This window comes from Eleutherodactylus coqui, chromosome 2 (genome assembly GCF_035609145.1).
Source record: "Eleutherodactylus coqui strain aEleCoq1 chromosome 2, aEleCoq1.hap1, whole genome shotgun sequence".
NCBI classification, from domain to species: domain Eukaryota; kingdom Metazoa; phylum Chordata; class Amphibia; order Anura; family Eleutherodactylidae; genus Eleutherodactylus; species Eleutherodactylus coqui.
Window position 1 is genome coordinate 90,792,051 of NC_089838.1, and position 66,568 is coordinate 90,858,618.

General features: G+C 45.5%; 1 long non-coding RNA gene across 3 annotated transcripts; it reads left to right on the plus strand.

The window, feature by feature from the left end:
* The first annotated feature begins 19,441 nt into the window (after positions 1 to 19,441).
* On the plus strand, positions 19,442 to 53,370 carry LOC136611529 (uncharacterized). Of its 3 annotated transcripts, none has more exons than XR_010790289.1 (4): positions 19,442 to 19,718; positions 20,799 to 20,967; positions 23,355 to 24,176; positions 24,381 to 24,469. It is a non-coding gene; the product is annotated as an uncharacterized lncRNA (long non-coding RNA). The 3 variants fall into 3 exon arrangements; XR_010790288.1 differs by lacking the exon at positions 24,381 to 24,469 and adding an exon at positions 52,471 to 53,370 and having other exon boundaries at positions 19,443 to 19,718; XR_010790287.1 differs by lacking the exon at positions 24,381 to 24,469 and having other exon boundaries at positions 19,470 to 19,718; positions 23,355 to 24,238.
* Positions 53,371 to 66,568: the final 13,198 nt, after the last annotated feature.

The following is a 66,568-nucleotide window of genomic DNA, read 5'->3' on the forward strand; positions in this document are numbered from 1 at the left end:
CCTGTCTGTCCATGTTGAGGAAAGCACCTCATCATCTTCCACTTCATCCTATTCTTTATTGTCATTCTCCTCATGAATGGACTCTTTTGTCACAGTGAGTAACAGGGGGAAGACACCTTTATTTTCACATCCCCTGAATACATATTGCCTGTGGAGGGCTGACCAAACCCATGGATCCACCCTCATCTTCCTCTTCAAAGGAAAAAATATAGTTGGACATTAGTGCATTCAATGTCTTGACCTTCTCCTTCTGGTTGTTTGGACAGCCCCATTGACAGACTTGATACTGACTGATGAAGCAGCTCCTCATGTGGATCCATGTGTGGACTGCTTCTGATGATGTGGGGGATTTGGTATTTGGTGAAGTAGAGGAGGGATGCTCATGGCCAACTAGTGCAGACTGACTGTTGTATTTCTGTGACTGGGCGGAAGAGTTGGTGGTAGTACATGAGGCATGCTGTGCCATCCATTGTATGACCTGTTCTGCATGCTACAAATGTAACCCATGGGCAGAACCACTTCTAAAGAATGGCAACAGGCTTACCTTACCTCCTAAAGAACATAAATATGTTGCTTCATTGAGATTACCAATTTGGGATTACCTCTACCACCACCACATCCCCTACATCTTGCTTTCTTGATGGTTCTTGTTCTATTTATTTAGTTTTTTGCTTACTTTTTAGTGTAGTTTTATGAACCTTATTAGCTAGCCTTGTAGTCTGCAGAAAACTATTGCTAGCTGCATAAGACCTGCAAATAATTTATAGTGGCAACTTTGAACGACATCTGAGACCACTGAGGCTCACACTGTGTGCATTTGCTGTTTCCCTGTTTGCGTTTATTTTTGTTTTGTATTAACAAAAAAATGACTGCCAACTAAATAGGCTGCAATCCCTTGGAAGCACAAGATGTGAGGACAGAAGGAGACACAGTATTGCTTGTATCTTTGTGAGCTATGCCTATTTGGAGCAACTTAATTGAATTCCCCTCACCCCACTACTGGCTGCGCTTGGCCTACAAATAATTCATAGTGGCCAGACTGGCAACTTTGAATGAGGTCTGAGGCCACTAACATGCACTGTGTGTTTTGCTTCGCTGTTTGTTTTTTTTGTTTGATATTAACATAAAATCACTGCCAGGTAAGTGGACCTCAGTCCCTGGGCAGCACTGTATGTGAGAACAGACGGCCACACAATACAGCTTGTATATTTGTGCACTGTTTCTATTTGGCGCCGTATAATTGAATTCCCCAAGCCCCACTGCTAGCTGTGTAAGGCCTGTAAATAGGTTTTAAGCTCTCTGCCAGTATACAAGCTTTCATATTCAGCAGTAATTAATCTTCTGTTGTCCCTAACAACACACCACATGTTATATGGGCATATGAACTTGATGCAGCTTCTCTGTCCTGTGCTCAACTGTAAAATTGTAGCTGGTTGCACTGTGTCTATGTTATACATGGCATGGTCATGTGATGCAGAAACACAATGAAACTGCTGCCCATATGCAAGATGGAAGATACATTTGGTGACATCAGCAAGGTGTCCTGACTGCTGATTGGCTGCATGCTGATTTCTGCAGTATGCATTATGGGAAATTCTACTTTCGCAAAAAAATCAGGTCAGACTTACGTGATTTGATTTAGCTAAAATCAGTGCGTTTTTTTTTTTTAATCACCTGGCTGGTCAAGATAAGCACACTATATATAAGAAAGTATTAGGTCAGTCCCACACGACCAGATTTTAATTATGGATTTTGTAATCGGCATCCAAGTCCATGATAATACGCAGGCATTAAAAGGCATGTAATTGCGAAGTTTCCTTCAAACCTGCAGGTACGAATAGCGTATTCTGCAAGCGTAAGGAAATTTGCAGCATGCTCTATTTTACTGTGGAATCCGTGATCACAGAATCCATTGAGCTCTATGGTCGCAGATATACTTACAGCCTATACGCAAATACTGCACATGACCGCCTTTGTGTGTGCGCAGTTCACAATACAATTACACGCCGTATGCATGGTGACCAGCTGGGCTCACAGCCGGAATCCTCTGCTGGCCTCCCACATGCATAATGCGACCCATTCCTGTGAGCCTGGACTTATTGTTGGCATCAATGGGCCACATTCAGTCTGAGATGATGGGATCAAGCATTTGACTAATTTCTCCCCAGTATCTTGGGGGTTCCAATAATGTAACAGACAATCTCAATGCAATGCTCAGAAAGTAATTTATTGTAAAAGAACCAATCAGAGGTACAATTACTTCTCTTCAGATAACAGTTTTCATTCTATTATCCAAATGTATAGATAGAGAGGTGATTAGAAAGAAATCAGATCTTGTGGCATGCCTGTGCCATAGGGATGTAAGGTACCTGCAAAACACAAGAAGCCATGGTTAGTGGGGAACAATGGAAGATACCAGAGGCGTAACCTGAAGCTCCCGGGGCCCGATGCAAAACTTGTAAAAGGGACCCCAACTATAATGCTTTACTTATAGTACTGGGTTACCTATATGGAGAAGAGAGGCCTTATGGGCCCCCTAAGGCTCCTGGGCCCGGGTGCAACCGCATCCCCTGCATCCTCTATAGTTACGCCTCTGGAAGATACTACATATATGTCCTGTATGTGTAACTCTATCCCTTATTACATGGACAGACTCCTTCTAGGTGTCCTCAGGGTGCAATCACATCCTTTCAGTAGCAAAGTGTGAAGGCTGTAGGCCTAAAAGACTCTCATTTTTGTTTATGTATTATAATACTCAGTTATACACATATTTGTATGGTTTTCAACTTTCACCTAGATATATGTTAAGGCTGGGTTCACACAGGGCGGATTTGCCGCGGTTTTGCCACGCAGAATTTCGCCGCGGCAAATCCTCCCGCGGCCGCTAATCTCGGGATTAGCCAGCCATGTGGATGAGATTTCTCAGAAATCTCGTCCACACGGGACGGCCAATCCGCTGCGGTAAGTCCGACTGAATACGCGGCTGCGGCTTCAAAAGATGCAGCATGTCTATTTACTTTTACTTTTTTGTTTACTTTTGTCACGGCCGCGCTCTCCTCTATGGGAGCGCCGGCCGCAACGGAAAAGCGAGCGGCCGGGCCGCTTCAAAGCCGCCGCGGCTTTTTCCGCGGCGGTTCTCCCGGCGGAAATCTCGCGGGTTTTGCTGTGGCCAAACCACTGGATTTCCGGCGGGAATACGCCCCGTGTGAACCCAGCCTAACAGTCACCTTAAATGCCCAGCTGCAAGTACTAATTGGGTCAGCAGCCCACCACAAAGTTTCCTCTCTTGTGTTCTTATCTTAAGATATTTCTTGCCCAAACTTACTAATCAGATGTAGTTTTAGTGTATCTTGACACCACCAGAAGTCCTGGTGGAATCAAGACAGACAGGGGGGTAACGCCCCCTGAATGTGAATGGCTGCACATGTGCTCATGGTCTAAGTCCTGGAAGGCAGTAACTATATCCTAGCTGCATAGCCCCGATGCCTTAGGAGCGGTGATCGCTCATGAGCACCGAGGTGCCGGCCAGAAGAAATGTGAGGCCAGCTGCGGAGTGCCAGTGCCCTAGGAGCAGTGAGTGCTCATCACCACAGAGGCACCGGCCGGAATAAATCAGAGAGGCGCGAGACAGCTGACACAAGCGCCAGCTGCCTGGCTCTCACTGCAGCGGACCTAATAGCGAGCACTGAGCGAAGGGGGCGGTCGTGAGTGAACAAAGAGGTGCTGGCGGCAGGGTGTCCCGACGGAGCGGGACGACACATGCGGGCCCAGCAGAGGTGAGCAGGGAATCGGCTGTCAGCCAGCACAGACGCAGCAACAGCTGCCGGCTAATGCAGCAGTGAGGCGGGGGCAGGCCAGGAGCCGGGAACATGCGGTAGGCTTAGAGCTATCGCACATTGCTTTATGGCTGCCCCGCAGCCTCACGGGTTACTTCGCTTCTTAGCTGTACATTATGAGCTGTCAGTGCTGGCATGTAACAGCAGTTACATGCCAGCATTAACATGTGATAATGTAAGGCTAAGAAGCGAAGTAACCATGAGGCTAAGGCTGCCGGGTAGCCATTAAGCAATGTGCAGTGTGCAGCTAGGAACATTGTACCTTCACCCTATCGGGAGCTGGGGGGGTTAGAGGGACGTTTGTCCTGTCAAATCCCTAGCTTCTGGTGGCGTCAAGGTACACTAATACCATGAGATGCACAGGAAATATTTCTGAGAGGAAGACAACTGATAAGAAACTGCTATGATTTAAGAAACTGCTATATATGCTTATTAATTGTCTTTGACATAAAACCACTCGCTTTGTAAAACCCTATAAGAATCCGCACAAAGGGTAAATAAAGCCAGAATGCATTACACATAGCATGGCCAATGTGTGTGTCTGCATCCTCCTGACCGGTCAGTTACCTCTTTCAACAGCAAATGAATTAAGCAGTTGAATTTCCCTAACAAAAATCCCGCTAATGTATTTAGAGGAGTGAGCTGCAGGGAGTGGTCAACCTCTGATGATTCCTAAGCAGTGGGCGCTCAGAGGATGCCCTCCGCCCCACTCACAATTTCTGTATGTTTTTATAGTGTGGGAGGAAACCAAAGAACCGCCGGAGCCGGAAGCCCGCAGAGCGGTAGGCGGGAGGCGGCATGAAAGGGTGAACGGGGAGGAGTGACGTCATCGGGCGCAACGGATTATGGGAGGGGGCGGGGCCTCCGTCGGGAGGCCCTATATAAGGGCGAACAAGCAAGGGAGAAGTCAGAGCGGCGAAAAGAAGGAGAACGAACAAAGAGTCAAGACAAGAGAGCGAAGACGTCTGGAGAAGCGCAGCGGAGTTCGGAGAGCGGAGAGTGGAGAAGCAAAGAGCGAAGAGAGGAAGGGCGGCAGCGGAGCGACGAGTGCTGAAGAAGAGTGCGGCAGCAAAGCGCCGAGAGCAGGAAAAGTTCGAGGTGCGCTGAAGTCGGCAGTGTCGGGAGAACGGAAGGGAGAAAGCGGAGCGCAGAACTTACAGCCAGCAGCGGCGATCAGAACGCGGCAAGCAACAAAAGGATACCGGCCAGGGTGCATCGATCCTACAACGGAAGGAGTCCTGAGGAGGCGGAGCCTGAGCGATTAACCGGAAGTCACTGAAGAAAGAAGTAAGGGCCGAATTCTCACCAGCTGAAGAAATGGAGGCGGGTCCTGGAACGAATTCGGGCAGCAGCGGAGGAAAGAGGCCTGGAATGGCTACTACAGCTATCAAACCAAGGACTCATCGCAGGGGAAGGATCTACTTCAAGGTCTGCCGACATGAGGAACGCTGCAACCCAGGACATGACGGCAGGTAGCGTACAGCCTTCAGGATCAATGCCAATGGAGGGAAGGAGTTCGGCAAAGGGTGCGGGGCCGGCGGCGGCAGCACCAGCGGGGCACACAAAAGAGCTAAGACCGCGGAGGGCCCGTGCACCAGAAAGGTTTAGCCCCGAGCACGGACCCTCGCGGGAAAAAAGGAGGCGGAGTGGCTCCCCGGCCCCCCCACATAGCACGCTTCCCCTGGCAACACCAACAGGCAGGGGAAGCAAGGCGGGGAGAACTCCGGCAAGGCAAAGGAGGGCGGCAGGCAGCGTGAAGTCCCGTGCTGAGAGGGGGACGGGACCTACCGCTAGTCGCCAGGCAAAGAGCAGGAGGAGAGAAGGAGGCGGCGCTGCAGAACAGGAGCAACCCTGCAGCGAGTCAGGAGCACAGTGGCCCGGTACATCGACGGGTCAGACGGCAAGAAGAAATGAGACGTCTGCAGGGCCAGCAGAGCGGTCGCAGCACAGCGGGGGTCAAGAGGAAGCTCGATCGGGAGGTCCGGCGGCTGGTGGGCACACAGCTCTCACGCGGCCAGGTGAGTCACACTCCATGTACAGTATGTCTTGTAATTTTAGTAATGCAGAAAATGTGGGTAATAGGTATACGAGGTTTAGTAATGTTAACCGTGCAGACAATGTAGGGGATATGTATAACATGCATAGTAATGTTAACCTGACTGAAAATGCAGGGGATATGTTTACCATGTCTAGTCATGCTAATATCGTTGAAAATGTGGGGGATATGTGCGGGATGCCCAGTAATGTTAATCGGGGGGTACTGGCTGGGAGCAATTTTGTTCAACAATCTGGGACTAGTGGATCTGCACCTAGCATATGCAACGATGCATCGGCAATGCTGGGTTTCATTGTAGAATTCTTGAGACGTCAGGGGGGGGGTGGTAATCCATCGCCTGTCACAGCATGGAGCTCACCATGCACTGCGTCATCCAGCATAGAGGAAGGTCAGTTGCGACCCCTAGCTGGGGGGACTGGGGCAGGACAGGCGATTGGAAGCATCCAATCCCCCTTTACAGTAGAGAGAGGAGCCGCGGCGACATCTGTTGTCGCCGGGGTAAACCTACAGACGGAGGCCATAATGGGGGCTTCAGAGGCAGGGGCAGCAGCAGGCGTTACGGTGTCAGTACAGACAGAAAGAGATGGGGAGGGAGTAAGGTTAGACGACAGAGCAAAGGGCGAAGTATACGTCTGCTTTGAGGGACCTCTGGGGGCGCATCTCAAAAAAGAGGTGAGGGAGAAGATTTGGAAGGACGAATATGTGGAGATATTCTCCCTCCTCCCCTTGGAAAAATTTAATTTGGACAAGGGGAAGAGAACGGACTTTAAAAAAGAGGAGGAAGAGAAGAGGAGATGGCGCTTGATTCCCCAGACGTTTGCTAATTGGCTACAAGCGTTTGCCATTTTAGCCAGCGTGATAGGTGAAAAAGCGCCGGAAAATTGTTCCGGCCTTTTTTGCTACATGGACTCAATAGGGGAGGCTTATAGGGTATACGGGGGCCAGACATGGATACGTTACGATGAGCAATTTAGACAGCGTAAGGCGGTGCGCCCATCTATCAGATGGGAGCACAAAGATATAGGCCTATGGTTGAGAGTAATGGCCCCCGCACGATTTGGACAGCCCTTTCAGGGAAATGCCGGGTCATTCGGCCTGGCCACTAGTTCAGCAGGGGGCCAAGGCAGCACAGCGGGGGGGAGCAGGCTCGGGTACTGTTGGCAATACAATGAGGGACAGTGTAAGTATGGGGCAACATGCAAATTTCGGCATGCCTGCTCCCATTGCAGTGCAGGCTCCCACGGAGCGGCACGGTGCTTTAAAAAAGGTAAGGGAAAAGGCCCTGGCGGTTTTACAAAAAGGGACGACCCCGGTGATTTTGGAAGAGATGTTACATCATCTAAGTAGGTACCCTGATAGAGAGAAGGCGGAATTGCTGTATAAGGGTTTCAGGGATGGGTTTCACATCCCTGCCCCGTTGCATGCGGTCCCCTTTTCGTTAAAAAACTTGCGATCAGCATTAGAGTTCCCGGAGGTGGTGTCAGAAAAGATAAAAAAGGAGGTAAGGTTGGGGCGCATGGCAGGGCCGTTTAAAGAACCGCCGGTGCCAGATTTCGTGGTGTCTCCTTTGGGGGTGGTCCCAAAGAAGGAGCCGAAAAAATTTCGGCTTATACACCACTTATCTTATCCCAAGGGAGCATCGGTGAACGACGGAATAGACCAGGAGCTTTGTTCGGTGGTGTATACCTCGTTCGATGCGGCATTGCAATGGATACGAAGGTACGGGAAGGGAGCATTAATGGCAAAGGCGGACGTAGAATCCGCGTTTCGACTGCTCCCAGTTTCACAGGAAAGCGTTAGATTGTTGGGGTGCTATTGGGAAGGGGATTACTTTGCGGATCGTTGTTTACCCATGGGATGCTCCATCTCGTGTGCATACTTCGAGGCTTTCAGTTCCTTTTTAGAATGGGTGGTGAAGGACACGGCTGCGGTGCAGTCGATCATTCATTACCTAGACGATTTTCTGTGTGTGGGGCCTGGGGGATCGCCCGTGTGTGCGAGCCTGCTGGGCACTTTACAATCTGTGTCAAGGCGGTTCGGGGTGCCGTTAGCTCCCGATAAGACAGAGGGGCCAACTACGTGTTTAAGCTTTCTGGGCATCACCATCGATTCAATCGCGATGGTCTGTCGCTTACCTAAGAAAAAATTGGAGGACTTACGGGAGGAGGTGCGCGCGGCGCTAGGAAGTAAGAAAATTATGCTAAGAGGGCTGCAGTCACTGTTGGGCAAACTTAACTTTGCCTGCAGGATTATGCCCATGGGTCGGGTGTTTTGCAGACGGTTGGCTACAGCAACAGCGGGCATTCGGGCACCCCACCATTTCATTCGTTTGCTGGCCAGCCACAAGGCAGACCTGACGATATGGGCTACCTTCCTGGAAAAATATAATGGCAGGTCGGTAATCATGGGCGAGGTTAGTAACAATGTAGACTGGGAGCTATATACTGACGCGGCGGGCAGCACGGGATTCGGGGCCTATTTCCAAGGGAAATGGTGCGCGGGGGAGTGGCCGGAGAAGTGGAAGCAGGAAGGCTTGATACGGAACTTAGTGCTATTGGAGTTATTTCCAATAGTGATGGCCATCATGCTGTGGGGGGAATACTTTCGGGACAAAAAAGTAAAATTTCACTGTGACAACTTGGGGGTGGTGCAAGTGATTAACACCCTATCGGCATCATCCCCCCCGGTGGTAAACTTGCTGCGTCACTTAGTGCTCGAAGCATTGTCGTTAAACATGTGGATAGTGGTGGCTCATGTACCCGGTGTTGACAATTCAATTGCGGATGCTCTCTCTCGGTTTCAGTGGGAGCGGTTCCGGACACTGGCGCCGGGTGCAGAGAGGAAGGGAAGAGAGTGCCCGGATCTAATTTGGAGCATGGTAAGCGAGCAGTGAGGGGCCTGTTAGAGCGGTCATTGGCTCGGCGAACCAGGGTAGCGTATAGCGCAGCGTGGAACGAATGGGAAGAATGGGTGAGAAAGGAGGGGGGCACGGACTCAGAAGAAGACAGAGTAGGTATGCTACTGAGCTGGTTGGGTAGAAGTGCGGAAGGGGGTAGGTCAGTGGCGCAAGTAAACCAATTTATAGCAGGGCTAGCATTTGGGTTCAAGTTAAGGGGGATGGGGGATGTGACAAAAAAGTTTTTAGTAACACAGGCGCTGAAGGGGTTCAGGAGAGGTAAGGAGAGTGTAGACACTAGGCGACCAGTTTCCTTTGACATATTAGAAAAATTGGGTACAGCTTTGGATACGGTGTGCGGAAGTGATTTTGAGAGACGGTTGTTCAGGTCGGCTTTTTCTCTGGCATTCTTTGGAGCATTCAGGATAAATGAATTGGTGTCTCCAAGCAAAAAGACCGGGGGAGGGTTGCAGGCAGAGGACGTAAGGTTAGTTGAAGGGAGGCTGGAGTTGCGGATCCGCCGGTCAAAGACAGATCAGCAAGGTCGGGGAAAGATTATTAAATTGGGCGAGGTGCCGGGGGCGCTCATGTGCCCTAAAAGGACATGGGAGCAGTATAGGGGAGGGTTAGAGTCTGGAACAGGCCCCCTGCTGTGCCATGAGAATGGCCAATTTTTATCTCGCTTCCAATTCATAACTATATTTAAGCGGTCACTGGAAGCGGCAGGGTTTGATAAAGAACAATTTGGGTCACACTCATTTAGGGTGGGAGCAGCGACAGAGGCATCGGTGAGAGGTATGGGGGTGGAAGCTATAAAAAGAATAGGTCGATGGGAATCCAGACGTTTCAGATCCTATGTACGCCCTCACCTACTTTAAAGAAAAGGTCAGGGTGAGGGTAGGGGGGGGGGGGGGGGGAGTAAAATAGTAGGAGCAACCGTTACTAAATTATGCCGGTAATTTTGTTTTACAGATGAGCATCCAGCGTTAGTGTGGATCTTAGGCCATTCTTATGTCTTCTGGGGGGCGGAGAGAGCGGGAGCACGACCCAACGGCAGGCAATTACGGTTCCCTAACAGCGAAGCAAGGATAAAGTGGATGGGCATTAGAGGCATGTCCTGGGGCGCGGTCTTGGAGGATGTAGAAAGGAGGGTGAGAGGGGATAGAGCGCCGGACATATTAGTCATTCATGCAGGGGATAATGACCTGGGGAAGAGGAGATTTAGGGACCTATCGAGGGACATTCGGTATGACTTCCTTAGGTTACAGGAGTCATACCCGGGAATAGTCGTGGTATGGTCAGAGCTAGTACCGAGAAAAGTATGGAGGGGAGCACGGTCAGAAAAGGGGCTGAACAGGGCGAGAGTTAAACTAAACAAAGAAGTCTCTCGTTTTGTGGGCGGAAAAGGGGGCATAGCAGTGCGGCACATAGACCTAGAAAAAGGCACGGGTAACTATTGGAGGTCAGACGGCGTTCATCTGAACGACATAGGGATGGACCTATGGATGGAAGGATTACAAGAAGGCATCGAGCGAGCGCTGGCAGTGTGGAGGGCGGCGCAGGCTCAAGGGGGTCGAGCCTCGCTTGCGGTGGCGGGGGATGGAGAGGGAACCTTGGAGCCCGTATAGAAGGTAGTAAGGGGAATGGTGGGGGCTAACTAGCCTCCCCCGTTCCTCTCCTTTTTCGAGTTGGGGACCTGTCGCCTCCAGGGTATAGGGCGGACCCCTGATAGGGGGAGGAGAGGCTAGCCAGGCCTGGCTAGCCGGCCTCGGGGTCGGTAAAAGATGGCGGCCGGAGGTTAAAAGGGGAGTGTCGTTGGGCTCCCGAGTCTGCCGACCTGCGGCGGGAGGAAATAGTTAAAAAGTTCGTGGGGATAGCGTCGCCTGAGTCGGCCAAGTTGCGGCAGGTGACCGGGACAGCTATCTCCTTGTAGGGGTGAGGCGGCAGTAGGTGGCAGACACAGGGGCGCGGCTCCAAGGTCCTTTACAGGTATCGGGATATGGTCATCATTAAGGTTGATGTTGAAACAAGTTAAAATGTATTTTATGTTGTTTGTGTTAATAAATGGCTGCTGTGGCCAAATTTATCCAACAGAAGGTGTCGGTGGTTTGTTCGACGAATGGTGAGGGAGGGGGAATGGGGAGGTAAGGCCATTAGCAGCAACGAATCCGTTCTACCCGGGTCAAGAACCGCCGGAGCCGGAAGCCCGCAGAGCGGTAGGCGGGAGGCGGCATGAAAGGGTGAACGGGGAGGAGTGACGTCATCGGGCGCAACGGATTATGGGAGGGGGCGGGGCCTCCGTCGGGAGGCCCTATATAAGGGCGAACAAGCAAGGGAGAAGTCAGAGCGGCGAAAAGAAGGAGAACGAACAAAGAGTCCCACCCGCCCGCCCTAGAAGAACAAAAGGGGGGAGGTGGGGACAGGAGAAGGAGGTCTTGTCATAGCAGCGGGGGATGGAGAGGGAACCTTGGAGCCCGTATAGAAGGTAGTAAGGGGAATGGTGGGGGCTAACTAGCCTCCCCCGTTCCTCTCCTTTTTCGAGTTGGGGACCTGTCGCCTCCAGGGTATAGGGCGGACCCCTGATAGGGGGAGGAGAGGCTAGCCAGGCCTGGCTAGCCGGCCTCGGGGTCGGTAAAAGATGGCGGCCGGAGGTTAAAAGGGGAGTGTCGTTGGGCTCCCGAGTCTGCCGACCTGCGGCGGGAGGAAATAGTTAAAAAGTTCGTGGGGATAGCGTCGCCTGAGTCGGCCAAGTTGCGGCAGGTGACCGGGACAGCTATCTCCTTGTAGGGGTGAGGCGGCAGTAGGTGGCAGACACAGGGGCGCGGCTCCAAGGTCCTTTACAGGTATCGGGATATGGTCATCATTAAGGTTGATGTTGAAACAAGTTAAAATGTATTTTATGTTGTTTGTGTTAATAAATGGCTGCTGTGGCCAAATTTATCCAACAGAAGGTGTCGGTGGTTTGTTCGACGAATGGTGAGGGAGGGGGAATGGGGAGGTAAGGCCATTAGCAGCAACGAATCCGTTCTACCCGGGTCAAGTACCCGGAAGAAACCTTGGACAATTACCAAGGAGCCACCCGAGGCAGAAGACAAAGGATTTCATTATAAAGCCAGTCTGCTGGCATACTGAAATGTTCCTGCATCCTGGATGGTTAAAGAGAGATGAGCGTTTAGTAAAACCAGGAGTGATTCCTAAGTATAGTTCTTATGGAACTACAAGTCCCAGCTGTAAGCTGACATTGTTAATATGCAGCCCCCCTCACTGTTGGCTCTCCTGCTCACCGGGCTGTGTAGAAATACCTACACAGTCATATGCAAGACACTTATAGTCCAGGCTATAGAAGGACAGAGGAAGGAATAAACCTTGTGTCCGTGCCAGCTGAGTGTCTTTGGCAGGGGCAGTGGTGGTCTCCTCCATGAATTATGGCTGTCAGAGCTTTTTCTGCATACAGTTTGTTTTGGAGGCTATTTTCTCCAGCAGGTTCTGGGGTATTCTGTAGCTTCCTGAGGGCTTATTCAGACGACCGTTTATAGGTTTTCACACCCGGCCGATATGCGGTGTCCTTGTCTGCAGGGGGAGGAGGATGGAAGAGCCTGGAGCAGGAACTGAGCTCCCGCCCCCTCTCCGCCCCTTGCCACTATTTGCAATAGGAGGGGGCGAGATGGGGGTGGAGCTAAGTATGGTTGCTTAGCTCTGCCCCGTCCCACCCCTCCCATTGTAAATAGCGACGAGGGGCAGAGAGGGGGCGGGAGCTCAGTTCCTTTGTTCTAGGAGTTGGGGGGGGGGGGGGTGAGATGCCCAAGCTGTTATTCCCAGCCAGCTGAAGACCCATGCAATTTTAACCCTGGAGAGGCTGCACTAGAGCTTTACATTAGGCTAATGTTGTAGAGCACATCTTTCACCATGCCATTGTCCAGCAATTACCATAATGAAATTATGCGGCCATTAGCCTCTACAGAGTTAAATCACCACAGCTGCGTAATACATCTAGTTTATACAAATCAAGACATTTTACGCTAACTAATCATCATGCCTACTGCAAGTTATCCAGCCATACTAGCATACATATTGCCACAAACATGAAATAACATTATTCTGTGGGTCAGTACGATTTCCATAATAGTAAATTCATATAGTTTTTAATTGGTGTACTTTTAAAAAAATATATCCTTGTAAAAAAATTAAATTATTTCTGCAGCATCTTCTGACAGCCATAACCTTTTTTTTTTTTAATCCATATTTGCGTGGGGGTCCAGGATGTCATGTGGTTTCTATCGGTACCTTTTTGGAGTTCATATAACTTTTTGATTGCTTTTTATTCCGTTTTTTTTCTTTGGGTCGGAGTGATCAAAAAAAGCGCAGTTCTGGTGTTTTGTTTTTGGCTTTTTTTTTCTGGCATTTTTCATCAAGTGGAAAAAGCAAGAAGGAAGGGGTTAAACTTTTATTACTTTTAATTTTTTCTAGTAACGAATAAAACTTTGTATCTGTTTTTAGTCCCCATGTAAGTCTCAAGTTAAGATCGTTTGATCACTCATGCAGTCTAATGCATTACCATAGTATTGCATTATACCCCATTTTGACAGGCAGCCTATCAAGACGTAATACAGGCACACCTTGATAGACAATCAGTTATGGCAGCCCTGGGGGCCTTCAGAAGGCCCAAGGCTGTCATGACAAATCAAAAGAAATCTGATTGCAAGGGAGTTGTTTGGGACTCTCCCAAGTAAGGATCGGGGTTGTTAAATGTCACTGTCAAAATTGATGGTAGCATCTAAAGGGTTTACAGGCGCAATCAGCATGAACGCTAATTGTGGTTTTTGCTAGTGGATGTCAGCCGGCGTTCCATACAAACCTTGCACGCCCAAGACATAAATTTACGCTCTGTGGCGTGAATGGGTTAAACGAGAGAGGTGCTTTGTTTTCCAATGAAAAAAAATCAGGTGTTTCAGCTTTTAGAAAAGACCATTTCCAGGTGGTCTCATTTACATGTATATGAAAATACTGTGTATAAGAAGAACTGTACAAATACCTATGGGGTATTCTTTGTGTGAGGGAAAAGTATCTTAGATATCCATATCTGACAGGGTTCTTTACAATCAGAATAGGCAAACTATGGAGGGCTCGCCCCAAGAGGTAGTATTGGCAGCTGCTAGGACAGCTTTGAAATAAAAAATGGTAGTCTTGTTAACTCTTCTTCCTCAAAATAATCTGAGAAATGTTGAACTTAATAGACAGCTGCTATTTTTCAACCTATAGATGTAGAAATGCTTAACTTGACTTTTAGGGCTTATTCACACGGGCGTATATCGGGCGGGTTTTCATGCCCGGCTGGTATACGCTGCCCCTCTGATGCATTGATTTACAATGCATCAGTTCAAAGGGGGCGCATCCCTGTGGCGTTATAGCGCCAGGCTGGGTGCTTTTACATAGTCAGCAGCATTTACTCCCATGGGAACCAATGGCGGCTGCCAGAAAATGGAGGTGGGAGGGAGTTTATCAGCCTGACTGCTAAACTCCCTCCCCCTTCTTCTCTGCCCTTTGCTACCGTTTGCAATGGGAGGGGGTAGGAGTTCAGCACACTAGCTCCCGCCCTATTCCGCCTTCTCCCCGTCCAGAGAGCCGGTGAGGGAAGGGGAAGACAGCTCCGCTAAGCTGTCACCCCCCTCCCCCGCCCTACGGTGTATACGCCACCCCATGCATCACACGGCAGCATATATCAGCCGTCCGTCTTCACGGCCTGGCCAACATACGCTCGTGTGAATAAGCCTTTAGGCTGCTCTCTCACAGACCGCTTTTTACACATTTAGTGCAGCATTTCAAATATCACGTTAAATGCAGTAAAATGCCTCATTTCATTTCAATGGGGCTTCTCGGACCAGTGTTCTAACACTGCGTTTCTCGAGCTCTATCAGTACTATTTTCGTGTGTAAAGCTCTGTAAAGCATTTTACCGCGTTTTCGAATGCAGTGTTCTATGCCAGCGGGAGGGAATGTGAAAGCGCTGACGCCATCGGCTTACTCTGCCTGCATTGCTGCTGCGCTAAAAGTTCAAGGTCTTGAACTTTATCCATTGTGATAAAGTCACTGAAAGCGATCACGGTCACGTGAGACTGTCTTCACATAGGTGAGAAAATCATGTGAAATTTGCGCATTGCTAGACGCACAAATATAAACCCCATTCTTTGAATACGGTTATACGTATGAGCGATGGCTTCCTGCATGGCACCGCAATGCTATGTGGGAAACAAATGGCGACATATTCTATTTTGTGCGTGCGGATTCGTGGCCCCATATCGCGCTCGCCTGTGTGAGGTTAGCCTTAAACCTGGCTACATCTGAAAGAAATGATTACGTAAATATGAAATGTGTGATTGCTGGGGACAGTAGTACGCTTCTGGAGCACAAACTACAGAGTTTATGAAGTGCGCTGTTCAATGGAAAGCCAAGCTGGCACCAAGTTTATTGTCTCTAATATGGAGAATGGCGCAATGAAGAAAATCAGTACAGCAGCAAGTAATTAGCATTTATTTGGTGTAAATTAGTTACATGGACTTATGATAACGGGTTAATATGTCTGATTTAGGATAAATTGAATTACTAATGTAAATATAAGAAAAATGGTAAAAATGACTATTTTATTACCTTAGATAGAGACTGGTACGATGCCTTCTGAAACTTCTTTAACGGTTTCCATGATGTTGGGTAATATAAATATGTCGACGTCCAAACTCTGGAAAGAAAAACATTTGACAACAAGTGGATTTTGCAAGGAAATAAACAATACAAATATAGCTTCTACTTCCCAGGATTAAAAATATATTCTCTATATTTTACTCATTTTTTATATAACGCACACATGTTCTGCGGCGCGGTACAGGGAACACTTCCATCGGTACCCATTAAGCCTGACTATCTGACCTCCCCTTTCAAAGATGATAATTTAATGATGTTTGTAATGTTGGAGGGGTGTCTCATCACAACCTCTTTACAATGAGGGTTTCCGTGGTAACGTATAACCAGGCTGTCTCGTTAGACCCCGGCCGCTCATCCCCCTCACCGGCTGCTGCACGGGAAATGTAATATTACATGGAAGCCAATCAGATGACCAAGTAATACATCCATAGCGCAAGTCTCCCAGAACAGAGAAGCTGTTATTCTTCGCTGGACTAAAGAGAAGTTTATTAGTATGAGTTTTAACTGCTCAGTGACCCCTGCGAATCTAGCCTTCTGATATGAGAATTTAGGAGCTTACTGTATACTATTATTGACTTTATGTGTATATTCATCGCGTTCCCCGCGGATAACCCGTTCGCGGAGGAGGCAGTGAAAGCGCCCCCCCCCCCCGGTCTACAAGCAGGGAGTCATAGGGATTTTCCGCTCGGGGGCGGCAATTCGCAGCATTAGGGCTTATTCACACGGGCATATATCGGCCGGGTTTTCACGCCCGGCTGATATACACTGCCCCTCTGATGCATTGGTTTATAATGCATCAGTCCACAGGGGCATATATCTGTGGCATAAAAGCGCCCGGCCAGGTGCTCTTACACTGCCCCCGGCAGCTGCATAGACTCCTATGGGAGCCAATGGCAGCTGCCGGAGAAGGGAGGTGCTAAACTCCCTCCCCCTTCTCTTCTCCTCTCCGCCCCTTGCCGCTGTCTGCAATGGGGGGGGGGCAAGATGGGGAGCGAAGCTAAGCCATGCCCCCACCTGTTGCAAACAGCGACAGGGGGTAGAGAGGGGGCGGGAGCTCAGCCCATTATCTCCCGCCCCATCCTGCCTTCTTCCCTTGCAGAGAGCTGACGAGGGGGAGAGAAGGAGCAGATAGCTTACCAAAGCTAAGCTGTCTTCCCCTACCTGATGGCATATATGCCGTACCCTGCATCCCACGGTAGCGTATATCGGCGTATGTCGTGAAAACACCGGCTGAATAAGCCCTTAATGAAAGGTGTCTTCTGTTGACGTCTAAATGAAGCACTTACCACTGTAAGGCCCATCTCTTGCAATAAACCGAGAAGACGGAAGTCAGCTCTATCACACAAGCCTTGCTGCAGATAATGAAGAGACATAAAGCTATATCTTCAGTACATACATATTTTTGCTATGTACTATAGTAATGTGTGATATTGTACGTTCCTGAGAATTGCATTTTAGACAATGTTATTGTAATTACAGTGATTTACAGACAAATCTGATTCTATCTATAGCTTGTGTGATATTTTATTAATGCCCTGAATATCCCTTAGAAATCTAAAGTGTTGCAGTGGGACTTGATAGATTTCTCCGTGTGATGATGTGTCTGTGAAGCTAGTGCAAACAGAAGAGAAGAATTTGTGGCAGCAAGCAGCGATGCAGTAAAAACTTCTTCCTTTATTACTCCATACACATACGACGTTTCGATCAACACAGTGATCTTTGTCAAGTATACATACACCATTAGTTACAGACTTTTTATAGTGCAACACCAATTAAAACCACAAGAAACAGCTGAACAGTACCTAATCCGCATGTGCTCACGTCCTCCACGGCTCACAATGCTTCCGGTTTAGCTTCTGTGTAAGTGCACCTGTGCATAATTAGTCTGCTATCACAAGACTACGGAGGGCAGAGGGAATTGTGAAAGACCAAGTGTGCTTGCATCTAGAGTCCTCCGTCAACACTGATAAAGTAATTAAGTTCCGTTTAGTGCTGGGAACTCCAGAGATCAAATGCGCATATGCTAATGATTCTGTTGATACAGGTAGTCATAGCAACCCTGCTAGATCACGGAACAACAGTGTTAAGTTCCCTTTAGTGCTGGGAACTACAGAGATCAAATGCGCATATGCTAAAGATTCTGTTGATACAAGTAGTCATAGCAACCCTACCAGGTCACGGAACACCAGTATAGAGTGACTCACCACACTTTATGTATATACCATGCTAATTGTAAGCAAGCTTACAAGGAGAGCTTGCTAGGATCCATTAAATAGATATATAGCATATATTAATTGCACAGTAATATATACATACGATAGTGGTGATAAATGGGCTTAATAAACCTAGTAGTAATTTTAATAATAACCTTTTACTCCAAAGATTTGGAAAGTAAAAAATATGACATAATATACAACCCAATCTTAAAAAGGGTCGTCATAAATAAATCGTCAATGATCTGCCCAATCACACACTTATCGTTCTTTGCAGTGTATATCTTCAACAGAAAACAATAGGTCCAATACTTAGGATATAATCTCCCCAACAATTATAACCCATAGTAATAGTACATACACAACCACCTCATGCAGTAATATTTATTTATGACCCATACTGGGCACACATGAATGCACCAGAAGAAAAAGGCTTTTTGAAGAAAATAATATAAATGGTTACTATCCGTTAAATAGGTGCTTCTATTCTGTATCTGTTTATTATGTTTACATGATCTGATCCAAGGTATTTGATTTTAATTACCCCCTTTTTTAATTTTTGTTACAGATATCTGCTTGATGCATGTGCTCCGGACTCCTGATTGCTCCATTATGTGTTGTTCTGCTTCCATTTATATTATTTTCTTCAAAAAGCCTTTTTCTTCTGGTGCATTCATGTGTGCCCAGTATGGGTCATAAATAAATATTACTGCATGAGGTGGTTGTGTATGTACTATTACTATGGGTTATAATTGTTGGGGAGATTATATCCTAAGTATTGGACCTATTGTTTTCTGTTGAAGATATACACTGCAAAGAACGATAAGTGTGTGATTGGGCAGATCATTGACGATTTATTTATGACGACCCTTTTTAAGATTGGGTTGTATATTATGTCATATTTTTTACTTTCCAAATCTTTGGAGTAAAAGGTTATTATTAAAATTACTACTAGGTTTATTAAGCCCATTTATCACCACTATCGTATGTATATATTACTGTGCAATTAATATATGCTATATATCTATTTAATGGATCCTAGCAAGCTCTCCTTGTAAGCTTGCTTACAATTAGCATGGTATATACATAAAGTGTGGTGAGTCACTCTATACTGGTGTTCCGTGACCTGGTAGGGTTGCTATGACTACTTGTATCAACAGAATCTTTAGCATATGCGCATTTGATCTCTGTAGTTCCCAGCACTAAAGGGAACTTAAAGGAGATGTCCCGCGCCGAAACGGGTTTTTTTTTTTTAACCCCCCCCCCCGTTCGGCGCGAGACAACCCCGATGCAGGGGTTAAAAAAACCACCCGCACAGCGCTTACCTGAATCCCGGCGGTCCGGTGACTTCAATACTTACCGCTGAAGATGGCCGCCGGGATCTTCTACCTTCGTGGACCGCAGCTCTTCTGTGCGGTCCACTGCCGATTCCAGCCTCCTGATTGGCTGGAATCGGCACGTGACGGGGCGGAGCTACACGGAGCCGCTCTCTGGCACGAGCGGCTCCATAGAAGAAAGCTGAAGACCCGGACTGCGCAAGCGCGGCTAATTTGGCCATCGGAGGCCAAAAATTAGTCGGCTCCATGGAGACGAGGACGCTAGCAACGGAGCAGGTAAGTATAAAACTTTTTATAACTTCTGTATGGCTCATAATTAATGCACAATGTACATTACAAAGTGCATTAATATGGCCATACAGAAGTGTATAGACCCACTTGCTGCCGCGGGACATCTCCTTTAACACTGTTGTTCCGTGATCTAGCAGGGTTGCTATGACTACCTGTATCAACAGAATCATTAGCATATGCGCATTTGATCTCTGGAGTTCCCAGCACTAAACGGAACTTAATTACTTTATCAGTGTTGACGGAGGACTCTAGATGCAAGCACACTTGGTCTTTCACAATTCCCTCTGCCCTCCGTAGTCTTGTGATAGCAGACTAATTATGCACAGGTGCACTTACACAGAAGCTAAACCGGAAGCATTGTGAGCCGTGGAGGACGTGAGCACATGCGGATTAGGTACTGTTCAGCTGTTTCTTGTGGTTTTAATTGGTGTTGCACTATAAAAAGTCTGTAACTAATGGTGTATGTATACTTGACAAAGATCACTGTGTTGATCGAAACGTCGTATGTGTATGGAGTAATAAAGGAAGAAGTTTTTACTGCATCGCTGCTTGCTGCCACAAATTCTTCTCTTCTGTTTGCACTACTTTGGGGTCTCAGGATCCGGATCCCTTTTGTGGCGTGCACAAGGTTGGTCCCACCCTGTGGGTTGAGTGGAGTAGTGCTGCCCTGAATTGTATTATATGTTCTGGACGACGGATCCAGCAGGACGTGCACCCCCATAAGAGGACCATATGATGTCAAATCCCCTGGATGATGCTCCAGGCTCCATTGCCATTTTTTCTTATACCGAAGATGAGGTCAGTAACATATTTGCGAGACTGAGATGTGATACTGCGTTCCTGAGTACCCCTTCTACTGAGAATTTATATCGAAGGTGGGAAAATGATAAAAAGAAAGAAATCTCATTGATGTTACATCTCTCTACACTTAGCGAATATTACAGAGTCAAAAGGATACCGCGAGGACTACGCCCACATGTACGACCCACCTTGTTGCCTAATAATGAGGCTTTTTGTAACAAGTTTGTGGCCATTATCAACAAATTCTCTTTTGATATTATTTTGCTTAATTTGGAATATTTACAAGTCGAGATAGAGACCTACAGGAAGAAGATTGCAGAAACTGAGAAGATGCTCTTGGAAAAGATCTCTGCACAAGATTGTGAGGTTTTTTTTCGCAGCAAGGCACCAATACTGATGAAATTCAAAGAGGAACTTGAGAATAACAAGCGGTCAAAGTGGTTTCGGGACTTTGATGACTATGCCCAAAAACGTGTGTTTAATTGGCAGAGTGTAAAACAGGGTGATACATCTACTTGGGGAGCCAGTAATAGACGCATTAAAACCAAAAAGAGATATCCCAAACAGAAGAATAGAGCTGGTGTTTCCACTGCCGGCTCTGATTCGACTGATGATGCCTCTAGGGGCAATACCTCTGTAGACCCCTCTGTCTCTGCATCTTCCTCTTTTTTAGGGACTCACACACGTACCAGGTACAAGAGGAAAGAGGCCCCCGCATCTTCCGGCGGAGAGGCGGACAAAGACACTCCAGGGCACGGAAGAGGCGCTACAGGCCTGAATACCCTACCACCGAATTGGCAGTTGCCACCAATGCAGAAGAGACCCTGAACCAAGATATCGTGGTAAATATATCATCTAGACCACTGACTGACATTGAAATCAAGGTATTGGCTAAGGGCTTGTCTTTTTGCCCTTCTAATGACACAGATTGGTTTGGCTTAGAATTAGATCTGCGGAGATTTTTTAGAAATCTCAATTTGAAACATTATTTTGGTTCTCAGGAATGTGTACCCGTTGAGGCGACAGCCACTCCAAGGGGGGGGTTTTCCCTTAAGGAAGTGGGTTTACGCAATAAAAGCTGGTTTGTACCACCTACAACCTATTATGCCATCGAGACTTTTTCCTCTCTTGTACTGAAGGACATCTCTAAATTAAGAATGGTATCCCAAAAAAAACAGGCCAACTCTCATTTGAATCTATCTAAGGTAGAATATCGGGCTTTGAACGACCTGTCCACTGACAGGTCGATCATTATAAAACCTGCCGATAAAGGCGGGGCGGTAGTTGTGATGAATACCACCGACTACTGCTCCGAGATAGAGAGACAATTAACTGACCAACAAATTTATGAACCTCTTCGTGGAGATCCCACCCCAAAATTTCAGGTTCAGCTTAGGATTCTATTGCATGATGCACTTTTGGAAGGTACAATAGACAATGCATTATACAAATTTCTGGATGTACAACACCCTATTGTCCCGGCGCTTTACACGCTCCCTAAAATCCACAAGGATTTGAATCATCCGCCTGGGAGACCCATAGTAGCTAATTGTGACTCACTTTTCTCTCATAGTGCACAATTTCTTGATAAGATACTCAGATGTTTTGCTGAGAATGCCCAATCATACTTGAAAGACACCAGTGATTTCCTGCGGAAGCTCAGTAATAAGATGGTAAATGACTCCACGATTTTAGTCACGTTTGACGTGGTCAGCCTATATACATCCATTTCCCATACGCGAGGTCTGGCGGCAGTCGAACATTTTTTGGATTCCTCTGCTTATCCTGTTAACAGCCAGCGGTTTGCCCTGTCTCTGCTGGGGTACATCCTGGAGAATAATTATTTTTTGTTCTCCGGGGTGTACTACCGCCAGAGACAGGGCACCGCAATGGGCTCAAAAGTAGCGCCCACGTACGCTAATATATATATGCGTTCGTGTGAAGAACAGTATGTCTATCGCTCGGGATATTGGAAACATATTGTATGCTGGTACCGCTTCATAGATGACGTATTTGTCCTATGGGACGGTACAGAGGATGAATTGGTTGCATTTAACAACTTTCTTAACAACATCATTCCTGAACTACATTTTACCATGACCTATTCCCATACTGACATACAATTTTTGGATGTCAGGGTGATTCATGAGGGTATTGAATTGAGGACCGATTTACATGTCAAAGAGACTGATAGGAATTCATTATTATATTATAGTAGCAATCATCCCCGTCCTATGGTGAATTCCTTGCCGTGGTCACAACTACTACGAATACGGCGGATTACTGATGAAAGGACAGTGGATCTAAGGATTGAGGAAATGTGTAAAAAGTTCACACAAAGAGGGTATCCCCCTTCCCTGTTATGGTCCACTAAAGAAAGGATTGGTCAAGTTGATAGAAAAGAACTATTGAATGATAGAACTTGTAGACCAAATACATCTAGAATTCCTTTTATTTCTACTTTTGGTCCCTTGAGTGGAAAAATAAAAAACATCATTATGAAGCATTGGCCTATTGTTGGAAATTGCTGCAGTAATATTCCGGAATTTATGCAGCCACCGATGTTGGCGTACAAGAGAGGAAAGAATCTTAGAGATCGGCTTGTGAGGCCCTTGATTACTCCCCAGGGAGGATTGACTCAGCGCACTTTTGGGCAAGTCAGGAAAGGCAACTTCCCGTGCCTTTCCTGTTCTTGCTGTCATAATATGAATAAAGGAGATTCATTCAGACATCCCACAACTGGTAAGAAGTATATGCTACGGGATAGATATACTTGCTCAACATCTTTTGTTATTTACTTGATTACGTGCCCTTGTGGCCTAGCATATGTGGGAGAAACCACCATGGAGGTGCGCAGCCGCATTACCAGTCATAAGAGCACCATACGAACAAGAAAGACGGATTTACCAATCCCCAAACATTTTTGTGAATTTCATCATATCACCAGTCAACTTAAGTTCAGGGTCATTGACTCAGTTGCCCCACTACCTCGTGGAGGCGATCGGGAGGGTATTCTTAAACGCAAAGAGATCCGTTGGATACATGAATTGGACACCCTTTCCCCTAAGGGCCTCAATATTGAGTACCCTATTATGTCTTGTATATAAATAAGTTCATTGGTTACTATCCGTTAAATAGGTGCTTCTATTCTGTATCTGTTTATTATGTTTACATGATCTGATCCAAGGTATTTGATTTTAATTACCCCCTTTTTTAATTTTTGTTACAGATATCTGCTTGATGCATGTGCTCCGGACTCCTGATTGCTCCATTATGTGTTGTTCTGCTTCCATTTATATTATTTTCTTCAAAAAGCCTTTTTCTTCTGGTGCATTCATGTGTGCCCAGTATGGGTCATAAATAAATATTACTGCATGAGGTGGTTGTGTATGTACTATTACTATGGGTTATAATTGTTGGGGAGATTATATCCTAAGTATTGGACCTATTGTTTTCTGTTGAAGATATACACTGCAAAGAACGATAAGTGTGTGATTGGGCAGATCATTGACGATTTATTTATGACGACCCTTTTTAAGATTGGGTTGTATATTATGTCATATTTTTTACTTTCCAAATCTTTGGAGTAAAAGGTTATTATTAAAATTACTACTAGGTTTATTAAGCCCATTTATCACCACTATCGTATGTATATATTACTGTGCAATTAATATATGCTATATATCTATTTAATGGATCCTAGCAAGCTCTCCTTGTAAGCTTGCTTACAATTAGCATGGTATATACATAAAGTGTGGTGAGTCACTCTATACTGGTGTTCCGTGACCTGGTAGGGTTGCTATGACTACTTGTATCAACAGAATCATTAGCATATGCGCATTTGATCTCTGGAGTTCCCAGCACTAAACGGAACTTAATTACTTTATCAGTGTTGACGGAGGACTCTAGATGCAAGCACACTTGGTCTTTCACAATTCCCTCTGCCCTCCGTAGTCTCGTGATAGCAGACTAATTATGCACAGGTGCACTTACACAGAAGATAAACCGGAAGCATTGTGAGCCGTGGAGGACGTGAGCACATGCGGATTAGGTACTGTTCAGCTGTTTCTTGTGGTTTTAATTGGTGTTGCACTATAAAAAGTCTGTAACTAATGGTGTATGTATACTTGACAAAGATCACTGTGTTGATCGAAACGTCGTATGTGTATGGAGTAATAAAGGAAGAAGTTTTTACTGCATCGCTGCTTGCTGCCACAAATTCTTCTCTTCTGTTTGCACTACTTTGGGGTCTCAGGATCCGGATCCCTTTTGTGGCGTGCACAAGGTTGGTCCCACCCTGTGGGTTGAGTGGAGTAGTGCTGCCCTGAATTGTATTATATGTGTCTGTGAAGCTATGCACTTGGTGTTTGGATATTATTTTCTTGCCCTCTGTGTGAGGATGAGCCGTAGAGAACTGGAGCTTACCACCAACGAAACAACATGACCCAGAAGCAGTTCCAGAACTCCTTTTAGGTCTAAAAGGCTGTCCAAGTCCCAAATCTGAAATATAAAAGGTGGAATTTTTTTATCTAATCTTAGTAATCAGTTGTCATTAGTAACAATTACATGTAAAGATGCATTCATTAACCCATTAAACAATCCTCTAGTGTCCGTTAGTGAGCGCACGGTAGACCTGTCTTTATACACAGCAGCCAATGTGAACCAGCAGAGCGGCAGGGAAAGGGGAGAGAGCAGAAGACGGAACCAAAGGTTTGTCAGGAGACGTTACTCCAATTTCCCGTAGACCCCGTAGATAAGTTGTATTTAGGGGTCACAGCTCTGCCCTATTGGAGTCGAGTAGAGATGAGCGAGCACCAAAATGCTCGGGTACTCGTTGCTCGAGTCGAACTTTCCGCGATGCTCGAGAGTTCATTTCGAGTAACGAACCCCATTGAAGTCAATGGACGACTCGAGCATTTTTGTATATCGCCGATGCTTGCTAAGGTTTTCATTTGTGCAAATCTGCAAAACCTACGAAAGTGATGGAAACAACACAGAAACAGATAGGGCAGGCGAGGGGCAACATGCTGGGCTGCATCTCAAGTTCACAGGTCCCACTATTAAGCCACAATAGCGGCAAGAGTGCCCCCTCCCCCCTCAACAATTTTTACTTCAGACAAACCCTCATTAGCAAGGCACACCTTAGCTAAGCACCACACTACCTCCAACTAAGCACTATAACTGCCTGCGGGACACACCGCTGCCTCTTCTCCCGGGTTACATGCTGCCCAACCCCCCCCCCGCGCGCGCACGACCCTGCGTCCAATGGGGACTCCATGTGTCCCCACACTACTCATTCTGTTTGGGTGTCGGATACCTCTTCGACAACACGGTGTAAAACATTAGGCAATTATTGGCCTGCACTTGGAGGGTCACAGCGGTACTGTAACGCACACTGTAGGCCGAAAAAATTATACGCTGGGCTGCAGAAAGGCCTAGCTGGCTAATAGTGAGCCACTACAACAGTAATGCACACGCTCACAGGTAGCCCTAAGAAGGAGCTTTTTAGGGGTACTTGTTGACAGGATTCTACACTAGCACTGTCCCTGCCTGACCAGTACTGCCCCTATACTCTGTATAATTGGCTGCAGACTGACAACGCAATAGTCTGCAGAGTCCAAGATGAAAACAAAAAAAATGTGCTAAAATGCTCCCAGCAGCCACAACAGTAATGCACACGGTCAGATGTGGCCCTAAGAAGGACCGTTGGGGTTCTTGAAGACGCTAACACTCTCCCTATAGCAGCAGCAGCACTCTCCCTAATCTCTGCCAGCGTGTGTCTGAGGTGAGCAGCGGACCGGACTGCTTTATAGACTCGGCGGTCACTTGATCTCGCCAGCCACTCACTGCAGGGGGGTGGGATGGGGCTGGAATGTCACAGAAGGAAGTTGTAATGCCTTCCCTGCATGTCTATTGGCCAGAAAATGGCGCAAAACATGCAGGTAAGTAAATGGAATTGACTCGAGTAACGTGTGGTGCTCGTCTCAAGTAACGAGCGTCTCGAGTACCCTAATACTCGAGCGAGCATCAAGCTCGGAGGAGTACGCACGCTCATCTCTAGAGCCGAGCAAACAGATCAGTCAAACACTGAATAAACAGTAGATAAGCAAGAGCTATACTCTGAGGTCTCTTTCACATTAACATTGTTTTCGCGCATTAGAGGGGCGTGAAAAGAGCATTTTTATAAGAACTAATGGTTTTCTATAGAAGCGTTCAGATGAAGGAATTTTAGACCCACCAAATACTTGCACCAAAGATAGGACATGCGACTGCAAAGCTGACATCTAGGGTCAGTGGTGTGAGAAAATATAGGACCTGACCTACAGTTTACATTATTACTTTTATGTAAGATTTGGGGAATGCCAAAAAGGGCACAGAGGAGGGCGGGGGATTATGTTTAGGGAGTCATTCTTTTTTTTTTCCGCACAAGTGAGTAATGGGGCCGGAATTTATTCCGTTGTGCCCTGAAATCCAACAGGTGTTCTTTCCATTTTAGACCTAGCCATGTGTCCTGTAAGTAGATTAGGGCTACAATGGATATGTCTCTGAACACAGGACAAACAGGGGTATCCAGTTTGGGGTGCAAGTCTTCATTCATATGTGTGCTGTGCAAAAAAAAACCCAGCTTTTAAAAATGACACTATTTGCAAAAAAATGAAAATCCTAATTTTTTCCTTCTGTTTTGCTTAGATTCATTCAAAAACTGTGTGGTCAAAATACGCAGTACACCCCTAGATGAATTAGTTAAGGGGTCTAGTTTTAAAAATGGGGTCAATTGTGGGGGTTCTTTACTGTTTTGGCCACTCAAGGGCTCTACCAATGTGTAATGGGGCCTAAAATGCCTTAAAAAAAATGTCTGTTCTGGAGGCCACTGGCTGCTCCTTTCATTTTGGGCTCCGTTGTGCATACAGACAGAAGATTAGGGCCACAACGGTATGTTTCTGAACACAGGACAAACAGGAGTATCCACTTTGGGGTGTAAATCATCATTTTCATGTGAGCTATAGAAAAAAAAAAATTGCCTTTAGGGCTTATTCAGACATGCGTATATCGGCTTCGCTCCCGCCTCCTCTCCACCCCTTGCCACTATTTGCAATGGGAGGGGGCAGGACTTGGCTCTACTCCCTGTCATGCCCCGTCCCCAATGCAAACAGTAGCAAGGGGCGAAAAGGAGGCGGGAGCTCAGTGCACTGCTCTTGTGCCGCCTCCTCCTCATGCAGAGAGGAACATTGTATATCAGCCGGGCGTGAAAACCGAGCCGATATACGCACGTTGGAATAAGCCTTTAAAATGACGTATTTGCAAACATATTAAATTGTATATTCTACTCTAAATTGCATTAATTCCTAGAAAAAAAAAGTGTAGGGTAAAAATACTCATGACCCCCTCAGTGAATATATTAAGGGGTGTGGTTTTTAAAATGGGGTCATTGTGGGGGTATCTATCATTCTGACACTTATGAGCCTTTGCAATCTTGGTTTGGTGCAGGAAAACAAAGTGTTCCACAAAATGTTGATAACCAATGTTAAATTTGTACGTCTCCTAAATAGTTTTAAAAAAGTGCGTTTTTCAAATGTGCGTCCAGAATAAAGTAAACAGATGGAAATATATATATCTTGGTCGCTAAGGGGTTAATATGGCTGCAGTCTACAAGAGAACAGATCAGTAGTAATGGTTCTCTTCTTGAAAGGTATATGGTTAACGATGGAACTGAGTTCTGATGGGATGATATGTGTAACATGTCTGGAGTTTGGGATGAAAACCCCCTATAGATTGTTAGTTGCTACTTACCAGGATCGCCTTTATCACTTCATCTGCGCACCCCTGGGGAAGATAAAGGTAAAACAATGTAGAATTCTTAGATTTGACGGATTGTTCTCTTATGCGTTTAGTATCGGCACTAGAACAGCAAGTTCAGAGTTTGAGTTTTACTCACTTTAAGAGACTTTGCATAAATGAAAATGTTTATTTTAAAAACTCTCATTTTTACGTTTTTACGCCCGCTCCGTATAAGCACCTGAGTGGGTGTTTTTCCGGGATCACGGTCAGCGTTTTCTCGTCCAATCACACGACAGCGAGCATCATTTTTAGGAAAAAAATACACCGCACCCCGGAAAACGCTTGCTCTGCCAAAATCCTTGGCTGCAAAAATGCCTAGCCCCTCCCTTCTCGTTCCCTGCTCCCATAGGCGTCTATGGTACCAGCTGATGTATATTGGCCAAAACATAGTTTCAGAACTATCTTTTGGCTGAGCGTATATGCGCCGGTCACGTATATGTTCTTTCTTTTGCGCTGCCAGCGTATTTACGCAATGTATATTCGCCCATGTGAACGGCAGCATAGGAAACTAATGCTTCACATGGGTACGGTATATGCGCTCGGGCGTGAAACCGCGCCATATATGCGCTCGTGGGAATAAAGCCTAAGTTTGGCATGCATTACTCAAATAAAGCTTTCCAAACAGGCAGATTTAGGCTATAATCATATGGAGCGGAAACGCTGAGAAATATCCGAGAATTCAGCAGCATTTCTGCATAAAAACCTGCTTTAGAATTCCCGCCATAGGTGCAGATATTGATGAGGAATCAGCTGCGCATCTTCTCCCCCTCATCTTGGAATACATGTAGCACAGCGGAAGATAGCGTGAAATCGCCTCTCCACCCATCGCCGCTGCGTCATATGACACCGCCGCGTCATGTGACGCTGTGGGCGTGGCCGACGTGTCACATGACGCAGCGGCGCGTCACGCCGAAGCGTCATGCGGGACCCAGGACGCCGGATCCACTGGTAAGTATGGGGTCACTGGGGGGCGCCGTGACGGGCTTCGCCGCGGAATATTCCGTGGTGGAGCCCGTCACGGCCGTGTGCAGCCGGCCTATAGGAGTGCAGCTGAATTGCAGTACCATGCACAGCCCATGGAAATTTTATTCAAGTCCTGAACAACCCCTTTAAATAAGTTGAAGCCTAATCATTCAACTTTATTAAATATAATAATATAAAATCAGAAGGAAGGTACTTACTAAAGATGCTAACGTGCCTCTCATGTCTAATCCACAATCATAAGTTAATGAAAACTGAAAAGAAAAAAAAGTATTAACAGCGAACCTTTTTAACAAGAACTAACAAGGTTGGTGTATTAACCAGTGTAGCCCTGAAATCTGTGGCTATCTGTGGTATATACCTCTAACACAATGTATTCACAGACTTGACGCCTTTAAAACATAACTTTCACTAGTAATTAATTAAAAAAGATGATGAAGGCCTCATAAGGAAAACATGTAAATGCATAAAATGTTCTGATATGCACCGTAGTACACTAGAAAACTAGGGCCAGGGTATACAGTATGTATGTGCAGAACACAAGATGTATACCCTGGCCCTAGTTTTCATTGTTATTTGTGGGCCATTGGATTAGGTGTACTGCGGTGCATATCAGAACATTTTATACATTTACACGTTTTCCTTATGAGGCCTTCATCATCTTTTTAAATTAATTACTAGTAAAAGTTACGTTTTTAAGGCGTCACGTCTGTGAAGGCACTTTTTGAACTACTGATTCCCCTGTGGCTGTGATATCTAACACAATGTAACCCTCATTGTGCGATCATCATCTATGTAACTGGTTGGGATTATTTTATTCTGAATTATTGTTATTTATAATCTTATTCTGATTGATGCTCTCAGACAACATGTTTGACCTTTTTTTTTAATGAAATATATCTGATGTTCAAATTGGCTTAATACAGCCCAATTGTTTATTGGCCACTGGGAAGTAGATATTTAATATGGAGTCCGATATGTTTGTTTACTGGAAACTGGAAAGCTTTGATACAATCAACTGGCTGAAGTAGTTAAACATTTCATGTTATTATATGACCCACTAGCTTGTTACCTGCGACTTCCTGAGTGTGGAATTTGTATTTTTGTATCCAATCTGTGTTTTGCTGTATGTTGGGACGTAAAAAGTTGAAATAGTGAAAGGAATATTACTGCGATATGCTGTCAGCACAATTCTGTACATTTTTCCTCTTGTCACTTTTTGCTAGGGTATAAAGCTTTTGTGTGCTGTATACACGTGAGCCGCCACATACACAATGTACACCTTTTACCTTAAAGGGGTTGTCCCGCGGCAGCAAGTGGGTCTATACACTTCTGTATGGCCACATCAATGCACTTTGTAATGTACATTGTGCATTAATTATGAGCCATACAGAAGTTATAAAAAGTTTTTCACTTACCTGCTCCGCTGCTGGCGTCCTCGTCTCCATGGTTGCCGTCTAATTTTCGCCGTCTAAAATGGTCGAATGGCCAAATTAGACGCGCTTGCGCAGTCCGGGTCTTCGGCTTTTCTGAATGGGGCTCCGTGTAGCTCCGTGTAGCTCCGCCCCGTCACGTGCCGATTCCAGCCAATCAGGAGGCTGGAATCGGCAATGGACCGCACAGAAGAGCTGCGGTCCACGGAGGAAGAAGATCCCGGCGGCCATCTTCACCGGTAAGTATAGAAGTCACCGGAGCGCGGGGATTCAGGTAAGCGCTGAGTGGTTTTTATTTTAAGTCCCTGCATCGGGGTTGTCTCGCGCCGAACGGGAGGGGGTTCGGCGTTTCGGCGCGGGACAACCCCTTTAAGTGTTTGCCCTTGAGCCTTCATTGTCAAATGCTATTTTTTAGAGGGAATTCTTGGGTTCTTTTAATTTTTACAGCTTGAGCTCTGCTAGAGCTATGCGCTAAATCTGACTTGCGCTTATGCAACATACTAAAAGACAAAAAAATGGATATCAAATACGATTATCAAAGGGGCGGAGCCTGGACGCCGAGCGGTATGGCAGCCTGAGAACAGCGCTCCCGCTTGCAGGTACCCTCAGGGACCCACAGCAGCGGCGATAAAGGCAAGACATGGGCAAATCCAGCAAAGACAAGGGTGCAGAACAGCAAGGAATCCCTCGGCAGCTGAAGGGACAAGCCGATATGCAGCGCTTCTTTAGAGACCGGAGCGCTCGTTCCCCGCGCCTCCCCCCCCCCCCCTCTAAGATGGCGCCGGCTAGGGAGCTGGTTCCCGCTTCTGACAGGAGAGGAGAAGAGGAGACCCTTTCAGAGGAGGAGGATAACGAAGGAGTATCCAGAGGCTTTATGAAGGAGCTAATTTCACAAGCTCTTCATCCTATCAGCGCTGGCCTGGCTGATATTAAAGAGGAGTTCAGGCAGCTGGGGCACAGAGTGGAAGATCAGGAGTCCACATCTGCAGTTATCACCACCCACGCAAGACAGCTTGAGCAAGTAGTAAAGGATCAACATCTACACCTGAATAGGGTGTTGCTGATGCAGGAAGACCTTGAGAACCGGAATCGGCGCAATAACGTTCGCATCAAGGGACTTCCTGAAGCTGTGGCGGGTGAGTGCCTCCCTAAGATCACTAAAGAGATTTTTGGCTCTTTGCTAGGCGTAGACAGAGCGTCATCGATTAGCATCGAAAGAATCCATAGAGCTCTTAGGCCCCTTCCTAATGCATCCGAACCACCTAGAGACGTTATTTGCAAGCTGCTCAATTTTCCGGATGCTGCAGCCACTTCTGAGAGCCACTAGGTCTCATAAAGACCTAAAATATGAGGAGACCCCGATTCAGATTTTTCAGGACTTGGCGCCCTCCACACTAGCAAAACGACGCGCTATGCTAGAGGCTCTCAGGTCCATGGAAATAAAGTACGCATGGCTCTTCCCATTTGGCCTTAGCATCACACACAGAGGCAAAAGAGTAAACATGCAAACAACCGAGGACCTACAGAGTCTATGGCAACTACTTGACATTGAACCGTTAGATCTCCCAAATTGGCAACCGCTCCCGGAACCTCCTCACCTACCTCAACTAGAGGACCCGGGGAAGTGGCTCACTGCAGGCAACTCTAAATCCCCTAAAGGGTAGAAGAAACAAAAATTAGGGAGAGCGCCATAGCCAGAAGGAAAAAGAAAATTGTATGGGATTCTACTTACCAGGTGCCAGGCGGAGCAACAAAAAAAAATTTTTGTGTCCCGCCTGCACGGGGAATCCAAGTTCGCCTTTTCTAAGGTTTCTTTGCTGAAGGGTCTTCTTGTCTTATCCAGAAGAGTAAATCTATGTGTATCTAATAGTACTCAACCATACTGTCCTGGAGAGCAGCAGCTTATAGAAATACCCCAAAAGTTTATAAAAACATATGGGGAAAAGGTAATAAATAAAAAAACAGAAAAAAACTTTCTTTATAGCTGAGCTACAACATTAACCCTTGAGTATAAAAGGGAATAAGCCTCTCTACAACCTCAGTTCAATAGAAAGCAAATACTTTTTATTCCCCACATAACAATCAAATATAAGTAAATCGTTAAAAGCAACGCGTTTCTGCGTCTAGCTGACGCCTTTATCAAGCTTGATATTTTTTTATTTACTAAAGGGAAGAAGAAAAGGGCAAAAGATGACTTGTGAGTTTTCTGAATTACCGGGGCTGTGGTCCGCTAGGACTGACCAAGTTCGCTCTGCATAGGAGGGCCATCACCTACTCCGTTTCTGGAAAGATAAAGGCGCAGTGCCCCATGGGTCCAGGCTCTTAACATTCTGAGAGCTTCTACGAGACCAAGGGGCGTATGGTGAACCTGCACGGACCTGCCCTTCAGAGCGAACTGAACGTAACAATTTTTTCTTTGTTGTTCTTATATTCCTTACTTAAAGGAGATGTCCCGAGGCAGCAAGTGGGTCTATACACTTCTGTATGGCCATAATAATGCACTTTGTAATGTACATTGTGCATTAATTATGAGCCATACAGAAGTTATAAAAAGTTTTATACTTACCTGCTCCGTTGCTGGCGTCCTCGTCTCCATGGAGCCGACTAATTTTTGGCCTCCGATGGCCAAATTAGCCGCGCTTGCGCAGTCCGGGTCTTCTGCAGTCTTCTATGGGGCTCCGTGTAGCTCCGTGTAGCTCCGCCCCGTCACGTGCCGATTCCAGCCAATCAGGAGGCTGGAATCGGCAGTGGACCGCACAGAAGAGCTGCGGTCCACGGAGGAAGAGGCCATCTTCAGCGGTGAGTAGAGAAGTCACCGGAGCGCGGGGATTAAGGTAAGCGCTCCGGTGAGCTTTCTTTACCTCCCTGCATCGGGGTTGTCTCGCGCCGAACGGGGGGGGGGTTGAAAAAAAAAAAAACCCGTTTCGGCGCGGGACAACCCCTTTAAGATTTCACCCTAACGGGTAATTTGTCGTTTTCAACTGTTCATTTACTGATATACAACCTGCATGTTATAGTGTTCTAAATGCTTTGCATACCTTGTTCTAGTGAAAGGATTGTCTTGTTCTGCCCCATACGTGACTTGCCAGCCATATACACACATGGCGGGGTTTCCCACCCAGCCATGTCCGTAGGATTCGTCATGAGGGTCGTTGGGCGATGCCTGCCTGTCCAAGCAGTGAAAAATTTTCTGTCGTCTCATTAGGGCCTATTGCTCTGTGAGACCTCAGTAATCCGCTTCCCCAAGGAGTCAGGGACTCCGGGTCAGCTGACCTCGCCTGACCCAAATTTCGGTCTATAATTGACCAGTGATAACTTGTTGCTGATTTCTTGCTGTTTTTGCTTGTTGTGTTGTTATACTTGTCCCCCCCCCCTTCCTTCCTGTTTCAGTCCTTTCCCTCTCCCCCCCCCTCCTACATACCTCGTGTCTCGCCCCTCCCCCTCTGGGATTCCGGTGTGCCCTGAGAGAGGACAGATGACTGTCTGTGTTATCTCCTGTTAGAGTATACGGTAACCCTATCTGTTATCCTTTTTATCCTCCACTGCAGTACAGAGACATTGTTATGGACAGCCTTCGTCTCACGTCCTTCAATGTCAGAGGGTTAAACTCACCTTCCAAAAGGCATAACCTGGCGCTTCTCCTGAAAAGGTATGACACCAAAATTCTATTTGCACAGGAGACACACTTCAAAGGTCACAAACACTTTGATCTACCGGGGAAACAATTCCCCAGGGCCTTTCATAGCACTCACCCCTCGTCGGCCTCGAAGGGGGTCTCCATTTTTCTACATAAAACGATTAATTTCGTAGAGGAGGCTCAATTCAGAGACGACGAGGGCAGAGTCCTGTTCATAAGAGGTTCACTGAACAATGTAAAAGTAACTTTAGCGAACATATACGTCCCCAATGTAGAGCAAGTTCCTTGGCTCCTCAAGCAACTGGAGGTCCTAAGGCATTTCAGCATAGGACAATTGATTGTGGCGGGCGACTTGAATGTGACCCTCAGCCCCTCACTGGATGCATCCTCTGGCCGATCCCAAATTTCACAACCTAGACTGAGAAAGCTTGGTAGAAATCTGCAAGAATTAGGGCTAGTGGACACCTGGTGTACGCTACACCCCTCAACGAAAGACTATTCCTTTTTCTCCTCGGTGCACTCGACGTTCCAGAGGTTAGACTATCTACTGGTCTCCTCTGACCTCCTCATGACCCTGATCAGAGCTGACATCGATCCGATGACAATTTCAGACCATGCGCCAGTACATGTGACCATCAGAACGCCGCACCCTCTCCCCCGGAAGTGGAGATGGTCTCTTAATGCCTCGCTACTGGATTCAGCAGAGGAGAGGGAGCAACTTTCCAAATCACTGGAGAAATATTTTCTCCTTAATTCCTCGGACGATCTAGGAACCCCAATCGTGTGGGAAGCCCATAAGGCTTACATGCGAGGCCTTTTAATTGCCCTGGGCGCACGCGTTAAAAAACGCACACAAAAAGAAATTGATGTAAAATTAAAGCAGATAGCTAAAATGGAACTGGCAGCGAAGCTCTCTCAAACAAAACAGAACTTGAACAGTCTGTCGGCTCTGAGGGCGGAACTGAGACTCCTTTTAACGGCTAGGTTCAACAAAAAACAAATGCAGTTTAAACATAGAATATACGCACAGGGCAACAGGGGGAGCAGACTGATGACTGCCCTGATTAAGAAGGCCAAGGCAAAGAACCAGATCAACTCCATAAAGTCTTCTTCAGGCAATATATTGACCTCCTCCAAAGATATAGCAGCAGAATTTCAGAAGTATTATTCTGCTTTATATAACTTGAGGGGCCACCCCCTGCCAGGTGCTTCCAAGGACCCTACCGCATCAATATACGAATTTTTCCGTCACCTTAACATCCCTAAACTGAATCCCGCCCTCTTTGACTGGGCAGGTTACCCAATCCGAAGTTGAGAAACTGGTAGCAACATGTCCCCCAAATAAAAGCCCGGGCCCTGATGGCCTTTCCATCCAATACTATAAGGCCTTCCTACCCATCTTAAAACCGAAATTAACAGACCTATTCAATAAACTAATGGGGGGGGGGGGCAGCCCTGCCGAGACAGTCCCAAGAGGCCCACATAACCCTTATTCACAAGGACCCCGAATTATGTGCAAATTATCGCCCGATCTCTCTGATCAATTTGGACATGAAGCTATGGGCCAAGTTACTGGCCAAAAGACTGGAACCCTTCATGCCTTCCTTGGTCAATGAAGAGCAGGCTGGCTTCGTTAAAGGAAGGGAGGGGAGAGACAATTGCGTCAGATTACTCCACGCGACCCGCTTCGCGCAGCACCATAAGATTCCGCTAGCACTGGTAGGTACTGACGCGGAAAAAGCTTCCGATCGAGTTGATTGGAAGTATATGGAAAGAGCCTTACATCATTTTAATCTCCTGCCGGAGTTTATTTGCGCAATATTTGCTCTCTATACATGCCCTTACACCAGACTTAAAATTAATGACATTCTCTCCCCCTTCGATATTAGAAATGGTACTCGACAGGGCTGTCCTCTGTCCCCCTCTCTCTTCATTTTAGCACTAGAGCCATTGCTCTTAAAGGTGCGTCAGGACCAGATGGTCCAAGGTCTATCGATTGGGAGCCAATCGCTCCATACAGCGGCTTTCGCCGATGACATTATCTTCTTGATAAAGGACCCACGGAAAAGTCTCCCACGACTCACCAAGGTATTGGAGGACTTTAGTTCCGTATCCAATTTTAAGATTAATTTTTCGAAGTCGACGGTATTGAATGTCTCAATCCCCAAAAGCCAATGCAAATCTTTAAGAACTAACTCCCCATTCACATGGTCAATGGCTGTAATGGACTATCTCGGCATTAAGTTTCCCAAAAGAGCGGAAGACCTATACAAAGAAAACTTTATCCCTCTGCTGAACCGAATTAAGTATCTCCTCAAAACCTATGATGTGCCATCCACATCGTGGTTTGGCAGGAAAAATATCATTAAAGCTTACATCCTACCGATTATTTTATACAGGATCAGAATGATCCCCATTCATCTCCCAACAAACTTTTTCAAGTCAATACGAACGGCCTTCTCGGGCTTTGTGTGGAGGCAGAGGAGGCCAAGGCTAGCGCACAAACTGCTAACTAAGAGGAGCTCCAAGGGGGGAATCGGTCTTCCAGACGTATATGATTTCTACCGAGCAGCTCAACTCCGCTATTGGATTGATTTATCCCAAGGCCGCAAGGACGCCCTCTTATCCGTGATAGTGGAGGGTTACAGCAATGTCACATTATCGGAGGACCTATGGCTCCCATTGAGGAACCGCTACAAAACAAAAACCTTTAACCCGTTGCTCAGAGGTCCGTGTGGCGTATGGGATGAGCTTAGGGCGACACTTGCCCCATCCCCCTCCCCCATTCTCCCACTACATATTATTACCAAAACACTGGACCTTCCTCTGGACCCGAGCACTGCCTCGGTTTGGAAGAGATTCAATACATTTACGGTCTCCGACCTTCAATCACTCGCCCACCTTCACCCAACAACTATTCTGAGTAGACTACTACCATCCAAAAATTTCTCTTTCCTACACCGTGCCCATATTCTAGGGATCTTCAGAGATTTCTTGAAGACACATAGATCGACTAGACCGCGGACCCCTTTTGAGAAGGCCCTAGGGGAAAATAAAACCTCGCTCAGGAAAATTTCTTTCCTACGGAAAAACTTTATAATGGCCCCCCTGCCTTACAAACCAGCATTCATTTCCTCGTGGGAAAAGGAGTTGAACGTTTCACTATCATCTAGCGAAGTAGAGGCGATACTCAAGACTTCCTTTGGGATATCGCCATGTATACTGTCCCAGGAAGCGCATTATAAATTGCTAGCTAGATGGTATCGGACCCCCCAGTGGCTGTATGACCATGGTCTCGCACCCCAGGAAGCCTGCTGGAGATGCGGGAGTACGGCAGGTTCATATCTCCATCTCTGGTGGACATGCCCTAAAATTTCCCCCTTTTGGAAGAAAGTTGAGATAATCATCCAGAACATCTCTCCAAATCTTCGCTTATCACCAGACATGGTCCTTTTATGGAGACCGTCATCTCACTTCCAACCCAGGAAAAATAAACTACTAGCTTTCCTATTCGACTCGGCCAAATCATTAATTCCTCATCTCTGGAGACAAAATACATCTCCAACACTTAGACAATGGAAAGACAGAGTGGACAACCTCTTTAACCTTGAAGAATTACATAGCTGGTCCACAAATACACACGATAAGTTCAACAAAATTTGGACACCCTGGAACAGGCTGAGACAGATGACATGCTGGGACGAGTGAGATGGAGGCTGATCCTTTCTTTTAACCCCTTGAGTGGCACGCCCGGAAATTTTCCGGGACGAGCTCCACTGCTCATAGTGACATAGCCCGGAAGATTTCCGGGCTATGTATCACTATGGGAGCTGCAGAGCACAATGCCACAAGCTGTGACATTGTGCTCTGCCTGCACAGACCCACAGAGAACAAAGCAAGGGCTTTGAAAAACCAGCAGAAGATATTGCCGGCATATCGGCAATGTCCTGCTTTGTTTACAGGTTGCCATAGAGACCATCGGCTTGTCAGAAGCAAGCCGATGGTCTCTGTGACAGGGAGAGCTTGGTGCTTGGCTATCAGAGGACAGCTAGGTACCAGCTCTTAAAGCAGAGATCAGAGAAAACCTCCGATCTCTGCTGTGTTAACCCTTTACATGCGGCAGTCTATGTGACTGCAGCATGTAAAGGGCTGTCACTGCAGCGTGTAAAGGGCTGTCACCATCAGACCCCCGGAATGTGATCAGGGGGTCCTGATGGGTCCCTGTAGAAGTCCCCTAAAGGGACAAAAAAAAAAAAAAAAAAGTTAAAAAATTATTTAAAAAAAAATTATAAAAACACTTGTCTCCCTTTACTTTGTAAAAAAACAAAAATACAATCACACATGTGGTATCCATGCGTCGTAATGACCCAGAGAAGGAAGTTAATACATTATTTAACCCCTTAATGACATGGCCCCTTTTTTTCTTTTTTCTCCATTTCTTTTTTTCCTCCCTCCTGTTTAAAAAATCACAACTTGTCCCGCAAAAAAACAAGCCCTTATATGGCCATGTCAATGGAAAAATGAAAAAGTTATGGCTCTTGAGACACACTGCAAAATTAGTTGAAATTCAATGATTAGACCATTTTAAAAAACCTGCCCTGGTGGGCACGACAGGGTGGTAGGAAACCCGCCACTCAAGGGGTTAGGGTATACCCCCCCCCCCCCGGCATACTAATCCTATTCCACTGACCCCCCTCCCTTGATCCCTCCCTCTCCCCTCTTCCCCCCCCCCCTTTGTGTCTGTTCTTGTAAGTGTATTAGTGGTGGTTCCCTTTCCCCCTGGTTACGACTGATATACTCAGATAGTACATAGGCGCAAGGATAGAGCTCTGGTTTAAACTCTAAGTCATACATGAGAAGTCTTGGTAGAGCTCACCACTACCTTCAAACGAGGGCAACGGTATATGGTCCATAATACATAGGTGCCTGTGTACGCATTATCAGGTATTGTAAAACGAATGTCAGTCATTCCCGTGTATTCTTTGTTTATTACAAAATGTCAATAAAAACTGGATTTGAAAAAAGAAAAAAAAAATACGATTATCAAAAGGAAACCCTTTCTTACACAGTTGAGGCAAAATAAAAGCTGCACTGTGATTGGTTGTTTTTTCTTAAACTGCTGTGATTGGTTGCTATGGGCAACACAGATTTTCTTTAAAATCTCAATCCATGTTAATGTGTCTTTCTTTCGAATTGTAAGGCAAAATCTGTCTGTCTGTGTCATACAGCCCAAAATGAAAGCTGCACTGTGATTGGTTGCTAAAACTCATCTTTCATTTTTTTACACAGCCGAGGTAAAGAAAAATAAAAGCAGTGCTATGATTGATTGCCATTTCTTATACTGCTGAGGTAAAATAAAGCTGCCCTGTGATTGGTTGCTATTTCTTATACTGCTGAAGTAAAATAAAAGCTGCACTGTGATTGGTTGCTATGGGCAACACAGATTTTCTTTAAAATCTCAATCCAGGCTAATGTGTTTCTTTCAAGTTTTAATCCCGGGCAACACCAGGTATCCCTGCTAGTTTAATAATCACATGCATGTGGCAATGACATCTGCCATCACGTGTCTACCCTTTGGGGAGGCCTATCTTATGATGTGCACCGCCTTCCCCTCCGCCTCACAGCACGGCGGCGAAGTGGAGGTGCACCTGCGCATCACCAAATATATCTGTCTTGTCTCACTCGCTAGAGAAATCTATAAATTTTCAGGATAAAGCATAGCCTATGTCCTTCTTCAAGATGCAAGCTATCTCCCTGCCACATTTAATCAAAATTGCTTCAGCTGTTTAGCCCTGAAAAAGTAACAGACAGATGGAGTTACTTTCACATTTATAATATTCGTACGGATATAATTCATCAGTGTTAAAGGGATTGTCTCACTACTAGCTACTTTGTTACAGGAAGCAGACAGTTCCGTACATTGCACAGTGGCCAGGGTTGGTACTGCAGGCTGAGTCCTTTTTAATTGAATGGGACTCAGCCTGCAGTACCAATCCGAGCCACTGCGCAATGTACAAAGCTGTCAGCCTCCTGCTGCAAAACATCTAGAAGTGGGACAACCCCTTCAACCTTCCTTTATCACATATAGTCCTGATCTAATCGTCATTTATAAATCTGGGGCTTTAGGCTTACTTCACACGGGCGAGTGCGATACGATATCGCCGCGGCAATATCGCATATTTGCTCATGTGATGTCTGAGCATCAGCAATTCTTTTTCCTGGAAAATAATCTTGCATTGCATCGCTGCTGCCTGCAATTTTCTTGCACATTTTTGTAGTGTGATAGACCAGAACAGGAGTCGCTAACTTTAAAAATGCACCGCACAAACATCACAGGTTCGTGTGTTGCGATGCAATATATCGGAGGCTACATAGAGAAACTTGGGTGAGGGAGAAAATAACAAAACGCAGAAAGATAGGGCATGCAGCAATCTCGCAATTCCAAATCTTGCAACATCGTATGACAGGAAGCATCGCACATGGGAGTGGTCATTGAAAAGCATGGATTTCATAATTCTGTGTATTTTTGCACTCTTGTATCGCTCAAAAATTACACAATTTTCTCGCCCGTGTGAAGGCGGAGTTAGTATAACCTTTAATATGAATATATTTTGAAGTCCGCTTGTATACATGTAGTCTGCTTGGGAAGCCCGTTTGCTGTTCTGAGACTAATAAGTGTAAGTTTTGTAGGACAATACTCTTCCTCCTCGGTCACCTGTCACCGCAACTCTGAGTTTTTGTCACATTAATGATTACTCACATAATTAGATAACTTCCATATGTTATGTCCCATTTGTTGGGACAAACCAAAGAATCGTGTAGAAGAAATCCTGTGTTACTTAATAATCTTGTCACTGGCAATATACATCTGCTGCTGCTAACCAATGGATACATACAAGATTACCGGGAAGTAAACTGAAATATATATATATATCTGCAAGTATTCACAGCATCACAAGCATTGCATTATTATACTATATTTTATCATGTTTTGTAAATGTGAAAAAAAATTAACACGACTTATATTTAAAAATAAATAATTAAATAAAGTATATTTTAAAAGTAAATTACCAGAAGAGTGATGATTACTTGAAGTACATATTTATTCCTTATACGGATATCACATTGCATATCAATCTGTAAAGTAAAGTAAACTTTAGCTGGCTTGCTTTTGACCAGGTATATTGTGAGTGACATGGTGACAATCTATTGCTGATTAAGAAAGAACAACTTCACTATACTCATAAACAGGTCTGTTTACCGGCTCCAGAGCTAGTCTGATGGGAATGGGATGTCACAGACTTCTGCAGCCAATCACAGACCTCAGTGCTCAGATATTGTGATTGGCTTCAGCAGCCTGCGATGTCCCGTACACAAGCTGCTACAGCCTGTAAATACAAGGTTATAGGGGAGAGCTGCTGGGGCGGTGGGACCCAGGAGAGGTGAATATAACAGAGTTCATTACGTTTTAACATGAGTAGAACTAATTAAAAAATAATCAAATAATCCTTTTAAATAAAAATTAAGTAACTAATTCAAATAAAGCAAGTCCTTACATATAATGGTGAGTACGGCTGGGTTCACACGGGACGGATGTGCCGTGAAAATTCTGCGCCGAATTTTTGTGCAGCAAATCCGCCCACGACTCCTAATTTCGGGATTAGCCAGCCATGTGGACAAGATTTTGCAATCTGCAGTTTGCAAAACCCGCTGCGACAAACTGCAGTGGGTTTTGAAGCAGCACTTATCCCGCAGAAATCTCTCAATTTTTCCGGTGCGGCCAAATCGCGGGATTTCCGTCCCGTGAGAATTCAGCCTAAGAGCTTCTGGAAGATGATGAATTACTTTCAGTCTGGATTGCAAGATTTTTTTCATCGTACCAGAGAAACAATACAGACTGATGTGTAAATTAGGAGCTGATCCTGCCGCAGTATAACACATGTAGCACTGGACTATATACTGGCGGGGGGTCACTAGAAAGCCCATCAGTACATGGACTGCTGTAATATAGCAGGAAGCCCATGTCATACCCAGCCGAATCCCTGTGATGTACATATACTGCTGTAATATAGCAGGAAGCCCACGTCATAACCAGCCGGTACCCCTGTGATGTACATGTACTGCTGTAATATAGCAGGAAGCCCACGTCATACCCAGTTGGTACCCCTGTGATGTACATGCACTGCTGTAATATAGCAGGAAGCCCATGTCATACCCAGCCGGTACCCCTGTGATGTACATGTACTGCTGTAATATAGCAGGAAGCCCACGTCATACACAGCCGGTACCCCTGTAATGTACATGTACTGCTGTAATATAGCAGGAAGCCCACGTCATACCCAGCCGGTACCCCTGTGATGTACATGTTGTGCTGTAATATAGCAGGAAGCCCACGACATACCCAGCTGGTACCCCTGTGATGTACATGGACTGCTGTAATATAGTAGGAAGCCCACATCATACCCAGCCGGTACCCCTGTGGTGTACATGTACTGCTGTAATATAGCAGGAAGCCCACGTCATACGCAGGCGGTACCCCTGTGATGTACATGTGCTGCTGTAAAATAGCAGGAAGCCCACATCATACCCAGCCGGTACCCCTGTGATGTATATGTACTGCTGTAATATAGCAGGAAGCCCACGTCATACCCAGGCGGTACCCCTGTGGTGTACATGTACTGCTGTTATATAGCAGGAAGCCCACGTCATACCCAGCCGGTACCCCTGTGATCTACATGTACTGCTGTAATATAGCAGGAAGTCCACGTCACACCCAGCCGGTACCCCTGTGATGTACATGTACTGCTGTAATATAACAGGAAGCCCACATCATACCCAGCCAGTACCCCTGTGATGTACATGTACGCCACAGAGAAGAAAGGGGTTAATATTACATTTTATACATCTATATTAAAATTTACCACATTCCAGGAAAGCATGTTCTCAATGCAAAGAAGCCGATGGCCATAGCCCACCAATTGCTGTATCTGAAATGAAATTAGCAAAAAGCAAACAGATCAGTAAATATAAGTAAAGAGAACACTTTTAGGTTACATTGAACTAGTCATTCTGGAACACTCATTCATTTGAATGAACTCCATGTAATGCATCTTCCTAATAATTGTCTCAACAAGGACAAATTGGGGACAGTTGCAACCTTGTTCTGTGATACAGTATCTGTCGGTCGCTGTGCTTTTTATGAGGTTTTCTTTAAAAACAGGATTGTGGTGTTGAGATAACAGAAACTTCAGGGGGGCTCTCAGGTTTGGAAAACTCATTTTCAAATATCTGTCACTCAGTGGAGAGGAGCTTTATATTTCTGACCTTCATCTAACAGTCAGAGCAGAGCACACATACAAGGAGTGTATACAGTATATGCAGGCTTACTATAAGAGACACTTTCTATGATTTCTAGGAACCAAAGTATTATTGATCTAGCCAACATAATTCAATGGGTTTTTCATGTCTTTCATTTTGTATAACTAAGTTCCAAATATTCTGTGTTCCTTCCAAACAGAGGATTCATTTGCAAAAGTTGGGCTGCCTTCACATTTGCAGTGGGGATTCCCTTTTACCTGCTCTGTTTAGGGAGCAGGAAAGGGGAATCCTCTGGACGATCAGGTTTGTCTTATGATAGAACCGAACAGCACTGAACGGACCCTATTGACTAATAATGGGGTCTGTTCGGTTTGCACTCAGCTGCCCGGCATTTTACTGGGCTATCTCTTCATGCATTTTGTGCCAGGACTGTGACAGAATCTTCAACTGGAGGTTCCAGCGCAGATGTGAAAGCGGCCTTACTGCAGCTAAGCACTTGATAAGTAAACAGAAAAAGTGAGAATGGGAGCTGGTGTATGTGTGTTGTGTCTTAAGTATACAACTTAAGGCTGCCTGTCCACGGGCGGGTTTTCATAGCGTTCTTTGTGGCGATAATCTGGCCGCGAGGAACGCAGTGAAAGCTCTCCATAGCGTTGCTTTAGAGAGCGCTTCCCCCCTGTCCACGAGCGGAGAATCATTGTGATTCTCTGCTCATGGCTGGCAAATCGCAGCATGGTGCGATTTGCTGCGATTCTCCGTGGTCAGCCTATCTGGCAGATAGGCTGACTGGTGGAGATCCGTCTGCTGGCTCCTGCTCCCGGGTGGCAAAGATCCTCCGCAGGATACCGCAACGCCTGTGGACAGGCAGCCTACGATTCAGGGACTTTAGGACTTAATAAAGGCCCATTTACGTGAGCCGATGATCACTCAAACGACAGTGCATGATGGGTGCACACTGAGACGCAACGATTATCACTAAAACGATCACCTTTCAGCTATTTTTAAAGTGATCATCGGCTCGTGTAAATGGGCCTTTAGTTATTTCTATTTATTTACTGCTTATCTGTTATTTTTAAGTTGCATTTTTATCTGTACTCTTCCTATTATTTAAAATGTTCTCAATTATTACCAATACTGCCTCAGGGTGCGTTCACACGAACGTATATCGGCTCGGTTTTCACGCCGAGCCGATATACGTTGTTCTCGTGTGCAAGGGGGGGGGGGGGGGATGGAAGAGCCAGGAGCAAGAACTGAGCTCCCGCCCCCCCTCTCGGCCTCCTCTCCGCCCCTCTGCACTATTTGCAATGGGGAGAGGCAGGGTGGGGGGAGGGCTAAGTGGACCGAATTAGCCCCGTCCCTGCCCCGCCTCTCCCCATTGCAAATAGTGCAGAGGGGTGGAGAGGAGGCAGAGAGGGGGGCGGGAGCTCAGTTCCTGCTCTGAGGCTCTTCCATCCTCCCCCCCCCCCCTGCACACAAGAACAACGTATATCGGCTCGGCGTGAAAACCGAGCCGATATACGTTCGTGTGAACGCACCCTCATGTATAGCTTGTACCAAATATGCAGTCCTTGAACAGTCAATCAAGGGTGGATACTGTGGTATGTACTGCGTGCGTGTTACACACTTGGAATCCCAGATCCCAAATGAACAGCTCGGAACATGGAGATACATTGACAATAAATCTTGGGATCATTTCCATGGGATGAGTTATATATGTACCAAGTTTGGTTGAAACTGCTCCAGGCGTTTGAGTTATGGTGGCACATCCATACATCCTATTTTATATATATGAAGATTATGCAGAACTGAGTAACTGAAATGTGTGACTCTCACAAAGGAATCAAGTTTATGACAATAACTTAACAGAATTACATTTCCAACTTGTACAAGACCTAACTAGAGGGATAACTCTTTTAGGCTTAATATTAATTAAAAGACCTGGCTGAATAACAAAGGTGCGGATCGGGGGAACCTGCGAAATGGTGACCAAATATAATACATTTCCACTTGTCTTACTGTAGGGGGTTTTGCTGTTGGGGAGCATCAAAAACACTAAACTTCAGGAGGACAAAGTTTGATCAGCTTGGAGATGCCCTCAGCTTTATTGACTCCGAGTGAGGATGATAAACTCCTTAAAAGAGTTCAAGAAGGGCCTGGATGTCTTGAGTGCCACTATATTACATGTCACAGTCACTAGATTACCTCAGAAAGGTAGTTGATCCAGGGATTTATTCTGACTGACAGATTTGTTGTCAAGATTATTTTTCCTTAAAATGAGAAAAATTGGCTTCTACCTCATATTTTTTTTCTTTCCTCTGAATCAACATTGCTACAAGATAATAGGAATTAGATGTTCTGAACTATCTTGCTCCATGGGTGCTCACATAATGCTGACATCACACATATATAATGCATACTGTGTGCCAACCTGTTTAATGGTATTTGTTCTATATAACATTGGAAGTGGTTAATTCTTTTATAGTAACCCTGTATAGTACATACTGTTCCCGCCAATGTTATATATGTGTGTATATGTGTGTATGTGTGTATGTATGTATGTATATATATATATATATATATATATATATATATATATATATATATATATATTATATATATGTGTGTGTATATATATAGCTACTATATTCTTAAGGCCCATTTAGACACTATGATTATTGCTGAAGCGTTGAGCGATCACCTTGCGCTCCGAGCGGGGGACGCAGAAGACAAGTGGGGCCGCTTGTGTTCTGCATCCAGCTGTTCTCTGCTCGGAGCGCCCAGATGTTATATAGCCACGCGCTCCAAGCGGGGTATGCAGATCACAGCTGGACAGCTGTGTTCTTCATACCCCCCTGTCTTCAGGGAGCGGGATATAGCTGAAACAATAGTATCAGCTGTATCTCGCTGTGAACTCCTGATAAGGCTCATCATTCTCTTTCAGCATGCTGAAAGACAACGATGAGCGACTGCTTAACGAAAACTGCACGATGTCAGCGCAGTTACACACAATTATCGCTCAAAAGACAGATTTTATCGAATTTTGAGTGATAATCATTGTGTCTAAAGGGGCTTTTACTCTTCACTCAACAACTCTCTACATTCCATTTACCCTGGGCTTGATGGTAATTATCTATAAGGAAAAAGCTAGACCAGCTCCACACTAATAATTATGTTTATTGCACATCTATCTAGAGAATGGCCCACATATCTAAAGGAGATGACTATGGGTCCATTTACATTAGACGAATGTCGGGCAAACTGTGCCCGACACTCGTCCCCGCATGTCCTTGCTCCCGTGCTGTCACAAGGGAGTGGCTATTGCTGGCTCTCACATAGTGGGCAGCAGGAAGGTGGGGCAATGCAGGAGATTTCTCTCCTCACTCTCCCCCGCCCCTCTCCATTCACCTAATATAGTGGCCGTTCCGTACTGAACGACCGCTGTTTACATTGAACGATGAGCAATGAACTCCTTGGCCATCGTTTATGCAGCATAAGGGATGAGCCCATCACTCATAGTTCAGTGTGAATAGTGATTGTTTAGTAATGAACGGCCGCTGTATTAAGTCACTGCCCCACCCCCTGCTGCAACATGCACTGCCCGATTCCCCCTGCTGGTTGCTCTGTGAGTGAGCCTGCTCTGCTAGCGCTTGTTCAACAGCACAGGAGTGAGGAAACACAAGGACGAGTGTTGGGTATCGTTTGCCCGACATTCATCCTGTGTAAATGGGCCTTATTGCATCTGATTCGGAAAAGCTTGTGTGTTTTCATTAACACTTGTGTACACACAAGCTTTTTAAGGCCCGGTTTTCACGCCGAGCCGATATACGTTGTCCTCATGTGCAGGGGGAGGAGGCTGGAAGAGCCCAGGAGCAGAACCTGAGCTCCCGCCCCCTCTCTGCCTCCTCTCCACCTCTCTGCACTATTTTCAATGGGGAGAGGCGGGTGGGGGAGGGGCTAATTCACGGCCCTTAGCCCCCGCCCCCATCCCACCTCCTCTCATTGAAAATAGTGCAGAGGGGCGGAGAGGAGGCAGAGAGGGGGCGGGAGCCTCAGTTTCTGCTTTTGGCTCTTCCAGGCCCCCCCCTGCAGATGAGGAGGACGTATATCGGCTCGGCGTGAAAACCGAGCCGATATACGCTCTTGTGAACGCACCCTAAGTCAGATAACGTGGTCTTCTCCTATCTTGGATGGCAATTAGACAATCATATCTTATATAAGATAAAAAGCGTAAAAAATGTCACTTACACCCAAAGTTGGCACCGTTTGATCAAGAATTAGTCCTTTGCTAGTGCCTGTAAATAAAAAAGGGAGACCTCATTGTAAACAAAACCAGAAACTGGTTATCCTTTTGAAGTTAAGAAAGCACAGAACAATCATTGTCCCACAGTCCATATCCTGCATACAAAAGTAAACCAAAGGATACAAAAAAGCAATGAAGCAAACTTCCACTTCTCTTACAGTACTTTGTAAAGCACTTATGATACAGGAATGCATGCATTACTTTAGAGAAATGGAGATACCATATAGTTCCAGGATGACCCAAGTCTCACTGATACGTTCTTTTCTCCTTCCATGTAAATCATCCTGCTCTACACTGAATCAGTTTGTCTTATGTATTGCAGTGCTTTAATATATGATTCTGTTCAGCATCTGCACATCTTTATGTTATAAATATTGGTCATTAATGTAGTTCTCTTATGTTATCAAACCTCTTTGGCCTGAACATCACACTGTGGGCATGCATGCGGCATAGTTTCTATATGTTTACTATAGAATGTATCCATTGCATTTTGTGGCTATCAGTAACTATTGTAAGATGTGTTTTAGAGATTTTTTTAATGTCCTTCACTAACCATATCATGTTTGAAATAATGATTTTTAACCCCTTCCTTCCCCATGATGTAAGGGTACATCATGGGAGCGGGGTACTTCCCGCAAAAAGACGTACCCTTACATCAAATGGATAGCGCCAGATCATAAGCTGCTGTCCTCATAAGCTGCAGCCCAAAGCTCCTGTACTGTGACTACACATTACATCTCTGCAGCAACACAGATTCCAGGAGTCAGCAAATAAAATAATAAATAACCAATAAAAGTAGCCAACTGCTGGGCAAAAGTGCCTAAACTATTATTGGTTGCTTTCCACAAATCTTATACAGTTTAATAAAAGAAGCAGCAACTCTCTCAACTCTGCTACATAGAACTCTTCATAACAACTAACCAATTAGCTCTAGCACCACCTAGTGGCCAAAAGTGAAAATTGTGGCTTGGCAGTCATTGTAAGTGGACGTATTTCCTTCAAGCTCCTAAGGAGAATCGGATCCCCCATCCTGGTTAAAGGAGTTCCCGGCTCTGAAGGCACGAGATCCGATGCCGGACAAGTCCCCCCCCCCCCCTTCCCAGTGCTGTGTGGTGAGCAACAGAGGTCTACCCTATGCAGACGAGGGGTGTAAACTGCAAACTAAAATCTATCAGACCCTACTAAGGAACAATGCTGCATACTAATGCATAACTTAAACTAATGCGCCAAGCACACTGGCGAAGAGATGGATCCTAAAGCCCCTAACAGATGCCTTGAGAGCAAAAAAGCTTCCAATAAAATGGCTCTTCCCTTTTGGTCTTTAACCCCTTCCCTCCCCAGCAGGAGCCGTCTGTCACTAGTAGCTGGCCTCTCGCTGCGACAGCAGGGGGCATCGGAGATGCGCCTACCCGTCGTTAACCCCTTCCCTGCCGCGCTCCCTCTGTGACTTCAGCCGGCTCTCGTGATATAATCGCGAGAGCCTGGCTGGTTGCTATGGCAACTGGACGCAAAATACCAGCGTCCTGTATTGCCAGAGCTTAAGATCGCTATAATAAGCGATAAGACATGGCAGGAGAGAAGTCCTGCCATGCCTTATCGTAGCGATCTTTAGTCCTGCAGTGTAAGTCACTCAGAGGGACACAGATTGTGTAAAAATAAGAGCAAAATAAAGTACAAAACAAATGTAAAAAAAGGGGAAAAAAACTTTTTTAATGCTTTTTCTCATATTAGCATAAAAATTTTTTTTAAATCCCACATATTTGGTATTGACGCATCCGTAACGACGCGTACAATACATTGAACATGCTTTTTATCTTGCATGTCAAAAAGCGTTAAAAAAACGCAAAAAAAAACTGAGGCAAAATGCTAATTTTTAGCATTTTGCCTCCCAAAAAAACGCAATAAAAGTGATCAAAAAAAGTACGTACCCCAAAATTTTACCAATAAAAACTACAGCTCGTCTCACAAAAAATAAGCCCTCAGAGAGCGCCATACATCAAAAAATAAAAAGGTTATAGGACTTTGAATGCAGCGATTTAGAAAAAAATAATCATTTAAAAAAAAAGGGTTTTTATTGTGGAAAAGTGGAAAAACCTAAGAAATAGAAGAATTTTGGTATCGTTGTAACCGTACCGTCCCGCAGAAAAAAAAAATGTAGTATGTCCCTTATGCTGCATAAATAATGCTTAAAAAAAAAAAATCTATGGCAGAATTGATGCGTTTTCTGACCCTACGATCATTAAAAAAAAATATATAGTGTCTGTATGCAAAAATGGTACTAATAAAAACTACAGTTCACCACGCAAAAAAACAAGCCCTTATACGGTTGTGTCGACAGAAAAATAAAAAAGTTATTGCTTTTGAAAAATGGAGATGAAAAAATACCAAAAATCATTTGGTCCTCAACGCCAAAATAGGCCATGTCATTAAGGGGTTAATATGTACTCCACTGGTGCTCGGCTGTCTAATAATTAATAATTGTAGTTTCTGCTCTATCATTCGGGATTGAAATCAGCATTTCCTTCTATCATTTAACTCATTAATTGCCACAATATGAGTGAGTTATAATCAAAGGGGTGAAAGAACTTAGAAAGGACTCGGGAGAAAAGCCTTTTTCTAAAGCCTTTCATAGGAGACATTAAATGATATATTAGGACAGCATGTCTCATAATGCCTTAGAGCATTACGTTTTGGCATAAAGAAGAATGCTAATACATTCTGAATGAATTTAAAAGTAATGTCTTCATGGAACTTAAAACAAAAAGGAATAAAAACTAAACGGTCATTATAAACATAAAAAGTTTGTCAGGCTTATGTTACAAGAAAACAAAAAATACCCAAACACTAGATATCAAATCTTGTATCCAAACTAGAGGCGGTACAACAGGGTACTAGAGCCTTCATGCCAAACACTAGATATCCACCTGACCATAAAAACTGGAAGAAATTAAAAACATTTATTTAATGTGAGCCTCAAGCACTATGGAATATAATTATACACAAGGGCAAAATTGATTTTTGTTTTACATCTGCCAAGCAAGAAACCTATAAATTACACGATTTATATGTATCCCCATACAATGCAGAAAAAGCTACATTCTCTTTCCCCCTCTTAAAACAATGAGTCATTCATCATCAATAAAACAATAGAAAATCATGGCGGCTGAAACTTAAACAGGCAAAAACAGGTTTTGGTGGCTACTAAGGTAATAACTGGGGAATTAACACAAATCTTATAGTTACATATCAGATAGATTGTAATAAGCTTGTATTATTGTGTCACGTCTTCTAATGGATAACTGATATTTACTATTACAAATGAAAACAATTACTTTATTACATAGAAATTAAATCTTATTATAACCATTGATGAGAATTTAAACTGACTGCATAGATGAGACAGATATAAGATAGAAATAGTACATGGCATCACTGTAGGTTTTATCCAAAGGTTACTCAAAAAGTAAAAATATCAGATAATGAGAATTATAATCTTTGACCTGTTATGATTTTATATTCATTGAACAATTTCACTCATGTTAACAATTTATTACTTTCCATTTCATTATTTCTACCGTGACATTGTACAATCCTGCAGAAGCCAAGTTTGTGTTTACATTCAACAGTTCTTCTTTACATGAATATGGGGACAACATTGACTGCTGAGAGATAGGAGTTAATTTCCCTTACCCATAGAGCACCAAGCACTGCAAAAACTAATATTTAAGTCATTATTTAAACCATCTTGACAGAGATTTTCATGTAAGCATTAGGAAAACAACAAGACAATTAATTGAATAAACCAACAAAATGTAATTTAGTATAAGACTTACCAATGAAACTGGCAACGCTCAGACAGAGGAAGATGACTGTGAGTTTCATGATGCAGGTGTAGTTAAGCTCTTCACTTCCAGAGAAAATAAGAGCTGGTTATAAACCTTAGTGCTACGGGCGCCCTTTATATACATCCAAGATGATGTTTGAGGGCAATGCTGTCATCTTTCCTTATTCGCTGATTGGCACAGTAGTAAATGTTGTCACTATGCCAAAACTTTATGACTAGGGTGTGCTTACTGTCTATATTTATTAAAAAGATGTATTTTATTCTAGACAATCTATGCTTGCTTTGTGTCCCATTGTACTTGCAGAAATTATATGCATGGGATTCTAAATTGATTATGTTTTTATGTTATAAAGTTATAAATAAGGAAGATATTATAAATGTAAAAGTAAATTTATTTTTCTTTTTTTTTAACAACCTTTTTTATTTATTTCACGTTGAGAAAAAATCCGCATTACAGTATAGTAAACGGGGAAGATATTGAAGTGAGCCACGCAGGGCTTCTGACATAGTAGAAACATGTTTCCACAGAGAAAGATAATTTTATAAATAAGATACATAATAATAATTCTCTTGACCTACAAGGCCGGATATCTGTTGCCAGCCGAGTAGGTAAGGCTCAAGGATTTGGGTGCTGTTAATTGTGCGCAGCAGAGTAACATCCAGGTTGCAGGTAAAAAGTAGATAGAAGAGTATTAACATATACCAATGACAAAGAACAATGACGAGATGTCAGTTTATAATGCTGAGAGAGGCAGCGAGAAAACCAGATTGAGGCTCAACAGTGATCAGAGTTAGAGTTGGGGAGCTTAATCCTAGTTAGGCTGATGCAAAAGAAGTGAATCCATGGGTTCCAGGTTGTCCGAAAACTCTCTCTATTTGCTGATAGAATGCATCTGATCCCATAAGAGGTCCCTTGAGTATTGTTACAAGCGAGCTCAATAAACTTCACAATAAATTTAGTGTGTAACATTTTTCCTCTTTTTTAATTTGCAGTAGAGGTCCATTGCATTTACTAGGGGGCATGCCGGATGGCTTTTGAGAGTGAGCTGAGAACGCAGTAAGGGCCGCCTCCAAGCCTAGCTGGGAAGGCATTCCCAGAGTACCAGATGGCCGTCTGCCAGGGGGCTGAGCCCATCCCACCTGCCATGACCCCCGGAGGCGACGGAGACAAAAACCGAGACCCAAAGTAGCTACAACAACAAAATACAAAGCATCGGTTGTGGATTTATAAACTCACGAGTCCCAAAGAGGTGAAATCATCACCCGAATCCCAGCCGGTTGGAGTCTGCAGAGAGTTTGTGCATAAACGGAGGGACCTTCATTCACATGAAGAGGGAAACAGGATGGGAGAGAAAACAACAACCGTCAAATTATGTGATTTATGAATCGCAATCAATTTACTTCTGGAGGTTTTGCGCCTTGTAGTGAGCTTCCACTTATCCGGCTTTGTAAACTGTGGTATCTGATGTTGCAGTTGGACTGGAAGCCACGAGGGAATGTCGATTGGTGAAATTTCTAACTTTGACCAAGCTTCTTTGAGGCCTTCTGGCGATCTGATGGAGATCTGTTGACTTTCTTTAACCCCTTAAGGACATGGCCTATTTTGGCGTTGAGGCTGAAACGATTTTTGGTATATTTTCATCTCCATTTTTCAAAAGCCATAACTTTTTTATTTTTCTGTCGACGCGGCCGTGTAAGGGCTTGTTTTTTGTGTGGCGAACTGTAGTTTGTATTGGTACCATTTTTGGGTACACAGACTGTATTATAAAACTTTTATTCATTTTTCTTTATGATCGTAGGGAGAGAAAACGCATCAATTCTGCCATAGATTTCTTTTCTTTTTCTTTAAACATTAATTATGCAGCATAAATGATACACTACATTTTTTCTGCGGGTTGGTACGGTTACAATTATACTAAAATTCTTTTTTAGGTTTCTCCACTTTACAACAATAAAAACCCTTTTTTTGGAAATGATTATTTTTTCTAAATCACTGCATTCAAAGTCCTATATTATTTTTCCATGGACAGAGGTCTATGACTGCTTATTTTTTGCAAGACGATCTGTAGTTTTTATTGGTACCATTTTGGGGTACATACGTTTTTTTAATCACTTTTTTTGCATTTTTGTGAGGCAAAATGCTAAAAATTGGCATTTTGCCTCAGGATTTGAGCGTTTTTTTATGCTTTTTGCCGTGCAGGATAAAAATAATGTTTGATTTATTGTACAGGTCTTTATGGACACGATGATACCAAATGTGTGGGGTTTTTTTTGTTTTTTATGCTAATAGGAGAAAAAGCATAAAAGAGGGGTTTTTTTTACATTTTATTTACATTTTTATTTTTTGTACATTATTTTGATCATTTTTTTTACACTATCTGTGTCTCTCTGAGAGACTTACACTGCAGCACTGATGATCGCTACGATAAGGCATTGCAGGACTTCTCTCCTACCATGCCTTATTGCTTATTACAGCGATCTTAGGCAATGGCAATACAGGACCCCGGTATCTGGTTTCTCAAGTGTGCTTGGTGCATCAGTTTAAGTTATGCATGAGTATGCAGCATTGTTCCCTAGTAGGGTCTGCTAAATTTTAGTTTGCAGTTTACACCCCTCGTCTGTGTAGGGTTGGTCTCTGTTGCTCACCACACAGCAGGAGGAGGAGGGGAGGAGGGGCGCTTGTCCAGCATCGGATCTCGTGCCTTCAGAGCCGAGAACTCCTTTAACCAGGATGGGGGATCCGATTCTCTTCAGGAGCTTGAAGGAGATACGTCCACTTACAATGACTGTCAAGCCGCATTTTTCACTTTTGGCCACTAGGTGGTGCTAGAGCTAATTGGTTAGTTGTTATGATGAAGAATTGTATGTAGCAGAGTTGAGAGAGTTGCTGCTACTTTTATTAAACTGTATAAGATTTGTGGAAAGCAACCAATAATAGTTTAGGCACTTTTGCCCAGCAGTTGGCTACTTTTATTGGTTATTTATTTTATTTGCTGACTCCTGGAATCTGTGTTGCTGCAGATATGTAATGTGTAGTCACAGTACAGGAGCTTTGGGCTGCAGCTTATGAGGACACTTGACTGTGATGGCTGGCGGGGTTCCTCTCCCAGGACCCAGCTGAAGTCCTCCACACCACAGGGGGTTAGTTTATATGACGTCAGGTCTCCCACAACCAGACAGTGTCCCCCAGCCAGGAGGCTCTGCTGTAAAATCTCTCCTCGCCGCCAGGAGCGGCAAAGATGACGGCCGCCACCCTGATGGGATCCTTTTCTAGAGCCCAGTAGTATGCACAATGGGGATCGGAGCCTCTGACAGGGCGCTCCGGATCCTGAGCGGCAGATGGAAGCGCTGCTAATACACCGCTAGTTCCTGGGAGCCAGCAAACTGGAAGTGGAACCCCACAGGGACCAGAGCCTCAGGAGAGCTTGCAGTCTCTCTGCAGGTGGTGAGTGGGCCGCGGTCCTTCAGCGCTGCCTCAGGATCTCAGGAGACACCCACCACGTACCTCCTCTCTCCGTGTGCGCCAGGCAGTCACTGGGGCTGACAGGGAGCTTTAACCCTTTGCAATCCAATTTTGGATTCAGGGTTTCCTATGGGGCTTTCTCTTTCTGCCATTATACAATGGCACCATCTGCTGGCTAGAGCCAGTACTGTGGTATGTGACATGCTGGAGAAGCCCCTGACAACAGAGCAGCCAGTAATATACAGTAAGAATACCCTGCCAGACGTCTTCTGACATCGAAGCTGTACAGCCTTCAATCAGAATGTCTTTAGACGTCAGACAGTGGATTGGAAAGGGTTAAACTGAGCAGGAAAGGATAGATGTAAGATTCCTCCGGAGCCAATCCACTGTGCGTCATTGCTCTGCAGATGCCAGGCCATGCTCCATTCTTTTTTATTTTAATTTGAAGCTTCTAAACCCCAATGCAAAGTCTGCACCCCCCACCTACCGTGTCCCATTTATAATACCAATCTTCCCTTGTGACCTTCGCTATTTCTGCGCCATCTATGGCTGTGCACCCGGTTTCATTGTGATTACTCATATTCCTATTCCATATTACCTATAAACACATTATTGGCTTAATTATTTTTATCCCAATTACAAATTCATGGAGCAAATCACAAGTCACAAATCAAAACTTGAGATTAAAATTGTTGGCAATATTCTTGCCATCTTTTTATTAAACTGGATGTTCACTTTGGACAATTACTGTTTCTGAAAAGCACTCTGACAATGAGCTTATCTAAGAATGTTCTGCTTCTGGAAAACTCCAGCAATCATCTATAATCGGTGCAGGAACCTGACAGCCAGAGTTCAGTTTCCAAGCAGATCATGTGCGGGGGCAATGGAGCATAACTCAGTCCCCAATAAAATCAATGGGTCTCCTGAAGTAGTCCACTTGATATGGGAACTCCACTATAACTCATAAATCATTGTAAAGTATTTGAATGTGTTTTCAAAATGAGATACCCTTGGTAACTTGTCATTAGAGTTCAGCAGCTGAGCCTGCTCCATATGTGATGGATGCAAGGTAATACCTGCTTTCAATGGCCAGAATCAGATGAAACTCTGCTTCCTTCCATGTAATGCCTCAGTTCCTATGGCCAACAGTTACTGTGGAATCTGAGTGGTTAGAGAGTGGGCTTCCTCTGGTCACATCCGTCATGAGCAACATGTAGACCACAATGACTAGATGGGACAAGAAGGCAGTGTCACGGAACTAGGGTCCGGGAAGTCCCTAAAAGCTACCCGCAACCCCTGTCCCTACCTACTTGTCCCCCTGGGCTTATCCCCAGGGCGACAACTGGGCGACGGTCCCTATACTCACTAGGAATGCAGGGCAGGGGGTCAGACTTACAAACAAACACAGAGACAAACAGACACAGAGGGAAGTCAGGAAGTCTGGGTCGGCAACAGGAGAATACGCGGTACCAGGGATCAGGCGAGGTCAAAGTCAGGTCCAAAAGCAGAAGGTCACAACGGAATATCAGATCAGAATAACGTGGGTGTAGCCTGGAGAGAAAAAACTTACACTGGCAATGCTGGAAGGAAACAGGCACATTTAAATGCTGTCAGAACTCCCGCCCCAGCAGCTGATTGGGGCGGGAGCCTGCCAGCAGCCAGACCCAGACCTAAGGCAGCGAGTGCAGAGACCCAGACATCCAGCAGCGTGTGCTGAACATGCTAATCAGAATGTCAAGGCAACGGCATTGCCGCATCCCCAACAACCCGATTACCCATGCGCCACCCCCTGAGCACAAGTGTGCGCCCGGAGCCAGTGTCCAGGAACCCGGCGGCCCGGGGAGGTCACCAAGATCGGGGCTCCCCTGCGCCGCACCCGATCAGCTCGGGTGATAGGACCAGTGGTGCGGGCACGGTGACAGGCAGGATACACACCTGGGAAACAAACAAGTAGGATCAAGACATATCCCTGATCTAAAAGAGATCGAACCTGCCTAACCACCGGGCCACCCACACTGAAAAGGGCCACCCCGCAACAGGAACCCGGAGCTTCCCTGAAACGTCAATAGATGGTGTAAGTCATAGTAACATAGTAACATAGTATGTAAGGCCGAATGAAGACATTGTCCATCTAGTCCAGCCTGTCTATCCTACTGTGTTGATCCAGGGGAAGGCAAAAAACCCCAAGGCCAGAAGTCAATTAGCCCTTTTGGGGAAAAAATTCCTTCCCGACTCCCTAATGGCAATCAGACTGTTCCCTGGATCAACCCCTAATAGTTCCTACCTGCCTATATACCAGGATTGACACTTAACCTAAAATTTATATCCTGTAATATCCTTCTTCAGAAAGACATCAAGTCCCCTTTTAAACTCCTCTATGGATTTTGCCATCACCACTTCCTCCGGTAGAGAGTTCCACAGTCTAACTGCTCTTACAGTAAAGAACCCCTTTCTGTGTTGGTGATGAAACTTACTTTCCTCTAATCGTAGCGGATGTCCTCTTGTTACCGTCGCAGTCCTGGGTGTAAACAGATCACGGGAGAGATCCTTGTATTGTCCCCTCATGTATTTATACATGGTTATTTGGTCGCCTCTTAACCTTCTTTTTTCTAGAGTAAATAGTCCCAATTTGGACAGCCTCTCTGGGTATTCCAGTCCCGTCATTCCATGTATTAGTTTAGTCGCTCTTCTTTGAACCCCCTCAAGCACTGTGACATCTTTCCTGAGCACCGGTGTCCAGAATTGTACGCAGTATTCCATGTGAGGTCTGACAAGTGCCTTATATAATGGAAGGATAATGTTCTCGTCCTTCGCCCCTATACCTCTTTTGATGCACCCCAAGACTTTATTTGCCTTTGCAGCGGCTGACTGGCATTGGTTACTCCAGTTTAGTCTATTATCCACTAATACCCCCAGATCCTTTTCCATATCACTTTTCCCTAGTGGTACCCCATTAAGTGAATATTTGTGACATCCGTTCCTCTTGCCCATGTGCATAGTCTTACATTTTTCAACATTGAACTTCATTTGCCATTTTTCTGCCCAAGCCCCCAGCTTATCCAGGTCCGTTTGTAGCCGCACATTGTCCTCCGTTGCATTAATTATATTGTATAATTTTGTGTCATCTGCAAATATTGATATTTTGCTGTGCAGCCCCTCTATCAGGTCATTGATAAATATGTTGAACAGAGTGGGGCCTAATACTGAACCCTGTGGCACCCCGCTAGCGACTGTGGTCCAATCAGAGTACGAACCATTTATTACCACCCTCTGCTTTCTATCGTTGAGCCAATTTTTTACCCACTTACACACGTTTTCGCCCAGTCCGAGCTGCCTCATTTTGTATATTAGCCTATTATGTGGCACGGTGTCAAAGGCTTTAGAGAAGTCCAGATATACAAGATCAATAGATTCTCCCTGGTCCAGCTTAGAGCTTACTTCATCGTAGAAACTGATCAGATTTGTCTGACATGAGCGACCCTTCATGAATCCATGCTGGTGAGGAGTTATTCCCTTAATCTCCTTGAGGTACTCATCGATGGTGTCTCTCAGAATCCCCTCGAAAATTTTTCCCGTTACTGAAGTGAGACTTACTGGCCTGTAGTTACCAGGCTCACTTTTGCTCCCTTTTTTGTAAATTGGAACTACGTTGGCAATGCGCCAGTCCAATGGTACTACTCCGGTCTTGATAGTGTCTAGAAATATTAGGTATAGCGGCCTAGCTATCTCGTCACTTAGTTCCTTTAGTATCCTTGGGTGTAATCCATCTGGGCCCGGTGATTTATCAATCTTAGTTTTCTTTAGACGCTTCCGCACCTCCTCCTGCGTTAGGTATGAGATATTTTGTGAGGAGTTCGTTTTATTCCCCTGCATCTCGTGTGGCATTTCCTTTTCTTTGGTGAACACACTTGAGAAGAAACTGTTTATTAGATTTGCTTTCCCTTCGTCATCATCAATGATTTCTCCTGCATTGTTTTTTAAAGGGCCAGCGCTCTCCCTGCAAATCCTTTTGCTGTTTATGTAGTTGAAAAATAGCTTCGGGTTGTTTCTGCTCTCTTTTGCGATCCGTCTTTCTGCTTCCTCCTTGGCAGTTTTAATCGTGTCTTTGCATATTTTGTTTTTTTCCCTGTATGATTTTAGCGCTTCTTCGCTGCCTTGTTGCTTTAGTAGTTTGAACGCTTTCTTCTTTTCGTTTATTGCCCCTCGTACCGTCTTGTCGAACCACATTGGTTTCCTTTTAGCTGAGTTTCTTTTATTTTTAAAGGGAATGGACTGCTCACATGAGGCGATTAGGATCCTTTTGAACTTTTCCCATTTTTCCTCCGTACTGATATTTTTGAGGATGTTGTCCCAATTAATGTTACCGATAGTAGTTCTAAGCTCATCAAATTTTGCTTTACTAAAGTTTAGTTTCTTTGTCACTCCCTGATAAGGCTTCCTATTGATTGACAGCTGGAAGTTGATTATATTGTGGTCGCTGTTCCCCAAGTGCCCCTCAACCTGCACCCCCTTTATACGTTCCGGTTTGTTAGTTAGCACTAGGTCCAGAATGGCTCTCCCTCTTGTTGGTTCCTGCACAAGTTGGTTCAGGTAATTGTCTTTAATTACTCTCAAGAACTTATCACCCCTGTGAGATTTGCAGGTTTCGTTCTCCCATGTTATATCTGGGTAATTAAAGTCCCCCATGATAATTACTTTGTTTCGTTTTGACACCTCTTCTATCTGCCTTAGTAGTAAGTCTTCAGTTTCTTCTGTTGCTTTTGGTGGTCGATAGAAGACCCCTATCAGGATTTTGTTATTTTTTCCTCCCTGTATTTCTACCCACAGAGATTCCACCTGTTCGTCTCCTACCCCTATATCCTCCCGTAGCCTCGGCTTCAAGTTCGATTTGACGTACAGACATATCCCTCCCCCTTTCTGGTTCCTTCGGTCTCTTCTGAAGAGATTGTACCCCTGCAAATTCACCGCCCAATCGCACTTATCATCAAGCCATGTTTCAGTAATTCCGACCATATCATAACTTTCATCAGTCATTCTTGCTTCAAGCTCGCCCACTTTACCGATGAGACTTCGTGCATTCGTGATCATACAATTTATTTCATTTTTTTTGTTTTTTAAATTTGTTTTGTTGCTATTCGTACTTATGGCTGATCTATCAGTTCTAACTATACTAACCCCACCCCCTGCTCGTCCCCCATTCCCTTTGCTTGGACCCAGATCGCTAATTACACTGGCTACCCCACTATTTCTCATTTTACCCTCCCCCCCAGTCCCTAGTTTAAACACTCCTCCAGCCTTCTAGCCATCTTTTCCCCCAGCACAGCTGCACCCTCCCCATTTAGATGCAGCCCGTCCCTACGGTAGAGCCTGTAGCCGACCGCAAAGTCAGCCCAGTTCTCCAGGAACCCAAATCCCTCCTTCTTGCACCAACTCCGGAGCCACTTGTTTACCTCCCTAAGGTCCTGCTGCCTTTCTAGTGTGGCTTTAGGTACAGGTAGTATTTCCGAGAAAACTACCCTGGAGGTCCGCGCCCTGAGCTTGGACCCTAAGTCCCTGAAATCATTTTTGAGGGCCCTCCATTGACCTCTAACTTGTTCATTGGTGCCAACGTGCACCATGACTGCTGGATCCTCACCAGCCCCAGTGGTAGAAAACCTATGGCATGCGTGCCAGATGCGGCACACAGAGCCCTCCCTACTGGCATGCGCCTCCATCGGCTGCTCATCACTTGTGAATACTGGAAGGGGCCGCAGCTCCCCTGCCGGCATTCACTCAGCTGCGCTGCTAGCAGCGCTGGTGCCGCCACACACTGTGACGTCAGTGTGCAGCTGACATCCCCCCAACGTCTCCTCGGTACTGTGGCATTATGTCGCCACAGGAAGTAAGGGGGTGACGACATAATAAACCTGTCAAACAACTGCTCTATGCCCCCAGCTTCTGATTGGCTAGGATCAGAGGACTGCGGAGAGGCTGAGAGCAGCGTGCCCGAGGCTGGGAGCGCCAGCACAGGCAGGGCAGGGCCTGGCAAGCGGCCCCGGCATAGAAGACACCAGCGAGGCAGGGAGTGCTGGAACAGAGGACAGCGCCAACTCTGGGAGCTGCAGCAGTAGAGGCTGTAGCACTGGAGGAGAGCGCACCACAACTGTGAAGGAGAAGGGGGCCACTATGGAATGTCACTATTACATTGGCGGCCGCTATGGGATGTCACTATTACACTGGGGGCCGCTATGGGATGTCACTATTACACTGGGGGCCACTGTGGGGTCTTGCTATTACACTGGGTGCCGCCGTGGGGTCTCGCTATTACACTGGGTGCCGCTGTGGGGTCTCGCTATTACATTGGGGCTGCTGTGGGGTTTCGCTATTATTACTAGTGGCCGCTATGGGGTGTCGCTATTACACTGTGAACCACTCTGGGGTGTCGCTATTATTACTGGGGGCCGCTGTGGGGTGTCGCTATTACACTGGGGGCCGCTGTGGGGTGTCGCTATTACACTGGGGGCCGCTGTGGGGTGTCGCTATTACACTGGGGGCCGCTGTGGGGTGTCACTATTACACTGGGGGCCACTGTGGGATGTCGCTATTAAACTGGGGGCTGCTGTGGGGTGTTGCTATTATACTGGAGGCCGCTGTGGGGTGTCGCTATTATTACTAGCTGCCGCTGTGGAGTGTCGCTATTTTTACTGGGGGCTGCTATTCGGGTGTCGCTATTGCACTGGGGCCACTGTGGGGTGTCACTATTATTACTGGCGTCGGTGTGGGGTGTTGCTATTACATTATGGGCCGCTGTAGGTTGTCGCTATTACACTATGGGCTGCTTTAGGTTGTCGCTATTACACTTTGGGCCGCTGTGGGGTGTCGCTATTACACTGGGGGCCACTGTGGGGTGTCGCTATTATTACTGGGGGCCACTGTGGGGTGTCGCTATTGATGCTAGGGTTTGTTTACATGTGGTGGAAATGGGCAGGGCTGTTTCAAAATACACAGGGTGCAGATTTTGACTGCTTTTTGGATGCGGAAATGCTGCAGAATTTTCAACAGAAATTTCCGTTGAGGACATTCTGCAGTATTTCCATATCCAAAAAGCAGTCAAAATCTGCACCCTGTCTATTTTGAAGCGGTCCTGTCCTTTAGAATGACAGATGTAAAATCATACGTTGTAATAAGCCCCTCCACCTGACATGTTGGCACTTTTCAGTAAATAAGTGGGTTATGGGTTGCAGTTTGAGCACTCGGTCTCTAAAAGTTTCGCCATCACTGGTGTAAGTGCCAGAGAAGAGTACCCAAAGGAGGCCCAAGGGGGTAGATGCAGTAACAAATATAAAAAAATGGAGAGAGGATACATGTAAAGAGCAGAATAGAACAGGATAACAATACAAACGGACACTGAATCCACACAGCACCAAACACTGAGCAGAACAACTCCCTATCCTCATTACACAGAACCAGGATAGCTTGTAGTATAACTGGCACCTGTGTAACCCCACCAAAACATCCCAGCCAGCCTATTAAACAACCACAGAGCTGGGGTGATGTTTCTTCCACAATGTTACATACATAATGATCCTGCATTTGCGCTGCCAGACACTTCACATGGTCTGATGCTATGACATCACGCCAGGCCCACACTGAATCCTAGATAATGCCTGAAATGCTGTAACACCCATGTTTGCAGGGTATCAAGCCACTGCTGTGGCTGCTAGGGAGCCTACTAAAGGCTCCCAGGCCTGCCATCATAGTAGTTATATTAACCCCTTAAAGACCAGACTGTTTTGTACCTTAACCCCTTTCCGCTCCAGGGCGTAAGTTTACGTCCTGGCAGCGGGGTACTTCCCGCAACAGGGCATAAACGTACGTCCTGGGGATAGCGTGAGATCACATGATCTCGTGCTATCCCGCAGCGGGAGCCGGCTGCATTGAAGATGAGCCCCCCGCTGTTAATCCCTTCCCTGCCGCGATCTTTGTAGAGCGCGCTCCCTCTGACGTCACCGGGCTCTCGCGATATAATTGCAGAGAGCCCGGCAATACAGGACGCCAGAGAGCACTGGCGTCCTGTATTGCCATAGCCTGTGGTCGCTGTAGGGCTCCCACCCACTTGCCTTTTTTTCACGCGTTATAGCTTGCCTTTTTTTTTTTAAGCGATTGTCAATGGGACTTTCTAATGTTAAAAACGCTTTGTAAGTTGGTGCGTTTTTAACATTAGAAAGTCCTATTGACAATCGCGTGAAAAAAAAGCAGCAATATAGCATGAAAAAAAAGGCAAGCTATAACGCGTGAAAAAAAGGCAAGTGTGCAGGAGCCCATATAGCATGAAAAAAAGCAAGCTATAACACGTAAAAAAAAGGCAAGTGTGCGGGAGCCCATATAGCATGAAAAAAAGCAAGCTATAACGTGTGAAAAAAAGGCAAGTGGGTGGGAGCCCTAAAAGCGATAAGGCATGGCAGGGCAGTAGCCCTGCCATGCCTTATTACAACGATCATCAGTGCTGTACTGTAAGTGCCCCAGAGGGACACAAATTGTGTAAAAAAAAAAAGATAATAAAAATGAAAAATGTAAAAAAAATTTAAAAAACTACTTTTTTAATGCTTTTTTTCATATAAGCATAAAAAAGGTAAAAAAAATGAAACCCCACATCTTTGGTATTGTCGCATTCATAATGACACGTACAATAAGTTGCACATGCTTTTGACTGTGCACGGAGAAAAGCGTTAAAAAAAAAAACACAAAAAAACTGAAGCAAAATGCAAGTTTTTAGCATTTTGCCTCCCTAAAAAAGCAATAAAAGTGATCAAAAAAGCTGTATGTACCCTAAAATGGTACCAATAAAAAATAGAGCTCATCTTGCAAAAAATAAGCCCTTATAGAGCTCCGTACATAAAAACATTAAAAAGATAGAGGACTTTAAATGCAGCGATTTTAGAGAAAAAAAAAAAAGATTTTCAAAAAAAGGGGTTTTTATTGCAGAAAAGTGGAAGAACGAAAAAAAAATGTAAGAATTTTGGTATCGTTGTAACCGTACCGACCCGCAGAAAAATATGTATTGTGTCATTTATGCTGCATGATTAATGCTGTGAAAAAATGTATCGTAGAATTGACGCATTTTCTCTCCCTTTACAATATAGTCAATGTACCAAAAAGTGGCACCGATAAAAACTACAGTTCGCCATGCAAAAAACAATCCTTTATACAGCTGCATCGACAGAAAAAAAGTTATGACTTTTGAAAAATAGAGAAGGAAATCCGCCAAAAATCGTTGCATCCTTAAGCCCAAAATAGGCCATGTCCTTAAGGGGTTAAAGACTAGAAACTTTTTAGGGATTTTACTAGAGATGAGCGAACGTACTCGTCCGAGCTTGATATTCGTGCGAATATTAGGGTGTTCGGGATGCTCGTTACTCGTAACGAGTACCACGCGGTGTTCCGGTTACTTTCAGTTTCCTCTCTGAGACAGTCCTCAGGGCTCTGGGTACGTGTGTGCTGCGTGCAGAACGTTAAAAAAAATCAGACGCAGCCAGCTACGTTTTACTGCAGGCTTGCGCCAATTTTTTTCCTGCATGAGAAATCCCTGATCTGCTGTAGCGAATAACTTTGCATCACTGCAGTTCTCTGACACATTTGCAGGGCCACAACACAGTTATTAAACTTAGTAGAATTCATTGAATACACGCAGTGTGGCTTGTCCTTTGAAAAACAAGGGAAAAAATTCTATTTTGGCTGCAGGCTTGCGCCAATTTCTTTCCTGCATGGGAAATCCCTGATCTGCTGGAGCGAATAACTTTGCATCACTGCAGTTCTGTGACACATTTGCAGGGCCACAACACAGTTATTAAACTTAGTAGTATTTATTGAATACACGCAGTGTGTCTTCTCCTTTGAAAAACTAGGGAAAAAATTCTATTTCGCCTGCCTCTGACAGTCCTCAGGGCTCTGGGTACGTGTGTGCTGCGTGCAGAACGTTAAAAAAAAATCAGACGCAGCCAGCTACGTTTTACTGCAGGCTTGCGCCAATTTTTTTCCTGCATGGGAAATCACTGATCTGCTGTAGCGAATAACTTTGCATCACTGCAGTTCTGTGACACATTTGCAGGGCCACAACACAGTTATTAAACTTAGTAGTATTCATTGAATACACGCAGTGTGGCTTGTCCTTTGAAAAACAAGGGAAAAAATTCTATTTCGCCTGCCTCTGACAGTCCTCAGGGCTCTGGGTACGTGTGTGCTGCGTGCAGAACGTTAAAAAAAATCAGACGCAGCCAGCTACGTTTTACTGCAGGCTTGCACCAATTTTTTTCCTGCATGGGAAATCCCTGATCTGCTGTAGCGAATAACTTTGCATCACTGCAGTTCTCTGACACATTTGCAGGGCCACAACACAGTTATTAAACTTAGTAGTATTCATTGAATACACGCAGTGTGGCTTGTCCTTTGAAAAACAAGGGAAAAAATTCTATTTTGGCTGCAGGCTTGCGCCAATTTCTTTCCTGCATGGGAAATCCCTGATCTGCTGGAGCGAATAACTTTGCATCACTGCAGTTCTCTGACACATTTGCAGGGCCACAACACAGTTATTAAACTTAGTAGTATTCATTGAATACACGCAGTGTGGCTTGTCCTTTGAAAAACAAGGGAAAAAATTCTATTTTGGCTGCAGGCTGGCGCCAATTTCTTTCCTGGCTTGGAAATCACTGGTAATACAGCATGCTGAGGGGTAGGGGTAGGCCTAGAGGACATGGACGCGGCCGAGGACGCGTAGGCCCAAGTGAGGGTGTGGGCACAGGCCGAGCTCCTGATCCAGGTGTGTTGCAGCCGACTGCTGCGCGATTAGGAGAGAGGCACGTTTCTGGCGTCCCCACATTCATCGCCCAATTAATGGGTCCACGCGGGAGACCTTTATTAGAAAATGAGCAGTGTGAGCAGGTCCTGTCGTGGATGGCAGAAAGTGCTTCGAGCAAGCTATCATCTACCCAGAGTTCTGCGCCGTCCAGTGCTGCAAATCCGAATCCTCTGTCTGCTGCTCCTCCTTCCTCCCAGCCTCCTCACTCCACTACAATGACACATGCTCAGGAGCGGGAAGACTCCCAGGAACTGTTCTCGGGCCCCTGCTCAGATTGGGCAGCAGTGGTTCCTCTCCCACCAGAGGAGTTTATCGTCACTGATGCACAACCATTGGAAAGTTCCCGGGGTCCGGGGGATGAGGCTGGGGACTTCCGGCAACTGTCTCAAGACCTTTCAGTGGGTGAGGAGGACGATGACGATGAGACACAGTTGTCTTGCAGTGAGGTAGTAGTAAGGGCAGTAAGTCCGAGCGATGAGCGCACAGAGGATTCGGAGGAAGAGCAGCAGGACGATGAGGTGACTGACCCCACCTGGTGTGCAACGCCTACTCAGGACAGGTCTTCAGAGGGGCAGGCAAGGGCAGCAGCAGGGCAGGTTGCAAGAGGCAGTGCAGTGGCCAGGGGTGGAGGCAGGGCCAGAACGAATAATCCACCAACTGTTTCCCAAAGCGCACCCTCGCGCCATGCCACCCTGCAGAGGCCGAGGTGCTCTAAGGTCTGGCAGTTTTTCACAGAGACGCCTGACGACCGACGAACAGTGGTGTGCAACCTTTGTCGCGCCAAGATCAGCCGG